This window comes from Rattus rattus, chromosome 2 (assembly GCF_011064425.1).
Source record: "Rattus rattus isolate New Zealand chromosome 2, Rrattus_CSIRO_v1, whole genome shotgun sequence".
NCBI lineage: Eukaryota > Metazoa > Chordata > Mammalia > Rodentia > Muridae > Rattus > Rattus rattus.
Window position 1 is genome coordinate 35,635,010 of NC_046155.1, and position 70,272 is coordinate 35,705,281.

Genomic DNA, 70,272 nt, shown 5'->3' on the forward strand with positions numbered 1-70,272 from the left:
CTTTGAACTGCTGGGTTCAGTTTGACAGATCGCAAACTCCAAACGCAGAGGGGAACATAGTGAGTCGTGTTGTGCCGTAAGCAAAAAGTATTAACTGGTCAACACACCTTTTGGCCACCACCATTAAGGTTATGGAATTCTTTCCCTCTCCGTTTTCTCTTCCTGAGCCCATTTTCCTCACTGTTTTGGAATAAGTAAATCCTAATATGGCTTATAAATAAAAATGCATGGTGAACACTTGGCAATTATGTTTTTCGGTGTGGTTTCAGGGAAGTGTGGCAACAGAAGTGGACGATCAACCACTCGGCCACTGGCGCTGCGAAAAGATTTCCTGCCCTGACCAGGTTGCGTTGCTAGAGAATATTTAACAGGGAGCGTTTTAGTTTTTCTAAAGATGATGAAACGAAAGAATAAATATTGACACAAACAGCACCACAACTCCTCAAAGAGTAAAATATGCCCCTTTTCTAAAGGGGAAAAAAAAAAAACGCAGCCAAAATATGCCAAAATGCTTCGCACAACAGCTCCTCAGTAGGAGCAGAGGCCACTTGGGAAAGCCAGGGCCTGGACACTAATGTGCCAGGCTACATCATAGGTCCCTTCTCGCTCAGTGAGGCCACCATCATCACACCATGGCCACGTAGGCCTCCAGCCAGGGCAACAGGACCTGGAGGACACTCAAGACCGCAGCTGGCTGGGCTGCCGCTGGATTCCCGGCCCAGCTCTTGGCCCCGATGGCTCGTCTGGGCTGGAGAGTTTGGCTCCACCGAGACCACCCTGAGCGGAGCTCGGAGCCTAGGCATCATGGGGCTGCAAGGCTGACGGAGGGGCCCCGCGTGCGTTCAGGCGGTGAGTCAGGGAGGGTTATGCAAGCTCGGCCGCCCCCCTCCCGCCCGCCCCCGGCACCTCCCCGCGGTCTTTCACCCCGCGTGGTTACGAAAGCGCGACCCCCTCCCCCCGGAGCTATAAAGGTCGGGAAGCCGCTCGCCTCCGTCGCTTCACGCGCGCGCGAACGCGGCGGCCAGGCTTGCACGCGGCTTCTGCTGGTGAGCGGTCGCGCGCTCCCCCCGGGACCTGCGGGGCGGGGTGGGGCGGGAGGGGGCGACGGGTGGCTCGGTCCTCCCGATCCGCGCTCACCCGGCGCCTGTCCCGCAGGGCAGACTCCGGTGTGAAATGGAGTGGGTGTGGGCGCTCGTGCTGCTGGCGGCTCTGGGAGGCGGCAGCGCCGAGCGCGACTGCAGGGTGAGCAGCTTCAGAGTCAAGGAGAACTTCGACAAGGCTCGTGTAGGTATCAGTCCCGGTACCCCGATTCCTGCGGGCCGGCGGTGGACCCCAGACTCTAGTCGCCAACTCTCTTATCTCTTTCTCAGTTCTCTGGGCTCTGGTATGCCATCGCCAAAAAGGATCCCGAGGGTCTCTTTTTGCAAGACAACATCATCGCTGAGTTTTCTGTGGACGAGAAGGGTCATATGAGCGCTACAGCCAAGGGACGAGTCCGTCTTCTGAGGTCAGTGGCCTCTAGTGGGCTATGTGCCGCGTTCCAAGGTGCCTCCCCGCTTTGGCTGGCTGGGAGCCCAACCCTCACTGGGAAGGGAAAGGAGCACCTTGGATGGGGTAGGAGCCCTTTCCTGGCTTGGCTCAGGGTTCTCTTGGCTTTTGCAGCAACTGGGAAGTGTGTGCAGACATGGTGGGCACTTTCACAGACACAGAAGATCCTGCCAAGTTCAAGATGAAGTACTGGGGTGTAGCCTCCTTTCTCCAGCGAGGAAGTGAGTAGTGGGGGCATAAATGGCCAAATCACTGTGATTCTATTCAGTGGCACCATTGGGAAGGGCTTCAAGAGGCAGTCTCTCTGGCCCTGTCTGAATTTAGGGGCCGTGGGATTAGAAGCGACTGGATTCTCAGCCTAAAATACCTGATCCAAGTTCAGAAGGGCCTTTGGGCTTGTCGGGTACCATTTTCCTGATCACCACACTGTGACCACACTGTCTCCCCACATCACCACTCCACTCTGTCCCGTTGGGTGGAATCCCTGAGACAGTTCGACAATCTGGAACATCGGCAGAAGTAGAGACCAATATCCAAGATGAAGGGACCAAGTGTCTGAGCTGAGTGAAAACCCCAGGGCCTTGCCGGTGGACTACCACCAGCCAGGCAGTTTTCTGGCTGCAACAGTCTCCTTTCCTTAAGACCTCATATGCAAGGCAGGATTTTGAGAACTCCCAACGAAGTTCCCCAAAGCTTAGGGTACTTTTCAGGACACACAATCTACCCGTTCTTTAACCCCCAGCCCATTTCACTTAAATTATAAATCTGAAAGCTACTTGATTAACTAAGGGATAATTCAGGGTGGGAAGAAGTATCGTGAGATCTCAGAGAGGAGGGGTTCTAGATCTCACCATGGTTCTAGATTTGTGGGTTGCTATCCCCTTGGGGGGCGAATTATTCTTTCACAGAGGTCACCTAAACCTATCTGAAAACTCAGATGTTTCACTATGATTCACAACAGTAGCAAAATTACAGTTAGGAGGTAGCAACAAAAATAATTTCGTGGTTGGTGGCACTACAACATGAGGAACCGTATCAAAGAGTCATACACACAGGATTAGCAAAGGTGAGAGCCACTTCCCTAGGACGAAGGGGGTATCCAGGATAAATTTCACCTGTACATCATGCTCAGCACACGCGCATACACACACACACACACACACACACACACACACACACACACACAACCTGAGTTCAAATCCTAACTAATCTATTACCTGTGGGACCCTGAGTTATTACTTAACTTTTCTGTGCCTCAGTTTCCTCCGGTGCAAAGTAAACAGAATCACAGCACCCAGGCCACGGGACTGTGAAGATATAATACACTAGTGGGCAGAAAGCACTAAGAAGAGTGCCTGAGGCATACATTCTGTTTGATATTTCAGCTTCTTAGTTTCCTCCGAGGTAAAGAAATCATAGCTTTACATACTGGGTCTGGAGCAGGAGAGCCCACAGACACCATTAGGTTCAAGTTTATTATTTAAGTTCAGAAGTGAATGTCCCAGGGGAACAGCCACACAGCCAACTGTTGGGACACAAATGATGTAAAAGACCATTAGCCTACACCACCTTTACCACGGTTTCTGAATCTGTGACTCACTTGAGGTGTCTGCCTTCCACTGTCTCATATGCTCATCTGGGGGACCTTCTTCACAAACTCCATGTTCATTCCTTGTGCTAATTTCCTTCCCTGACCTTACATTAAGCATGAATTTGGACAGGAAGTTGAAGGCCACGCAGAGAGGTCAAAATTCTGTCTCTCTCCTTGTCACATTCTACACCTCACCAGATGGATATATTTGTAATAGGGCAGGCTGATTGGAAATAATTCAAGGCAAATAAAATAAACTTCTATAGTTGATGCTGGAGTTCCGAGAAAATTCCAGCCATTCTGAATCCCTATTGTAGCAGATTAGAGAGCTAAAGGCATAGTGGCTTATCTATGCTAAAGGCATAGTGAGCTTGTCAGCTGGGTGAAATGAGGAGGTGACTTCTTGGTACTTTTTTTTACTTTTTCTTCCCCCCATAAACGGCCTGGGAATCGAACCCAGAACCATGTTAGGCAAGAGCTCTAATACTGTGCTCCATCCTTCCGTGCAAGCAGACTGCTCTGACCTGCTGCCCCTCCGTGGCCATGTTCTGTACTGATCTCTTTCTCTTCTCACTCTACCAACATGGAGTAAGATCTCAAAAGTGAAGGACGTTGGCATCAGCCTCTCTTGGTGGAATGTAGCCTTAATTAAAGACTAGATTCTCTGAAACTTGATTTCTTTGCTATCAAATTGAGTTAGGGAATAGTTCCTATTTAAAAGATTGTTGAAAGAATTACTCCTGGTAATGCATGGACGCGTTTAGCTTGGTGCACAATAACAGCTTATTAAATATTAGCTATGTCATTATTTTATTGTGCCTTCCCAGAAAATCATGAACTAAGACGTCTTCCTTGTCCCAAGTAAATTTTGCCACTCTCTTGGCAAAGGGATCCTTGTTAATGGAGGAACAATTATTGAAGTTTGAGAATCAGTAGGCTAGATAATTCAAACCATGGGGGTCTCAGACTTTACTCCTTTACTAAGGTTATTAGTTGGAAATTGGGTGGAATCTGTACCCTGATTCATTTAGTTGGATCCTTAGGCCTGAGAGTCATAGCGAGCTTCTCTCCTGGAGGACACGGGTCTAGGGAGCCAAGGGAACATTATCTAGGGCCACAGCAAGGGAGAGCAGTGAATGGCAGATCTTTTAAGAAAGCCAACCACCAAAACAGTTCCCTCTGTTGAACATTTGAAACCAGGCAACTCTAAGCGCTCAGCCTACCTGCTCAGTTCATTGTAGACACAGCCACAGTGTAAGGTCGTATTCTGGGGTTTCGGAGGGGAGTCAGGGACTGCCAGCCACATAGTCTCTGCCTCAGGCACTCTCTCCACAGCTACTGTGTGTAGTTAGGTGATATCTGGGAAGACTTTCCGGAGGAACCCCACCCAGCGGCAGGAGAGAGGGCTGGAGGGCTAAGTTCGTTCTTTCAAGCTGTGCCCTGGCAGAGCTTCTCTGGCAAATACTGTTAGGAGGGAGTAACTGGCAAAGTTCGTTAGGATTCTTCGTGACTGAACTATGCTGCCAAAAAGAATCTGGAGATAAACCAAACCAACTCAGGCCTTCTTTTAAGTCAGAAGCAGCAGGCCAGGGCACTAAAATTGGGCATTAAAAGTTAGCTCTGAGGGCATATTTTATATTCTGGCAACAATTTAGGGATAAAATTGCTAAGCTGCAGGTGTGAGAGACTGGAAACTGTGAAGACAATGGTTGAGATACTAGTTGAAACATGAGTGCCTTTTTGTCTGAGGCAGGCTCCCGGGATGCACTTTGTGACACAGTGGTCCCATGATATCATCCAGAGATGGGAAGGCTCTGCCCATGCTCAGGAGCCTGGGGAGGAGGGTGGAGCCTATGGTGAGGACAGCCCAGCAGCAGCCATGTGGCTTCTATTCCTGGTCCATCTTTTGAGAACCTTCATGGTCACCACCTAGCAGATGAGCTGTGGGCAGTGACATTTTCAAGCCAGTCCTCTGAAAGCCTAGAGATAAAGGAGTGGCTCATCTTCTTGTCTGTTGTGGGCAGGAGCTGAGGAGAAGGGCCACACATCCTCTCCTGAGTGAGCAGTGCTCCTGTGGGTCTGGGTTTGTGCTGAGCCAGATCCTAGGCGGGTATCCCAAGTGTTTGTAGAGAGCCACACACACAGTTGACTTACAGTGGGGACATGAATGGCCTCCCGTGCCATCCATGTGTACATGCGATCATTGTATACATGTGAGTGTGAAGGCGTATGAACCAGCCCAGAGCAGAGCATTGGCTGTCAGAACACTTGCTGACAGCCTTATTCCTTTGAAACAGTCTTTCACTGCACCAGGAATCTCGCTGTTTCTACTAGGCTGACTTGACGGTGACCTCTCAGGATCTGCCTGTCCCTGCCTCCCAGAGCTAGGTTTTCAGGCCCACGTAGCCAGTCTGGCATTTTACGTAGGTGCTGGGGATTTGAGTTCGGGTCCTTATGCTTGCAGAGCAAACACAATTACCCACTGGGCCATCTCCTTAGCACCCCCAAATACAAATTCGAGTGAGTATTTGAAGCTCGGTAGTGAGCATCTTTTGTCCCCTGGCATCCCAGTTGTCAACCTGAGGAAGAGAATAGGATTCCCAAGCGTAAAGAAGGGTAGAGCTGAAAGACTATCACCGTCAGAGTGTCAGTCTCTAGCTCACCCAATAGAACAGTGGAGCTAAGTGAGATGGTGGGAGGTAGATCCCGTAGAGCATTGATAAGTCATGACCTGGAGTTGGGAGAGACATAGACAGTAGACAGAGACATGTGCTATCGGTGGGCAGAAAGTGAAGACAGTAGTGTATCCACAGAGGTCCTTCAGAAAAACATGATGCTATCAGTTACCAAGGAGCTGTTGCCGTGAATAAGGTACCCTCTAGACCAGGAGGTGCCTTCTGTGCCAGGACACCTTTCTGTAAAGAGAGCAAGATCCTCTCTCACTTGCCCACTTATACAGAAGCCATCAGGAGTCTCTGCAGCCTCCTCTCGCTAAGGAAAGGCTGCCTGCCCGTTCCAGGGAGTCAGTGGTTAGCAAGTTAGTTGGTCAGGCCCCCGGGGCCACTGTGTCTCTCCGACTTACAGACGATGACCACTGGATCATCGATACGGACTACGACACCTTCGCTCTGCAGTACTCCTGCCGCCTGCAGAATCTGGATGGCACCTGTGCAGACAGCTACTCCTTCGTGTTTTCTCGTGACCCCAATGGCCTGACCCCGGAGACACGGAGGCTGGTGAGGCAGCGGCAGGAGGAGCTGTGCCTAGAGAGGCAGTACAGATGGATCGAGCACAATGGTGAGCAACTCTTCCTGAGGAACTTAGCAGGGCTGGGAGGATAAGAGGTGCAGCATCTGTGCGAGTGGGTTGCCCGAGGAGCCTCCTTTGGGCCAAGTCTTGATTAAATTTTTCCTAGGGCTTTGCCATCAGCCACACAGACAAGGGACCAAAGGTTTCTCTTCCCCTAAACGCTGGCACTTTCTATAACCAAAGCTGTGGAACCACTCTCTTCTTATATTTTTGCTCCCCGCATTTTGCTTCTGATGCTACAAGCCTGAGAAACCATCCTGCAGGGATTAGCGTTTGGTGGAGAGGAAGTGTCCCTAGTGAGAACTGGGTGCAACGTGTAGCCATTTTGTGTAAAACCATAAACAAAGTTGTCAGTGTGTAGCAAGGTCTATAAAGGCCGGTGCCTGAAATGCTCTTTACCCTTCACAAAACCAAACAGCATCCAATTAGCTCAAGGGACCTCCACTCGGGTTTCCTGGGGAGAGTCCCCGGGATAACTGTGGGAAACTTTAATAGCTATTGCCCTTAATGGATCCTAATTTAAAACTCAGAAACATGGTGGAGAAGTGGGCTGTCTATTTTGAATTCACCTGCACTCACTTGTATGAACAATTGGGCCTCAAAATCCAAAAAGGGTCAGGCTGAAGTGTAGAAAAAAAAAAAAAAAAAAAAAAAGAACATTTTTCTTAGGCATCTCAGTGATCCAATATACCACCAATGTGAGCTCAGACATATGTAGATAATGAAGGGTGGGGTGGGGGAGGAGGCTGAAAGTGGGGCTAGTGAAGGATTCTGTTACCCACCCACCCCCAGGCATCACAGAGCCTTTCACCCAAGTCACCCCAGTTAACCCAGTTAGCCCTTGGAGACACTTTATACATACTCTACCAGTGAGGAAAATAAAATCGAGGCTAAGGAAGGAAGGTTAAATACTTTATCTAAGATCTCCGATAGATAGCTAAGTTTAATGCAAACTCAGATATTTGTCACTATGGAGTTCCTTGTGTTGCCTCCTGGTGACACAGGTAGGACAGGGACACCACATAGGCTATAAAGCTATAACAGTGAGGCTGAACTCAGGTTGGTGTGGCCCTCATGTCTTGAGGCAGGAGGATGGGCTTTGAGTCACTTGGAGATGCAGTGGGGTGGAATCAGTCGAAGGGTAAGTGGAAAGTGATTCATGCTGCAGGCCATGTTCCCTCAGCCCTGCTGCTCCCTGGAGAATTCAAAGAGCTCCAGTGCCAACTGTCAGGGAACTTGTGAAATGCAGTCGCACAGAAGCCTATGAATGGTGGCTTACTCTATGGCGGCCCGGGTGTTCATTCATCTACATAAGCCCTGATCCACCTCTCTGTCATTATGGTTTTATTTTCTGTATTTCAGGTTACTGTCAAAGCAGACCCTCAAGAAACAGTTTGTAGCAACGTCAAGGATGTATAAAGTTGGAAAACTTCTGATTAGCTCTCATCCAGTCTTCATCTCTATTTATCTTAGAAGTTTAGTTTCCCCACCTCCCCTACCTTCTCTAGGTGGACATTAAAACCATCGTCCAAATACATGGGAATGCCTGAATCCGTTCACACAAATGTCTATCTTACTGAGAAGTTCCCCGAGAGACGTTTGAGGCTTGGGATTCCAAACTTGATTTATTAAACGTATAGTCACCATCTTCCTGTGAGTTGCAGACTTCTTTGTGGTTCAGCTGCAGGTGGGTCGCACTTGGAGATGCCAAGACCTGATCTCCACATTAAAGACTGGCTTCTAACTTCCTAGGAAAGGGTTTTAAGACCTAACTAAGAAGGTCTTAAAAATGGTCTATGACGGTCAAAAGAGGAAGTGAGTGGCCACACTGTCAAACCTATGGCTGTCAGCCCAGGGCCCGTGAGGTAAGCAGGACAGAAGGGTCGCCTCTGGAAAGAGTTGGCAGGCTGAGAAACATGGGTCTGAGAGAACTCTAGGAAGCCACCCTCCTCTTTGTTACTTGTAGTGTGATTCACCTTGTATTTCAGATGGCGGCAGAACGTTGAAGAGCAGGCTGCCTTGGTGTTCCCTTGGGGAAGTTTAGGGATGGGGCAAGAGTGTGTGGGAAATATCAAGGCAGGAGAGGAAGCAGGCAGGACCATACCATCAGTAGGGCCTGTCTCGGTTCCCCAGGGAGCCTGTTTCTCAGCAAGGCTGCGGTAGCAGAGGATCTTGGTTTTAAAATCTAATCTAGTTTGGAGCTGTGAGATTTGGGCCTGATTTTGTGGCTTCTCTCATTAAACTTGGGAAGCAATTGCACTCTGCCTGACAGGATAGAGTCAATATAATGTCTGCAAGCACATGAAGGAGCTGTGAAAACGGTTCAGACAGGAGGACATCTGTGATATATATTGGAGTTGCTTTGCTGACATTTTTTTAAGGACCATGGGGACCTCGCACCAAATGCCTGTGTGCTTTGTAGTCTAGCAAAGGCAGGCGAAACAGCTGTGCATGAGAAAACTCTGCCTTCCACTCTCAGGACAAGTGGACAGTCTAGCTCCTCAGCTCCAGTTTGACACCACGGCCATAGATACTCACATACCCCTTCAAGACAGCATCCGTGCATCAAACCCATTAACCACATAGGAACAAAGTACTTACAGTCATGGTCACCATAAATCTTACTTCAGACCTATGATTTGGCATCTCCTGGGGCTCAGTGTTTGACTGTGGTTTCTTTCCTTTCTTCATCTTCTCCCAGACTATTTCGTAAAACCATTGGTTGTAGTCAACCATCTCATTCCCCAGCAACATTGTATCCTTAGACCCAGTTCCCTATTTCTTCATCCAGCTGCCTCATGGGATTTCAAGCATAGGCTGTAAATGAAATCCTGTTGGCTTCCCAGGTTTCCTTAGCTTTGTCCTGCTCCTCTATCTAACCAGTGCCAGGCTTAAAGTCTAGGAGACGCCCTATGCGTGTAAAGTGTCTCACGTTCCCAAGCACAGCCCAAGACGGCTGCACACAATCCTTCACTGGTGCCATGCATCTTCAAGGTCTTCCCAGCTTTTTTTCTTCAATCGGCCACATACCTAGTCTCCATGTTTATTCTTGCTCCTTCAAGCCTGCGCCTGAGCATTCATCCTTTAGACCTCCCACAGTCAACCTCAGGGCTGCCCACTGAGCTCTGCCTGTTGCCACTGACCCGGGACCACGTGGCTCGTCAGCCTCCCGGACCACGTGGCTGGTCAGTCTAGCTTATCCTGCAAAGGTCCTTCCTCTGGATCCACATCTTTGTTTCTTACCTTTTGCTTTTCAACTCGACTACTGCTCTTCAGTGTTCCCAGTCCCACTCCTACCCATTTAAGTAACCGTCGCCCCACAGCACCCCGTCCTACTTTCTCCAGTGTGTCTGCTCACTCTCGGGTGCAGCATGACTTCTGTTAGCATATGTGGTCCTCCACCTCCATGAGAAGGTGTGCTCCCTGAGAACAGAGCCAGGGCGATCAGCTCTACCACTGGGTTCCAAACCACTGCACAGCCAGGGCAGGTGTTTCAAAGGGGTGATAGGTGGGGTGGCATAGGTGGGGTGACAAAGCATCGATTCTTAATCTCCCTCTCCACCTTTATAGCCTGTCCTTCCCTTTTTGATACTATGGTTCTCCGTCTACTAAAATGGTCAAGTGGTCTGTAGTATTTTTCTTTTTTTCTTTTCTTTTCTTTTCTTTTCTTTTCCTTCCCTTCCCTTCCCTTCCCTTCCCTTCCCCTTCCTTCCTTCCTTCCTTCCTTCCTTCCTTCCTTCCTTCCTTCCTTCTTTCCTTTCATGTACTAGGGATTGAACCTAGGGCCACACTATCATTGGGCCATGTCCCCAGCCCACTTTTTATACATGGAAAAAAAAAGAGTCATTTTTAATTGTTCTCTGGAAATTCCTTTAGCAGTCTTGACAGGAATGAATAAATGATCCACAAGGTGGGGACTCAGGGTGGCCATGACCCTTTACAGAAAGATCTGAGTCCTGAATCAGCCCTAAGGTTTGTTTCAGCAACCACAAGGTACAGCTTTATATGTAGGAACAGCGATAAATAAAAATTTATTAACTTGATCATAATACAAACACACTAAATAAGAGTTCACAAAAGGAACCCATAGAAAGTTCTTTTAAGGAAAAAATATTTTTATACTGAGCGATCGTTCCTTAATTTGCTGGTCCTGTAGATGAAGTTGAACATTTTTTAAGCAGGGTACCCTGGTGGGCTTTTCCTGGTGTTTAACTCCCTTTACATGCACATCATGGTTTACCTGGCACCAGCAGTTAGGTGGAAATAACAGACAAGTCATTTCGCCTGACAGACGTGTCAGTAAAAATGGCTCCCTTCTCTGGGAAAAAGAAGCAGCAAAAAATCTTCCTCCACTCGTTCCTGAACAGCGACATGTTGTACAGAATGGGGTTTAGGGCGGAGTTGGCAAACGTGAAGGCCACCACCCAGAAGAAAAGGGACGGCCAGATAACCAGGTCCTGCCGGAAGTTCTGGATCAAGATGAGGAGGATGGTGATGATGATGGGACTCCACATGATGAAGAAGGAAACCATGAGCAGGAAGAGCGTTCGGAAGAGCCGGTAGTCCTGCTGGGACACTCGGATCTGGTGGCTCTCGGAGTATGCCAAGCTCAGCGTAAGCCTCTTCCGCGAGGCTTTCGTGATCTGCAGGAAACACAAAGAACTGGAGCTACTGTGGGGCGTGGTGGGGCGTGGTGGGGCGTGGCTTTGATCGGAGCACTTAGGAGACAGAAACAGGCTAACCTCTGTGAGCTCAAGGACAGGCTGGGCTACATAAAGAGTTCCAGGACAGTCAGGACCCCACTGTCTTGAAAAAAAAAAAAAAATGGAGCTACAGGTCACCGTCGATGTCAGGGGTTTGCTGTCGATTGGGTTTGCTTCGTGGGACTGAGAATTGAAACCTGGTGGATAGGGGTGAGACCAGAGATGGTGGGTTGCAGTCTGGCTCGACCCTGCTAACCTCTAATGTGAAGGACATTATGTCTATGGGCCCGCGGTGCCAGTCGGTGACCTTTGTCCTGAGGGAAGAGAGCCAGTGGGATGTCTCCTGACCTTGTCATTAGCCCTTACTAACTTCCATTGCTGGAGCTGGCCCAGGCTCTCTGTCTCTTAATCACGTTGCCAGTTCTGGATGGGGGGTGGGGGTGGGGAGTGGGGCCTTTTCTCCCAAGATCCTTGCATCTGGAGGGAGGAAGTAATTTTAAAGTCATTAGCATCATTCACAATTTGGGCAAATTTAACTCATCAAAAACGGCTTAAAATGTTCTCCGTACAATTCTTTTAATTCCCTAATTAAAAAAATAGGTGCTTGACTATTGCATGATTACATGATCGCCTCTCACTGTGTGGGGCATTTAGAGCCACCTGTTTGTGATCAGACAAGGACAGCAGGTGCCCCGTGAACAGACTGGATTCCTCTCAAAGCGCTTGACAACCCGAACACCAGGATGTGAGCAGTCAGTACTGCTGTGATTTCCCCTGGCTGCCTGCCACTCGCCAGACATTTATCAGTTGTCTCCTTTAATCTTCACGCATCCTCTGTGTGTTCACACCACCGCTGTTCTTGCAAATTGACTCTCTGGGGAAGTAGGTTACTGACTGAAAGTCCTTTTTTTCTGATACTAATAGTTACAGCCCCCACCGGTGACAATCAGGCTCCGTAGGGGTTCCCATACTGTAGGGCCCAGGGCTCTTGCGGGTGCCTGACAATGGCTGTGATAAACAAAGGGATTGACTCAGAGCCAAGCCCACAAGAGAATTCTTTCGCCCTTATTCCACGGTCCCCACAATTTGTAGAATCAGGAAGAAAATCAAGCATTGCAATAAGACATGGGTCCTTCCTTGCTCCCTACCCGACATTAGACTCACTGACTACTGGCTGGTCAGCATCTAGCCAGGATTTCCAATGTCTCTGGCTTTGGTGGAATGCCTTGTGTGCTCTTATGAAGTACCGCATAACTCTCACCCTCAAAACAAGTCTCTAGGGGGATGTCCTTGGGTTCACCTTCTTCAGGAGCCCAGACGTCAGTGCCTATGCATTCTTCACCTGGCATATTGCCAATGGCTGGGGTGGGGTGGATGACAGCTGGAGGGCAGTGGCTTGGGGGAGCGGTGCTCGTTTTGAGAATGTGTTCCGTGACCACTGGGAACTTGGTAAAACACAAAATTTCTATGAACGAAAGTTCCTATAAAGAGCTACACCTGACACTAACCCTTCTACAAGGCTGACTAACCAGCTAGAAGGTAAGTTATTGTTGAGAGATTAGGGCAGCTGCTCCAGAGCCCAACTGCAGTTTATCTTTGGCCACTTTTAGCCCCCTTAATAGTTATTCCACACCTACTCTGGCTCTGGCCTACCATTCTTGGGACTGACAGGTGCTAATAATAATAATAATAATAATAATAATAATAATAATAATAATAATCTAATAATAATGATGATGACGATGATGATAATGATAATAATCTAAGAATGTCATCAGATGGGGCTAGAGAGGTGGTTCAGGGGTTAAGAAAATGACTGGTCTTCCAGAGGACCTGAATTCAATTCCTAGCAACCACATGGTGGCTCACAACCATCTGTAATGGATCTGATGCCCTCTTCTGGTGTCTGAAGACAGCGACAGTGTACTCACATACATGAAATAAATAAATCTTAAAAAAAAAAAAAAAAGAATGTCATCAGACATCTCAGGTCTATAGCGAGGTTTGTGACACACCTTTTTCCTGATGTTCCCAACGATGTATTTGAAAATTGCCCTTTACTATATTAAAAAACAAAAGCTTCATAAAACAGTTATCATTTTGGAACATGGAATTTGAGGTAGCCTGAATCTCCATTCCTGGGCTATGGCTACTCAGAATAAATGATCTCTTATCCTCTTGTGCTGAAAGCAGTGTTTTTTACCAGTCTAATAGGGGCCATTTTAAGACACGTGGATCCGGTGAGGGGATCCAGGGAGGGGATCCAGGGATCTGCACTTCCCCTGAACATCCAGATGACTTTTGCTCTTAAGAGCTTAAGGACTGCTAATCCCAGACAGCTGCTTGGTTTGGACTTTTTCTCCCTAGACCTTTAAAAAAGTCCAATTTTAAAGCAGACCATTCATGACTCATTGTAGCCACGTAAGCTTCTGACAGGCCAGGAGGAAATCCTATTCCCACCCAACACCCCTTTGCGGAGCCAGGCCACACCGGCTGGATGCTGGCAGTGCAGGAGATCCCCACTGACAGAAGTTGGAGCCCTAGGGGGTTGAGCCTCATTTGTGGAGCTAATTGGCTAACCAGTAGTGTCCCGATTAGAATCATCGGACAAGATATCCCACCTTCTCAGAGGTCTCCCCTCAGAGAGACCCAACCGTAGGAGGAGAGTTAGGACTGGGAAGAGTAGCATCAAGATAAACATGTGAAAAACAAAACAAAACAAAACAAAAAACGCTGTTTGGGTTTGGACCCCGGAGCAAAGTACTGAGATGCATATTTTACAGACCAAGGCAGACCTGGCCTCCAGGTTCTCCCAGCATCCCTCAGTCCCCAGATGCTTCCCAACTCGCATGCAACAGCAAAGCACGTTGAAGAAAAGTCAGCCTGAGCATAGGCAACCTCGGGAGAGGCAAGTGCCACGTGAATTACCCAGAAAGAGCTAGAAGACCAGAGGCCCACTGTTGGGTTTCTTTTACATAGAAACCTCCTCCTCACAGCTCATTAGCCCTCCCCCCCCATTCTCTGAGATGTCTTTCTCTTAGTAATCTGTCCCTGTTTCTATTCTTAATCATGTGTCCCTGGTGCATTTTTTTTTGTTTTGTCCCATATGCTATATGCTCTATCTCCTGAAGAGGCTGGACACAGGGCAAGAAGCAAAGAGGTCCTGCCCATTCTGCAGCCCCATGCCCCATGTATGTGGCCAGTGGGAGGGAGAACAAGAAATACGGTTACGACAGCAGATGCATCAGAGCCCATCATCATTATGGTTGCTGGGTGAACTTGGAAGCCTTGTCTGAAGCTGCCAGCCCTGAGAAGCTACTCCCTTGGGGGAACTGTTGATCGGAAAAATGTTACTGAAAATGTATGCCATGTCTGAATCTCAAGGAAAGAGGAAGCAGAGAGGGGCAAAAAAAAAAAAAAAAAAAAAAAAAAAAAAAAACCAAAAAAAAAAACAAAAACAAAACAAAACCGGTCACTTCCCAGCCCCTCAAGCTATTCCTGAAAGGTGATCGATCAACAAGGGGAGAGGCAGTTGGATGTCCACTCTGAACTGTCCAGGTCAGAACCAGCAAAGGCTGGAAGCAGGGCTTCCCTCTGGGACCTCTATGCCATACCAGCTGAGAGAGATGCTCTGCGTGCGGAAATGGGTTCTATGATCAGATTTAACTGTGCTGGGGATGCCCCAAAGCCCACGCTGAGAGGCCCTGCCCTGTGAGGCATTCTCTGTGCTCCAGAACTTGGGCCTCATTCATATGCAAATAAAGGCCAGCTCCTGTGCAGACTCAATGAACTCTCACCTCACCTCTCACACCTCACCCCCTCACAGAGCTTGAATGACAGATGAGAGGATGCCCTGTTTTGAGGAGAAACCTCTGAGAGTGAGGGATTGCTCTGAATTGTCCAGGAGTGGTCTACACAGCCATCCAGACAAGAGAGGTCCTGAAGAGGAAATGGCAGATGTCATGGCCCCTAGGCGGCTGTGTGTGAGCGTGTGTGAGGGACGGTCTCCTGCTCACCTGGATACAAAACTGGAGACTGTGGGGGGCAGGCAAAAGGCAAACTGTACGGTGGGAGTTTAGATAGGAGCTTGGCATCTGGTTCATGTATAAGGAAGCAACGGGTGTAAATTTCCTCTGTGACCTAACACTCAGGTAGCTGAGTGCTTTCACAGCTGCAAAACACACAGACCTTCCGTTGTTCGTGGAAGTTGTGCAGGAGTTGGCGATGTGGAGATGTGCAACGCTGACCGTGAATTTAGACTCAAGTGTGGGGAGAGCATGGCGAACCGTTCAGAGGAGGGAGAGGAGGTCTCTCTCCCCTTCATGATTCTGAGGCATTTTTCTGATTTTTCTCTGCAGGGAAGATTGAGATGTCAGCCTTGAGATTGGGGGGGACATAGTCCCCACAGGAGGGTGTGCCACACGTGGAAAGGAGGCACACAAGAGCCCTCTTGACTTCTTCGGATCGCAGGGGTGTTCGCCAACAAGGGGAGTTCAGGTGCGGCTGCCCCTCCCAGCCAGTGGAAGATCACACTGGAAAGAAAGTAAGGCTGCCTTTTTGAAGATGATGGAACTTGGGCCCAGAGAGTCCAAGTAGTAGGCCCAAGCCACACGGCAAAGTAAATCGGCAGTCAACACTCAAAGATAGGTAATTTATAAAGAGTCTCCCAAGCCTCGTGTTTGTTCCTGTGGTTCTTTGCTCTCTGCGTGCCCCTTGTTGGTCCTTCACCTTTGTGCACCAGCTACCGGCTTGCTTTAGTTTCACGCTGACCCAGCATCGCTCTCTCCCGTGCTGCTGAAATCTTTGCTTTAAATCTCAGCGTCATTGTCCTGCTGCCTCTTTGCCAAAGGTCCCTCTAGGCAGATTATAATTCGCACACTCCTGAACCACACTCAATCCCTGCCAACACTCTGCACATAGCACTCTTAAAAAACAAACAAACAAACAAACAAACAAACAAACAAACAAACAAATACCTCTGAGGAGTTGAAGCTCTGAGGCTCTGAGTCCAGTCTGCTTGGGTTTCGATACTGAAGCTGACACCTATAAGCTCATGACCCTGGGTACACAGCATGGCATCTCTGCATGGTCTCCCCTGAGAATCTTATTAGGATCAAATGTCTTAGTGCTTGCTGCCTGATAAACACTTCACGCATACCTGTTAAATAAAACCGTGTTAATGCATCCTAACACAGTAGTGTGTGCCCTTGATCCTAGTACTTGAGAGGCAGAGATAGAAGGAGTGATTCAAGTTCCAGGCCAGTCTAGTACGCATAGGGAGTTAGAGACTTGCCAGAAATATATATATATATATATATATATGTGTATGTATAAGAATATATGTATATGTAGCTCTCTGTATATATATGTATAAGTATATATGTATGTGTAGCTCTCTCTGTATATATATGTATATATGTATAAGTATATATGTATATGTAGCTCTTTGTACATATATGTATATACATATATTCAGCAAAACAAAAACAATACAAAAAGTTTTAAGTTATTCTATTTTTCTGTCCTTTTCATTCTCCTCTTTCATTTTGATTTTATGATACTAATTAATATTTTTATAGCATTAAAATATGCCACGCCATTCACTGCAGGCATCTTCAGGGTTCTACATTCTGGAATTCGCCTCACAAGAGATCCACAAGCTTGGATCTCTTTAGTGATGGGGAGTCACTTGATGAGACAACTTTGGGGAGTGAGTTAAACACTCTCACAGAACCAGGGTCAGGAGCCTTAGGTGAGGTTGGCCTGGGATGGGTTGTGAGTTTTATAAGAGGACTGCAGATCCACAGCCATAAAGGGTTGTAAAAGTAGCCAGAAGGTGAGCAGAGCCTTTTCAATACACCCGTTTATCTCGAGCCACGCATGAGATGCTATAAAACCAGGAATCAGTCACTGCGTACAGTCAAGAGGGCTCCAAGGCTTTGACGTAAACTTTACAAGTTTACTTTGTAATATGCATGGCTGTGTTTGCTAGAGGTATTTTCCATACAAGGAGGATGCCTTTAGAGGCAGGAAGCAGAGACCAGCCCATCTTTTATATGTCTGTGAATATACATTTACTTTTCTAGAAGGTATCATTTACTTCCTGTGTCACACACACCTGAAACGGACATCCCTGAGGATAAGGTTACTAACCCATGGGGACAGGAAGGACTTGTGGCCAAGTTCTATTCCCCATCCAGGAGTCACTTTATGATTGAGTTCAGTTGTGAGCAGGATACATAATCTGGGTGTGATATTATATTAGTATATGACAGTGCCATAAAAAAAATCTTAAGAAGTAGACACTGTTGATCACTGCTGTGTTTGTGGGAAAACAGCGACACAACTTTGAAGTCCATAAAATAATTATATCATGCCTATTTGACGAAAGCTGTATAGCCCTTAACCAAGAACACGATAAGATACAGCAACTGATATAGAAAGATGTCCTGATACAGTAATGGGTGGAAAAAAACCTACCAAACAGCACCAAACACACACAAGTGTTCATAATGTGCAACTCTGCAGAGACATAGTTGGGTCACTAAGGTTGGGAAGAGAATAGACTTTCAACTTCTGCATTACACAATTCTTTGCCTGTTCTTAACCCAATGTTTTTATAACCTGGTATTATTTTAATGATGAATTTTAAAAAAGATTCATAAAAACATAGCTGACTTAGAAAACAAAAGCCAAAATAAATATACAAACTCTCACCCCTCACTGTTCCCGGGGGGGGGGGTAGCAAAGGATCCACCCAGTGAGTCACAATTGTATTGTTAGGAGCCCCCAAGATATCCTCTGACCCGGAAGTTCTAAGATACTTCTGGAAATGCCCAGATGGAGTGAAGTTCAGAGCAGCACCGAAACAAACATACCTGTAAAATCTTGGAGTAGCTGATCACAATGACCAGTCCTGGTACCAGGAAGTTCAAAGTCACAAAAAACACATCCCATGAGATTTCTCCTATGCGGTTGGGCCAATCCAATGTGCAAATCGGAATTTCCTGTTTCAAAAGGGAAAACAACATCACTTAAATGCTGGCTTCTTCCTTAGCCCTTAGCCCAGCCCTATGTGGGCTACAGGATGCTATTACATTGTGCGTTACAAGCTGTTGTGACAGGAAGACCTAGAATCTACTCCTCCTCTGCCCATGATGTTGCCTCTTACACCCAGGTACCTAGGGTTACCATAGTTACAATTCTCACTGCCCAGGAAGGAACCTGAACCTTAGCATCATAGGCAGGGTAAGAGCTGGAGACGTTTCCCACTGACTGGTCTTTCCACTCCCCTAGGCTGGCAAACAAAGTGTTTGAATCTTCTCAAAGGCTTCAAAGGAAGGAAGTTGACCTCAGAAAGGTCACGGAGACTGGAAACCACATAACAAATCAGGTATTTGGAGACAGGATTGTGCGGCCAGCACAGTGACACTTTGCTGAAGCACCAGGGGCTGGGAGAGGAATCACTTACTTGGGAGTGTTCAATTGCCTTCCTATGTCAAAGTCAGATACACACATGTAGTCTAGCTACTCTGCAGACCGAGGCAGATTGCAAGAACCAAGGAGTTTGAGACAAGCCCAGGCAACATGAGACCCTGTCTCAGGAAATGAAGAGACAGACAGACAGACAAATGCACATAAAGGTGAGGCTGAAGAGCTGGCTCAGTGGTTAAGAGCACTTGCTGCTCTTGCAGAGGACCAGAGTTCAGTTTCCAGCACCCACACAGTAACTCACAATGGTCATTAACTCTATTTCCAGGGGATTCAATTACATCTTCTGGTCTCCACATACACCAGGCATGCAGGTGGTACATAGTCATGTATGCAAAACACTCATATGCACATAAAATAAAAATAAATAAATCTTAAAAAAGAAGAAACTCAAAACTCCAAAACAGTAACAAACCACACACACACACACACACACACACACACACACACACACACACACACACAAGCATCCTGTGTCAGTCTGCCTCAAAAAAATAGGTCATCCCTCTTCAAGAAAGTATATGGTACCTAGACTTAGGAGCTGTGACCTTGTGTGACTCCTCCCTGGGAATAGGACAGCCCCAAAGCAAATAGCTGGAGTGGTAGAAAGGAGGCATGGAGACATCTGGTTGTGCTGCTACCACTGTGCTCTGTTGAACTCAAAAGTTTGATGCTTACTACAAAACAGAGATACGAGGGACCCACTGAACAGGAAGAATTCCATCACAGCAACAATTCCTTCCATTGAGTAAATATATCAGTGGAAATAGAGTATGAATACAAAGGTATCTTCCCACACCCGAACTGCTTCTGCCTATTTGACAATAAGAACAAAACTGTTTAGAGCACAATTTAGCCCCAAACCCTCCCATACAACAGTACATGAATTCAAGAGCATGTGCAAAATAAAAGGTCATATCACTGATTTTTGATCTGAGCCTTGTCATTCATTCATAAATTTGATCAATAATTATTGAATACTATATACCATACAGTAGAGAAAAACAAATAATTTTTAATGTTTGCCAACATGAATCATAACTGAGTGAGCTCAGAATGTTGTCAACAATTCACTAAGTTTCATACCCGGTTTTCGTAGAAGGCACAAGCATCTCATATTTATTAAACATTTTCTGCGCACTGAGAACTCTTTCCTACCTTGCAACATCTACACCTACAACAACCTACAGATTCCCATTGTTTTTCCATTTCATAGAAGAGGAAACTAAAGCTAGAAACATTAAAAAAAAAGTTTAAAATACTAAAGGTTAATTGTATTCACTGGCGACATTTTGCCCCAAAAAGTATGTAGTTAGTTGGGGGAGGGTTAAGAATGTTTTAAACTTGGCGGGTGTGGTACCACATGCCCCTCATCTCAGCCTTGCAAGGCTGAAGCAAGACAACTGCCATCTTTGACTACATAATAAGCCCCTGTCTCGCTACCATGCACCCCAATCCCACTCATCTCCTCCTCCCTTCGTATCCACCCTCCACCCTTGCAACCTTAGACGTTGTAATGTAGCATGGTGTGTCCACATTTCTTTGCTTGCAACAACAAAACAAAATGACTTAATCATATTTGTACATTGGAAAGGGAGGCACGGATGCTACTTCTCTTTCCGGCTTTATTGGTGAGGACGTTCTAACTTTATTAAATGGGTAATAACTGGGCTGGACATTCTAAACAGGCTCCTCTGTTCCCACCGTGCCCAGCTAATGAGAGAAGGTTTGCTCTGCACCTCACCTGGGCAGCATGGTAAAATTGGTCCTGGATGTGGAGGCTTCTGGTAAGCTGGCCCAAGGGCACGAACACGGAAAGCCAGCCCTGCCTCCTGTCTGCTGTGCAGTGGCATAGACAAGGGCGAGAAGTCATCCTCTTCTCCCTAGTCCCTGTCTGGTTGACCAGCTCAGGTAACTCTCAGGCTTTGAATTGGCCCACCCCAACATCTACCCCATCAGTGAACGGCTGGAGTGCATGAAGCAACTGATCTACAGATCCAAAACTATAGGACTTCCATAACACAGGGCAAAAACAGGATATCTGAGAGCAGTCCCCGTGAGGTTCCAGTACTGACAGAGTAGCAGAAGCCAGAGGTCTCGTACACTTACAAGCAAAAAAATGTGGACAAAAGGATATAGTGTGGGACACACTATGACACACTACAGCTTCAACAACAAGATTTTTTTTCCTCTTCTGGGTGGAAGGGAGGTTGCAAGGATGAAGGGAGGGTACAAGGGGAAAGGAGATGAGTGAGATTGGGGTGCATAATGTGAAAATGTTTTTTTTAAATGCCCCTCATTTTGGTGAATGGAAAGAGACTTGTGTCTCTTGATAATGTTGAGTACTGGTAGCCATATTACTGTTGTTCCTGGAGCAATCCATGCAGCCTCCAGCTTGTACTCAGATCTCTGCCCACCACAGGACCCTCACACAGGTAAGGACAGGTATGCTTGAAACCCCAGTCAGGGAAAAGGGGTCCTAGCCCTAAATGGAATCTGGTCTTAAGCCCTATATTTGTGAAAGAAAAAGGTATCAAAGCATAGAAAAACATGACCTCAGAACTATTTTTTAAAGCTCCTATGATCCTTCTCCAAACACCTCCTCCTGTGCATGTGTCAATCTCTTGTGACTTTATGAGATTTTGGAAGAAAATGAATGTGATAAAGCAAGGTATTCTCCCTACACAAAGGGCCAAAAAGCTACACACCTATGTGGAGCTTACCAGATCCACATGGAACTGCGTGTGCCAGTTCTAACATACATGAACAAATGAGTAAATAAATCAGACCAGGAGATTCTGAAGAAAGGAATCTTGATCATAAGGATCTACCAGAAACAGGACTCGGATGGGGAGTCTCGGGTCTGGCTGAGGAGGGCTAAGAAGATTAGAAAGAATAGCATCTCTGGGTGTGCCTGGGAGAGGGTGTCCAGAGAGGATTAACTAGGGGAGGAAGACATCTTCCTATAGGCTGGGAGTCAGGATAGAACAGGAGGGAAAGCGTGCTCTCAGTAGAGGTGCTTGGGAATACATTCATTCTCTCTTCTTCCTGGCTGCTGTCATGTGAGCCGCTCTGCTCTCCCCCACCCCACCACACACACACACACACACACACACACACACACACACACCTTCCCACCCCCACACCACCACCCACCTCAACCTCCCCACCATGGTTGACTGAAACCTTTGAAACTTTGAGCCAAATGTAACCCTTCCTTCCCAAGTTGTGACTTTTAGTCACAGTGATACAAAGGAGCTAACACAACGCTACACAAAAGCCAGCACAAAACCTTAAACACTCACAAGAACTTTACACAATCAGCCCAGCAGCTAATAGGATCCCTGTTATGCACCCTTGTAGGCAAGACTTACTATTTCAAAATAATGTACGTGCCTCTCATTTTGCCTTTTATAGTCCTCCCCCTACTCAATTACCTAAGTGATTGTCATGGTCCTGTTGGTTTACCTGCTCTCCCTCCCTCTTCCCCTTCCTTCCCCCCCTTCTTCCCTCTCTCCTCTCTCCCTTTCTTCCCTCAAAGCCCCATAAATTCAGTGTCTCCTGTAGCCCATCCTGGCCCCAAATTTGCTGTGCAGGAAGAGTGATCTTGAACTTCCGATCGCCCTGCTGTGTAGGAAGAGTGATCTTGAACTTCCGATCGCCCTGTCACCTCCCAGGTGCTAGAAATTTAAATATGTGACACATACCTGGCTCCCTCGGGGCCAGGAATTGAACCCAGGGCATCATGCATACCAGGCAAGTGCTCTTACAATCAAGCTGTCTCTCCAGCCCCAGAATTTTCTCATTTTTTTATCATTATTTTTTGTTAGCATTCAAAGGAATGGATTTCACTCTGACATTTTCATCCATATTATTACTAGATTTTGTTCTTATCCATCCCCCACTGCCCTACCCATCCCCCACTTGCCCTCACCATGCCCCCGCCCTCACCATCCCCCCCTTGCCCTCCCCCTCCCCTACTGCCCTCTCCATAACCCCTGCCCTCACTATCCCCCCCACTGCCATCTCCATCTCCCCTGCCCTCACCATCCCCTCTTCCCCTCCCCCCCTACTGCCCTCCTCATCCCCCTGCTCTCTTTGCTGATCCTTTTCCTCCCCAGCAAATATGACACACATTCCCTCCCCTTCTGCCTCTATGACACATGTATTCCATCGTTTTCTGCTGTTGCTTTCCTTTCTTCTTCCTTTTCTTTTCCATGTGGAGAGGTTTAATGAGAGAGGAAGAGGAGAGGAGAGAGAGGAGGCCGGCCATGGGGGAAAGGGAGGGAATGGGGAAGGGGGCAAGAAGAGAAGAACAAAGAGCAAGAGGGGGGTAAGAGCGATACCTAGATTTTCTAAATGTTGCTATAGATCTTTACTTTTTAATGAGAGAAAAAGAACTTATTTTTAGGGACAAGAAAATTGTCAAATATGGGCTCCCCATCAGAGCCCAGTAAGCTCAACCAGCAGAGACAGTACACTTCTCCCAGGGTGCCTCTGACTCTCCTGCCTCCCTTTCACGAGTGCAGCCCCTACTCTGCCCGCTGTGACCCAGAAAAGCCCTTTTCACACCCCCCCCAACCACCCTTTCACACCTCCTGAACTGAGCGGTAATCACCCTCCAGGGCTCACCAAAACGCGCTGCAAAAGGCAAGAACCAAGCCTGTCTTACGTGAGGCACAAGATGCCTGGCACACATCAGGTAGAAAGATCTCCTGAGACTCTCTGTGGATGGGCGCATCTGTCTGCAGGCTCTGTGCACACGATGGCCCTTCTCCACTTGGAGGATTTATTTAAATGCTCTCCGAGTGTAGCTCTTTGCATCTTAAGTTTCTCTAATGATTATCCCTTCATCAATTCCGGGAACTCCTAGGCAAACTGTCTTCCCTGTCCCAGGGCCTCAACCAAAATGGAAGCTCTCGACTGTTTATATTGTTCCGGCTGGCCTCTAACTTACTATATAGCCAAGGGAGACCTTGAACTTACACGAACTTCTTACATCCACCTCCCTCACGCAGAATTCCAGATGTGGATCAAAGTGCCTGGTTTAGGTGGTGCCTGGGATGAACCCAGGGCCTTGTGCATGCTAAACAGGCACTCCACCAACAGAGCTACACTCTCCAACCCTCAACTCTTTTCTGAATCAGAATCTCACTACATTTCCCAGACTGGCTGTGACTTCGTGATCCCCTGTCTCAGCTCCAGAGTGCTGGGACTGCAAGGATGCACCAACACGGACTTTGAAAAGGTGGCCTCTAACATTTGTTCACAAAGGCAAGTTGACTGTTCATCTCCGCAGCCGATCCACACTCAGCAGAGAGGCAGCACAACTTACTGACCTTGTGTTATAACAGGAAAGGGTCAAGTGACCAGTCCATGAGCCTCTAAGAGTCATGAATTCAGAGGCTCTGACACCCAGAGGGATCAGAGCCAGACTGCATTCTGGAAGAATTCTCTGCCTGACTTTGGTTATTTCTTCTTGCAGAAAATAACAACAGGAACCCCTAATGAGGGGTTCCTGGACCACAGACCTCACTGGACTACATACCAGGGCAGTACCTGGGCCCAATGTGTGTTTATGTGGCTTGTGGTGGGGCAGGAGGAGAAGGGTGCTCAGCAAATGTTTGTGGAATGAACAGACAGCACATACTAGCCAAAGTGGACAGTCTTCCCACCCATGAGTGTGGGTCACTGCCCGGCCAGGGCCACAGCACACACAGGCAGGCATCCCATTGACCTGGGTTGAGGAGTTAGCGTTGCTGGGAAGTGTCCACTCTCTTGAAATGGCAGCCACTTGTGTTACAGCAATCAGAATCGTGCTGTTTTGAAGGATGTTTAAATATTGATGCCCCCAAGATAAAGAAACTAATAATAGCCGGTGATTCTTGAGCACTTAACTATATGGGCACCAGGTGTTGGTCCAGTTACCAAACACAAGTCTCCATGGCGATCTCACATAGTTGACATGTGAGGCCCATACTTAAACAAGAAGAGAGCTGTAGACAAGCAAGGTAGGAAGGCTTGCTCTCTGTGGAGCAGGAACTGCTCCAGAGTGTGAAGTTCTAAAGCTCACACTCAAATGCCAAATAGGTTACAATTACTAGCATGGCTATCAGCTCCCCTGGATTGCAGCGTACCTATGGCCTACACGGATGGAGCTTTTGAAAGGTCTTAGGACAGCAGAAGGTTCTAAGGGGACGGAGGGGAGAGGGGATAGGAGGAGGGAGGGGAGGGGAGGGGAGGAGGGAGGGGAGGAGGGAGGGGACGGGGAAGTTCTCTGTCCTCTCAGTTAGTGGGAAGGAAATAATTCTTCATCCAAAGCCACCATTTGTAGCATCCTACTGGAAAAATAAACAGGGGCCTCAGGCAGGAAGCTGCCAGTCCGAGGGCTGGAAAAACAGACATTGGTTGTTTGTATTTATTTGCTTACTTATTCATGTATTTATTTAGAGATAGGGCACCACCCTGTAGCCCAGGCAACCTCAAACTTATGGCAATCCTCCTGCCTCAGCCTCCTGAGTGCTGTGATCACAGAGGTGAGTCGCCATGCCTGCCTCTGGTCGTTTTAACTGCAAAACTCACCACGGTCTAGACCACATCCTTCTCAGCCATTTTCTTTCTAAAGCAGCTACAGCCTGCCACCTCCAGTTCTTCTTATTTCTTCAACTGGTCAGTTTATGAAACGGGATGTTTCCCAGGGTCAGTTCTTTGAGTAACTTGGGAGTTTCTCATGTTAGGATCCTTTGTCATGAATACAGAAAACATGGAATACACACATCCTCTTATTCTTATGGGGGGCTGTGTGTTCTAGAATCCCCTAGAAGAAGTGGAAACTGGAGACACACTTGCCCCTAAATGCACTGTTCGTTTTTCTATGCCTACATCCTTAGGCTAAATTTTAAGTTATAAATTAGGCACAGTAAGAGGCTAGCCAGAAATTAATAAGAAATTATAACCATAGACTGAAATTAAAGTTATTTAAAACAGGGGTTCCCTCCCACTTAGAATATCCAGCTAATACTTTCTGACCTCACTTGTCCATGGGTAACTGAAGTCACAGAAGCTAAAACAGTGGAAAGTAAAGCCTGAAGAAGAGGGGACTCGAATTCTATAGAAGAGAGGATGGATGGCTAGTCAGGTGTGATGCCCTATGCCTTTAAAAATAAAAAAAATCCCAGAACTTGGGAGGCAGAGGCAGAGGCAGAGAGGCAGAGAGGCAGAGGCAGAGAGGCAGAGAGGCAGAGAGGCAGAGGGCAGAGAGGCAGAGAGGCAGAGGCAGAGAGAGAGGCAGAGAGAGAGAGGCAGAGAGGCAGAGGCAGAGAGAGAGGCAGAGGCAGAGAGGCAGAGGCAGAGGGAGAGAGAGAGAGAGAGAGAGAGAGAGAGGCAGAGGGAGAGACAGAGAGACAGAGAGAGAGGGAGAGGGAGAGAGAGAGAGAGGGAGAGACAGAGAGGGAGAGGGAGAGAGAGAGAGAGAGAGAGAGGCAGAGAGAGAGAGAGAGAGAGAGAGAGAGAGAGAGAGAGAGAGAGAGAGAGAGAGAGAGAGACAGAGAGGCAGAGAGAGAGAGAGGGAGAGAGGGAGAGAGAGAGAGGGAGAGAGAGAGAGAGGGAGAGAGAGAGAGAGAGAGAGAGAGAGAGAGAGAGAGAGAGAGAGAGAGAGAGAGAGAGAGAGAGAGAGAGAGACAGAGAGAGAGAGAGAGAGAGACAGAGAGAGAGAGACAGAGAGGCAGAGGCAGAGAGGCAGAGACAGAGAGGCAGAGGCAGAGAGGCAGAGAGGCAGAGAGGGCAGAGAGGCAGAGAGAGCAGAGAGGGCAGAGAGGCAGAGAGGCACAGGCAGAGGCAGAGGCAGAGAGGCAGAGGCACAGGCAGGCAAATCTCAGTGAGTTCAAGGACAGCTGGAGCTACACAGAGAGACTCTGTCTCAAAACAAACAGAGAGAGAGAGAATAGTTTAGAGGGAGGAGAGAGAGAGAGAGAGAGAGAGAGAGAGAGAGAGAGAGAGAGAACGAGAGAGCAGGAGAGTGATAGATGGGAAGGGGAATTGACAAGAAAGACAGGAAGACAGACACTGTCCTGCCCCCCCCCATCCCCACTACAAGTTTCTGAATCCCAACCCTAAAAATTTCAGTAACTAAGGCTTTTGTCACTTGGCCACTAAAGCAGTGTGGTCAGCCCATCCTGCCCCAGTGGCTTTGCCCAAATGCCCCTCCAAAGACCTTGAAAACAAACACGTGTCTTTTCATGAAAACAAACACGTGTCTTTTCATGAAAACAAGAGCTATCAAACCAGGACCTCCCCAGAAGCACCTGCAGTAAAATTCTGGAAATGAAGTAGAGGGCTGCAGGTACAGTCATTCCCTGGGGTGGGGGCGGGGATGTGTACGGAGTGCACAGCACAGCATAGCAAGCACCTCCTCACTCAGGCTGCAGGGAGCACATTATACACAGTTTCAGTCTAGGGGTTGTCTGGGAGGATACAAGACAGTCCTTTTTCCTTCTTAGTGTTATTTGTCAGCCAGATAGGATTGTTCCTGAATGAATTTTAGAATGACACTGCGTCTGGAAATTTAAGACATACTATTTGGTCTTAATTCTTGGAATTGAAACATTTCCGTGTTCAGAACAAGAAAGTCTTTAAGTCCTATGAAAAATACAACAATATTGTTGAAATTCATTGAGGGGAAAAATAGCTTAAGCCAACAACCGATGGCAGAGCTGCCCCCTGGGGTGTGCAACATCCGTGTTGGGGCATGTTCTTAGCTATCCACATAGAATTCACATGTGGCCGGTTGGACATGCACGTGACCCAGCTTATCCCTTTGGTGAGGAGCTTTCACTTATTCCAGAAACATCTATGTGGCCTGCCCTGATGCTCAGGTGATCTAGGCCAAGGATAAGCCTAGAGTGAGATAGAGACCCCTTGGTCTCTTCTGTGCCAGCAGTACCCATCAGCTCAGTTAACCCTGGCTCACCTGTACCCACCAGGGTAGGAATGGTCTGTGCTTTAGTGAGGTGTCACAGGCCTGATCTGTTCCTGCTCATTAGCCATTCAAAGTCACTATCAAACAAACACTCCCCTCCGTGACTTCAGGTTTGATTTTTTTTTCTTAAGATGATGTTTGCTCAGGATGTAACCTTCATCCACCCTTGCCCTCAATTAAAAATAAAAAGTGATTGCTCTGTGGATTCTGCCACCCCTGGACGCTCCCCTCTGTGTTCCGGGTTGGCGGGTGGCAGGGTGAGGGGAATGGGGAGCGGTCACATAACCAGTATTTCTGGTCAGAGTATATTTGGGAACAGGAATCCTTCCCCCCAGAGACATCCCACCACTGTAGGGCTTCTCCTTGAGACTGCACTTCTAAGCAGGAGCCCAGCCGTAAGGAAAATGCTGGGTGCCTCGGCTTCTGTGTCTGTTAAATACTTTCGAAAATAACAGTAGTGTGACACTTGAAGAGAAAGCAGAAACTCTATGAGAAGCCACCTCGCACCCTGTGTCCCATCTGGCTGTAAGCTTCCATTGCTTAATTAGCCTCATAATAATCCCTGCATTTTGAAAAAAGAAAATCCGAGAGAGTTCCCTTAACAGCATTTGGGAGGATTTACTTACCCACTTGGCACTGTGGGTAAACTGACGAAATTAAACTCCAGAGTATTGGGCACTGGGTCTGCCAAAAAAGGATTTAATTCCACCAACGACCTAGTATTGTTACTAATCACCACCCTCAGCCGACCGCTTTGGTCAGATCCTGACTTCCAACCTGCCTGGACACTTGTTGGGTTGCACGCAGCCAGCGCTCACCTGGTCCCCGCCGGGAAGGCGCTGCGGGACCACGCGGAACAAGATGCAGAGGGGCAGCGCGGCGAGCGCCGAGTAACCCCATATGAAAGCCAGCAGCGCCGCCTGCGTCCGCCGCCCCGGGCCGCTCAAGCCGCGCCGCAGGCGCACGATGCACACCATGCGCTCCAGGCTGACCGCGGCCAGCGTGAGGATCGTGACGCTGCCGCTCATGGTCATCACGTAGAAGAGCAGGTGGCAGACGACGGGCCCCAGCAGCCAGGCTTCAGTCCAGCGCACCACGAGCACTAGAGGGATGGCGCTGGTGAAGAGCAAATCCGCGCAGAAGAGGTTGAGCACCAAGCTGACTGTCGCCCCACGGCGCCGACGGCGCACCACCAGCACCAGGGCACACACGTTGCCCAGCAGTGAGACCACAAAGATGAGTCCCAGAACGGTGGTCTCCAGGACGCTCAGCACCAGCCGGTGGTCGCCCTTGACATCCGAGAAGAAAGGGAAGTGGGTGCGATTGACTTGGTCCGGGGTGCGCGAGGGGCCAGGGCCCGTCGTCTGCGCACACTCAGGGAACATGCCGGGCGCCCGGCCGCGCCGCTGTCTGTGAGAGCGTTCATCTGCGAGGTAACTGACTGCCAAGGCGGGGAAAGAGGGAGGGAGGAGGTTGCGACACCTCCTTTCTGTCCCCCACCCGCCCCAGTTGCCCAGGCTCTGGGCGTAGGAGCTGCGTCCAGGGCGCACCGAAACGAGGAAGTGCCTGGCAACACTGGTCTGAACACCGTGGGTGGGGATGTGGCCACCAAGGCAGAGGTGTTTTTAAGACAGAAAACTAAAGACTCCCCTCCTCCCTGCGCCCCCACCCGGCCCCGCCTTCTTCAACTTTCATAGACACTGATTATTGAAAGCCTATTTAGCTAACCCTGATTGAAGAGTGTCTGAGTTGAACTTTAGAAATGGTGTAGACCAGTGTAATTCAGAGTGCTCTAAAGAAACCCCCTATGTAGGAGGTTGATCCTAAAAGAACTTGTAATGGGCTAGTGCTTATTCGACTTTGGGGTGAATTAATCTCCTTGTATACCAGTTTGTTTGTTTGTTTGTTGGAGTTTGCAAAAGAGGAAGGATTGTTTTGCCTGAGGATTTGGTTCTTTGGGTAGAGCATACACCTAGTGGGTGGAGGCCCTGGGTTTGATACTCAGCAGTGAAAGACGGGGAGGGAGGAGAGGGTCAGTTGCACAGCTGTGAATGAATGCGCCTCCGGCTCCCTGTATGAGGAGTACTCGACTGTCTGATTCTGTTAGAGAAGAAACCTGAGCGTCAGCCTCAGGGTGAATAATCTAAGGTGGCCTTCGGTGACTAATAAAAAGTTCCTGGCCCCTTGCCATCACACCGCCCACCATTGCTTTCTGGTTTCCTTTCTTAGAAAATGAGATAATTAGAGAGTTAAAGGTGTATTTGGGGCTTGAGATCTGGAGACCACTCCTCCAAGGACTCCAACCACCCTTTGCCACAACCCCAGGCCTCTCCTGCCTATTCTGCCTGGCGCTTGTCTTGGGGTGTTTATGAAGAACAGCATGTGCCGGTTTGACACAGTGCCTGGAAATGCATGCATGTGTGCCTCTGCTTGTCACCCACATGTGAGTCCAAGGACACAATGTGACTTCTAAGGTGAGGTGCAGATCCTATGTCAGCGGGAGAGGCTCCGCTTGAGCTTTGATCAGCTTCAAGATGGAAAGTAGAACCAGTGGGGGCTGCGCACTGCTGGAAAAGACAAAAAAAGACAAAAAAAAAAAAGAGTGAAATGAAGGGGCCTCAGGGATGGGATTTTAGAAACTGATTGGGGTCAAGAGATACTAGTTCTGTGCGGAAAGGTGGGAAGAGAGAAGGAAGAATTGAGAAGACGGGAGGGAGGGAGAGAGGGAAGAAAGGAAAGAGATCAGAATGGACAACTGAAAGGGGCACGTATTCTTTACTATAAAAAAAAAACCACAGATGCAGAGTTAATGGTTTGTTTCTTCTGAGTGAACTACCTCACAGCAACCCAGATGCCCCTGCAGGAGCTCAAGGTTGATACCTGCAGAACCTAGACTCAGCGTTTCATGACTTGCCTGAGCCCAAACAGCTCCAGAATGAGAGAGGAGAGCAAGAGATGACAAACACACAGACATCACAATCCTCCCAACTGTGGCTGAGCACGCAAACCAGGAGGGCAAAACTGGGCTTTGCTCCCCTGCTTCTCCACATGATCTGCTGGTCAACACATCTGTGGGATGTTCACCCACTGTCTTCTCAGATTACCAGCCCTCACGTCAACCCACCGCTTCAAAAGATCCTATTCCTATCCCTTCTCTTTGGAATCTGCACGTCTAATTATCCAACTAGGGTGGTGTGTCTGGACTAGAAGGACTTCACTATCAATGCCCTCTGGGGTTCTGCCTATGGTGAAATGATTTGGGCAGAGACTCCTACATCTTCTCCATTCCTATCACCTTTGCGTGCTCCTAGACCAAAGAACCACTTGACCCAAGATTGACCATCGCACTACAATGGCAAGCTGCTGGACCGGGTGCACCTTTGGAACCCTGACCCACAAAATCAGGGATCAGGTTGGGCACTGCCTCCCTTATTCTCTACTCTATAATGCTTTTGTGTTCTCTCTCCTCTTTATCACAGTAACCCGTGAGCATCCTGCTTCCTGAAGATGTACCATTGTGAGTAAACAGTTGGTAACCTACACCTTCCCTGGAGTTAGCGCTGTGTGCAGAACATAACAGGCTAACAGCCCCACTTCCCTGAGATACCTGAACACCAATGGTCGTTAGGTAAGAAGGCCTAGACCACAATCCTGACCCCACAATTCGCTGTGTGATTTTGGGCTTCTTCGTTCTTCACTGCCCCTACATATGAGAACGGGGTGGTGATCAGGTGAGATCATATAAGGCTTGGGAAGATCAAATGTAGTTTTATGTGTGATATATTTAGCACGAAAGTCAAACAGGGGTCTTAGGTTTAGCTCTTTGCTCAACACAGCATATGGACTTATGAGCTGAAGAAACCACGCCGACTTCGCTAACAACCTCAGCTTCTGAAATTATTATTCGAACCCCACCCCCTTCACTCCTAGGTGCTTGGGTTTGGAGTATAAATTGCCTGGTTTGTAGCTAACTGTGTTGGTTTGAATGAGAATAGCTTCTATAGGCTCCCGTAGTTGAACGTTTGAGTCTCAGGTGGTGGAACTATTTGGGAAGGATCAGGAGGTGTGGTCTCTTGTTGGAGAAGGTGTGTCACTGAGGGTGGGCACTAAGACTTCAAATTTTCCAGCATCTTTTTCTGCCTCATGATTGTGTCTCAACATGAAACCTGCAGCTACTGCTCTAGCGCCATGCACGGGTACCACTGCCATTCTTTCTGGTAGGATGGTTATGGACTAATCCTCTAAAACTGCAAGCAAGTTTCCCAATAAACTCTTTCTTTTATAAGTCGCCTTTGTCACAGTGTCTCTTTACAGCAATAGAAGAGTGACTAAGACACTAACGAACATAAAAGTCACCTTACCTTCTTCATGCTTATGAACACATTTGAGTCTCCTACAAGACGAGTCACTGTGCTTGGAATCATGGCGTTCTAACTCCCAGAGTCCTTGCTCTTGTACTCTCTACATGTATTAGTCCATGTTCAATTGCTGTAATGAAATACTGAGACAGGCTATTTTAGCAAGATGGAAAGACCAAGCTTAGGCAGTCCCGCCTGCCCAGCCTCTGGTGGACGGCGTCATGACGATAGTGTCAATTTCAGAAGATATCACATGGCAAGGCCAGAAGCCAGAGATGTTCTGCAGTTGGGCTTGAAACTTTACAATTCATTCTCACAGAAACAAACTGGGGGGAGGGGGTCCCACAACAACTTCCCAGGGCAGATTTCCCAATGACCTAGTCATTTTCTATTCTTAAAGTTTCCATAACCTTAGTTCTACCACACTAAGGGCCAAAGTCCCAACACATAACACTGTGTGGGGGAGAACACACTGAAGCTATATTAAAACCATAGCACCAGGCTATCTGGAGGGTAGAGCAGGGGCAGGGGGTTATATACTGGATTCCAGGGAGGTGGAAGCCAGTGATGTCACTATCTACAAGGCACACAAAAGGCCCTGAAACAAAGAACTGACCTCACCCGTGTGTAGTGCCATCTACCTGTAATCCCAGCTCTTGGGAGACTGAAGCATCTTAATGATTGAGTTCAAGGCCAACGTGGGCTGCACAGTAAGCCACCACCTGCCTCTCTGCACTTGTCGAGCCCCAGTAGCACTGAGGTAAAAAAATCCTCCTGAAATTTTCAAGATCACTTCCTACTGTCTGCTCTGTGGTGAAATCTCATTTAATGGTGAAAGTCTACTGGGTTATTTTTGTCATAAAGGTTTCACTACCAGCTCTGGAAACCCTTAACCTACCCTTTCCCCTCAGGCTCAGTTTGCACTGCAGCACTAGCCACACATGCTGTGAAATCCCCTTCGTCCACACAGCTCTGGAGACTGGTCAGGGCATCTACACCTTCTGTAGACACCCAACCCAGGACACCGTGGGCTGAAAGTCAGCTGACTGTTCACCACTATTAATTACCCTTAGCATGTTCTTTTGCTTCTCCCACTCTTAGGTGGAACCATGGAAACAAGACGGGGACCCACCAAGTGTAAATATGGACAGTAGGTTTCTGAGCCAAAGGGAAGTCTAGTGTTGTGGATGACTTTTGTTCCTCTTTATCTCACATTTTCAACCAAGCAGGAACAGGGGACAGAAGGGACTTTCTCTGCGCATGGTTTTATTTCTCTTCTTGCAAAAATTCTATCAAGTTTATGTGGAAATGCTTAGTTCTCTCTCTCTCTCTCTCTCTCTCTCTCTCTCTCTCTCTCTCTCTCCTCCCTCCTCCCTCCCTCTCTTATCTGCCTGTGTGCTCTTCCACCCCTCTCCCTATGCTATTCTCTGAGTGTGAAATTCCACTCAGAGCCTCCTTCACCAAAGATTGCTTAGGTCCCTTGAAGAAGGCACAGTGGCCACTGGAGAGTGTGGTACCTGGGGATGTAGTCCAGGTGGTAGAGTGCTAGCCTGGTATGCTGGAGGCTCTGGGTACATAAACATATATAGATGTGTAGCTCACATCTATGTTTTCTGCATTTTGAGAGGGGGAGGCATGAGGGTCAGAAGATAAGGGTCATCCAGGACATCTTAGTGAGTTCAAGGCCGGCCTGGGCTGTTTATGAGGCCCAACCTCAAAACACAGACGTAAACTCCCCAATGGAGGAGGCAAGAGGAATCTACCTTGGAGTGCAAGATGGCGCTCTCTCTCTCTCTCTCTCTCTCTCTCTCTCTCCTCCTCTCCCTCCCTCCCCTCCTCCCCCCCGACTGCAATCCTATCCTGAGGAAATGGGGTTTTGGAGTCACAGAGGAGACCACTCTGCCTTCTGCTCTGCAATAGATCCTGACTTTGCAAGGGGAAAGACAGACAACCGCAGAGACGGAAGCACCCAGGTGATGAAAAGCACATGAAGTGATGCCCCTGTGTGCCCCAGGCCTGTGCATTGATACCTAACACTAAAGCAGTGGTTGTCTACCTGTGGGGTGCAACCCCTTTGGGGTCACATTTCAGATATCCCAGGTATCGAATATTTACATTGTGATTCATAACAGTAGCAACATTGCCGTTAAGAAGTAGCAAGGAAATAATTTTTTGACTGAGGGTCGCCACAATATGAGCCAACTGTCCTAAAGGGTTGCAGCATCAGGAAGGAAAGAAATCCAGGTAGAAACTGAAACATGAAAAGGCTCAGCTACCTCTTTCTGAATTATTCGCAGGTGAGAGGCCAGGGCAGGGATGGGAAACACAGGGCTGCTCTAAGCAAGCTCCAGGGGCAGCTACCATACCAGCCCTTTAGTTAGATACAGAACCTGCTCTGAGAAGACCTGTTGGGAGAACGCATCGCTCCTTCAGGGGCGACACAGCCAAGGCTCCCGGTTGGCAAACGGGGCTTATGCCTGTACAGGCAGTCCTAGGTGCTATTTTCTGCAAGGTACAGTTCGTACACTGGATAGAGGTGGCCCGGCCTTCTGGCTGATGGATTTTGCCCCAGTTCTCGAATCTCATTCCATTCAGTCACACCTGTGGGTGTCCCACCAAGCTGACCTCACCCACCTCGGTTGTGGGCATCTCACTGAGGAGAAGAAGAAACGAGAGCAATGGCCAACCGCCAACCGTTTAACAACTGTGAGGACCGGACAGACCTGTCCGACCCTTGTCAGGGAGTCCTGTTGTGACTTAGCATTCCCCGCCCGAGATATAAAGGGTTAGGATCAATCCAAAGAGTCTGCTGCTACTCTCGGGAGGCCCCAAAAGTCAATAAAGGGTGTCGGGGGGCGGGGGGACAGCCTTCACTGCTGAGCTGACTTTCAGGAGAGGGAACAGCGAAAAGCAGACCAGGAAGACAAATAAAGCAGTAACCATAGTAACGAGAATAGGGTAAACGGCGATCACTCAGGTCTAATGACCAGGTGCCTGGCAGTCTTAAGCACGTCCCTACATTAATTCATTCAGTGTCACTGAAGTCCTGAAAGCGTGGTGCTTATAAACCACAGCTGCTCGCTCAGACGGGGAGGCAAAAGTCCGCCCTTACCTAAAAAGCTATTTGCAAACAAGACCTGCTGGAAATCTCTACTCCGACTCTGAGTGTCACTGGCTATATCAACCGTACTAGAGGGCAGGCCCACTGTCTAGGAGTAGCTGACAAAGATGGAGGGTTTTTTTGAGGGGTGGGTGGTTGTTTGTTTTTTGTTTGTTTGCTTTTTAGTGCTTTTTGTTTGGTTTTAGTTTAGTGTTGTTTTTGTCGCATTGGGTGTTCGTTTATGTGTTGATTGTTGGGTGTTTGTTTCGTTTTGTTTTTGAGAAAGAGCATTAAATGGGATGGGTGGGATCTGGGAGGGAATTGGAAGGGGAAGAATATAATATGATCAAACCATATTGTATAAAAATTTTTTCAATCATTTTTTAAGAATTAAAAGAGAAATAAGCAGAGCGGCTGAAAGGCTGTACCTTTCATGAAGTATGTTTATCCTTATAGAGATAGGATTACTAATCATACAGGTTAGGGAACTGGGCCTTGGTATACTCGTGGGTGCATTGTATGTGTGCATGGTCTATGAGATATGCATGTGTGTGCAGGTGAGTACACAGGGCATGTGCTCACCGAGGCTAAAGGAGAAGATGCAGCTTTCTCTGTCACTCTCCACCTCATTCCTTTCAGAGTCTCTCTGAACCAGGAGATAAGCTGGCCTCAGCCTCTGTAATCTTCTTGTCTGTGCACCCATAGAGCTGAGGTTACAGGTACAGGCAGCTGCGCCTGACTTTTAACATGAGTACTAGGGATTTGAACTCAGATCTTCACATTTACATAGCGGTTATTCTTAACTACTAAGTCATCTCTTCGGGCTGTTTGGTAAGATTTCACTGTTCCTCCCTAGTTGGCCCTGAAATTTGTTATCCTCCTGTCTCAGCTTCTATCCCCCACATACAGTGCCGACATTGCAAGCATTAGCTATGAGTAACCTAGGTTACCCATAATCATAAAAATACTGAAATTAAAAATATGTCTTTGGGGGTTGGGGATTTGGCTCAGTGGTAGAGCGCTTGCCTAGCATCCGCAAGGCCCTGGGTTCAGTCCCCAGCTCCGAAAAAAAGAAAAAAAAATATGTCTTTGGGGGAAACAAAGTCTCTCACTAATCCTCAAGCTCACTTCCAAGGGCAGGAACCACTCGGGACTACTGTGAAAATAGTTCATTTGAATAAAACTGAATTCACCTGTCAGCAACACCACACCAATGCCAAACTTGCTGGCCATGAGGACTGAGTTGGCTGCCATTGGGCAGCCATACTGACTTCTGTCAGTGAAGTCCTGGTGTGACTGATGTCTACCTCATCTGGGTGTAGAAGGGGTTAGGACCAATCCGAGGAGGCCACAGCTACTCCCAGGAGGCCCTTTTTGGGAACAGGTCCTCCAGCCTCCATGGAGCCTTCAGAAGATCAAAATCTGACTGAATAAAACCTCGTGAGAAGTCTCGGTTTCCAGCGAGGCCCAGGCAATGGCCCTCAGAAATGGAGGTAACACATACTTATTACTGGCTTAAGATCTCAAATTTGGGGAGCAACTCATTTCACAGAAAGAATTGGCTAGTGCAAGTTGCTGGTTTTCGTTCTCTGCCCTTTGCAGATGTGGAACTGAGGTTATGGGGTTAGCCTAGGGTCCTGGGAAGTATGACTTGAACCTGAGTAGCCTGGTTCCAAGGTCACATCAAGACTCAGAACTGTAAGACAGCGGGTTCTTTTGGGGAAGAAGGGCTTGGCTCTTCCTGTAGTTGGGTGACTGTTGGGTTCCTCTCGTCTGACCTGGGCTCGTCCTATCCCAACTGGGAACTCCCAGGAGTCTCTCCAGTGTACCTCTGTCCAGTTGGAACTGGCCAGAAATAATCAGCTGCAATTGCTCATCACCAAGAAAACCTAACTGCCTTCCATTGTTCCTTTCGGTGAGGGTCTGCCTGCCCCAGTGCGGGAGCCTCAGTTATCTTGATCCTTCTGGAAAGATCCTTGAGGAAAGATGCAAATCCTTAATACAAAGTTTTTTAATTCAGAAAGGGCAGTCCTTTCCACTTCAACGCCAACTTTTCCCTGTGAATGTCTCTTGGATAAGAGCCATGTGGTTCACCTAGTAGGAAAGAGGTTCATTTGGACACACAGGGCTTAAGCACGTACTGCATGACCCCAGTGCCAAGACCACAAGGATGACAGGTGAGTGACGCTAGAGCAAGCCCAAAAGAGCCACTGGAACTGTGCATGTCCCAAGGGGACTGTGGGCCAAGGTCTTGTGCTCGATTAAATGATTCCTCTTGCATTACTTCCCCTGTCCCCAACTTTAGCTTCCTTACTTATTCTGTTTTCAATTACAAAATATAAGATATTAATTAAGAAAAAAATGAATCTATCTAGCATTCCCCTATGTAGACTCGCCCATGATTTTGCTGTAACAGGTGTTTGTTCTGTTCTGTGGGGCCGTCTGTCTGCATAGATGGAGGTCTTATACACAATGGAGGTCATGGTATACACATCTTTATAAAATGCTACTGTGGCTTGATGTGACCCTGAAATTTCTTGTGTTAGATGAACATTTGGTCCATTTTTCCTATCTCTATGGGGTGTTTAGAAAGTGAATGGGACTGGGCGAAGTCTAAAGGTGGACTCCCATGGTGGCTGCTCCAACGAGAAGATCCTAAGACACTTATTCTGTCTCACCAGTTGTCAAGAAAGTCTTCCCCAAATGCTAGCACCAGAAGTGTGAACTAATAAACTTCTAGTCTTTAATAATTACCTATACCCAAGTACTTCGATATAGTAACAAAAAATAGATGAAGACCCTTGAGCTTGAAAGTTTGTTTCTCCAGCATATTCCTTTGTCTTTCTTTTCTTTTCTTTCCTTCCTTCCTTTCTTCCTTCCTTCCTTCCTTTCTTTCTTTCTTTCTTTCTTTCTTTCCTTTCTTTCTTTCTTTCTTTCTTTCTTTTTCTTTCTTCCTCCCCCCTTCCTCCTTCCCCCTCCCTCCTCCCCCCTTCCTTTCTTTGAGGCAGGGTCTCTCTGTGTAGCCCTGGCTGTCCTGGAACTTGTTCTATAGACCAGGCTTGCCTGAAATTCATAGACATCAGCCTTCTGAGTGCGGGGAAAGGAGTGAGCCACCACACATGCCTCTTTTCTATTCTATCCTTCAGTTCCCTCAATGCATATAACTGACATGTTTAGCTTCTCTCCCAGGGCGTAGCAGCAAGGCAAAAGGACACATACATCCTCCAGTGGTGACTCTCAGACACCAGTCAGTGCTTACCTCAGTTTCCTGTGTCTAAAGTGAAAAAGAAATAGTAAAGACCAGACAGTCTCCCCTAAGACTACAAAAACCATGCCTACTTTTTGAGTAGACCGATTATTTCTTATATGCTTTTTAAAAAATGACAATCTTGTCTGAGTTCCAATATTTTGTTTTATTTTTCAAACAGAATCTTACTATGCAGCTCAGGTTGGTCTTGAACTTGTGGCAATCTTACTGGTTTTGCTCCCAAGTGCTGGGATGACTAGTATGAGCTGCAGCATCCCGAGGAATGACAGAGATTTATATTAGAAAAATACTGCTCCCCTGTGCAGTCCAATCACAGCTTTTAGAATCGCTTGCAGGAGCTGGAGAGATGTTCAATGTTTAAAATCATTCACTGCTTTTTCAGAAGACCTGAGTTCCTTTTCCAGCACCCAGTCAGATGGCTCCCAACCACCTGTAATTCCAGGTCCAGGGGATCTGACACCCTCTCTGGATCCTGTGGACACCTGCACACATGTGACATTCACTCAAAAACACACATACATCAATAAGAAGGAGACTAGAAGGAATCTTTTTAAAAATTGCTTCTGTATGGCTTAACATTCAATTTATCTTTGAGGATGCGTTGATTCGGAAGCCAGGGCTTTAGTGGCCTCTAATAGGGCCTCAGGGAAGTCAGACGGTAGAATCTTAAGAGAGAAGAGGTAGTAAGTCAGATCCAAAATGCTGTGCCTCAGAGGGGTGGGGAATATCTTTCCCATAGGCCTGGTATACCTTTGAAGGTTTTTCACTATTTCATTTAAAAGGTAGAGAGAGAGAGGAATGTGGGTCCCATCTAAGACACAGCGATGACCTGACATGTGAGCCGTAAGGAGAAGGATGACTGGGCAGTGCTTGGAGTAATGGTTCCAAATTAGAAAAACTGACGAATAGGGGAACAGGGCTTTCTGCCGTTGGTGGTGGCTTGCAAGATGGTTCTTGAATTTCTAAAAGCCAAGGGGACCTGGACAGAGGTTATATACCTACTTCTGTGTGTACGTATGCACACACATAATATAGACACTTGTCTGTGGGCCGTATATACTACAAACACCTTCTCAAGGTGTAAGGTTGACACTGGCTTCCCCAGCCCCTTGCAACATGGCCTCTTCCCTGAACTTAGCCCCTCAGACACATTGCAAGGGATGGGCATTTCAGGAGAATGAGGAATGTGCACAGAAGCAAAGGATAGGCGCACACACAGTCGTGGGCTGCTGGCATCTGGAAGCACAGCGTCGGCATCAGGGGATGCCCTTCAGAACAGCCCCCGCCTGTACACACCCTTCCAGGCTGGAGTACCTCCAGGGCCAGTCCTCTAGTCCTCCCCCCGAGAGTCTACCAACTACAGGATGCCCTTTTCTGTTAACCCAGCCGGAGTGTACTCACATCTCCTCTGCATGCATGTTGGAGCTCACGTCCATCTTAGTCTTGCTGTGCTAACACTGGCAGGTCGTCAGAGCCTTTGAGGGGGTTGGCTTCGTCATAACTCTCAACTCCCTGCTCCAACAACCCATCTCCCCTGAGCAGGTCCCCAAGGCCAGTTTGTGTCCTCTCTTCCCACAGCCAGTGAAAGGCTGAGGCTCCAAGCAGCCAGGCTAACTTTCCCCTACATTATTTTCCTCCTCTCCACACTGTATTGCAAAACCAGTCGGTTTCTGTGCTGCTGGCCACCGCAACTCCCTCCCATCCTCCTCGCCCAGTCTCCCTGCTGTTTCTAATGACTGCTGGCATAGTGGCCCCATTTTCTCCTGGAACCAGCACCATCTGGTTGGGATTCTGAGAAAGTGAGCCTGAGTGTGTGTGTGTGTGTGTGTGTGTGTGTGTGTGTGTGTGTGTGTGTGAGAGAGAGAGAGAGAGAGAGAGAGAGACCAGATTGATGACTTGAAAGCCATAAATTCCAGACTCTTAGCTTCCCAGGGAACTCATTACCCTCTCTTTTTTTTAATTCAGCTTTTATTAAGGCCTTGGACGTGCTGGGTAGCACTTACTAACCCCTGGGTAAGCACTGTAAGCCTTGTACTTATGATCATGTTGATTCGTGCAAGTGTCACAGCCTGTACAAAAGCTGAATGCTATTCTCGCCCTCAGGCTAGAGAGGAGAAAACTGAGGTTGCAGAATATATTTCTTAGGAAATATTTTGTTGATAACTAACAGGAATTCAACAACAACAACAACAACAACAACAACAACAACAACAACATCAAACCAGAAACAAAGAGGAAAGAAGAATAGCAGAAAAAGAAGGAAGGAAAAAGAAATAAAGTTGTCCCATGAGCACGAGTCAAGAGGCAGATCTTACTCTAGCCAGGCACATCTGGACTGAGCTATCCCCTGAATGGGCTTTGTGTCAACACCCTGTCCTACATGGAAGCAAGGCCATGGTGGCTCTTGCCTGCCTTCTGTCCACAGACTCTTTCCCTACGGAGCTGGCAGGATTCCGAGGAAGGCTCTGCTCTTAGGGGTGAGGCTGCAGTCACCTGCACCTGGAATCTGGACAGAAACCGAGGGTGACAGGTGTCCAGTGCTGACAGCACCAAAGGATGGAGGGATGAACTCTGGATAGCCAATAGCAGGGAGGCAGCTGGCCCATCAGGAGATGAAGAGGCATAGAAAATGGATTCTCCAAATCCAAAAGCAAGCATGAGTTTGAAATCTCGGTGATAGCATCTGAGGTCCGTGAACAGCCCTGGGGAGCTGGCTGTTCCCAGCTGCCAGTATTTAGGTTAGCCTTACAGACTGATGGAAGGGACACCGTGGGCCAAATTCTTGAGTTGTCAAAATCAAATTAGACCTTGAATTAAAAAGCATTTGGAAGAGTCAGATATAAGGCACTATTCTGTCCCTAGACATACGCTCCATCTTGCTTGGTGAAATCGGCTTAAATCTGGTGTTTTTCCATAAATGAATAAAAACTTATATCAAAAGTAACACCCGCCCTCTGAGAAGGCTGCTGGGTAAAAGCCCCTCCTGCATAGGCCTGATGACCTGAATTGGGTTCTAAGATCCCACTGTGGAAGAAGACAACTGACGCCTGAAAGGTGTTTGTCCTCTGAACGCCACATGTATGCCTGACAAGCATGAACCTGTGCACTTGCACCTGCACATGTGTGCATGAACATACAACACACAGAGACAAATAAAATAATGATGGTAACATGTGCTGTGTGCCATTTGACACTACAGAGAAGACAAAGGGAAAGGTAAAAGGAACGGAGCGGCCCTCAGACTCCCCCATTCCGAGGTGAGTCTTAGGAACAGCTTTTTTTTTTAAATAAATTTTTATTATTGAATTTAAAATGTTACCTGCACATCCTTTACATTTTGTCATTCTCTTCAGGCAACAAAATAGTAAATGACAGCATCACAGTATTCAAGAAACTAAAGAATTTTTCATATGTGTAGAGTAAGAAATTAAGTCAAGGAGGACTAATAATTGCTCAAGAAAAATACATAAATGTCATGAATTCTTAAATTTTACAAACTACAAGAAAATGTAAGTCCTTTTATGTTGTGTTGAATATGTTAGGTTATCACTACAGACTCAAGACTGTAGAGTGTGTGTGTGTGTGTGTGTGTGTGTGTGTGTGTGTGTGCGCGCGCGTGCGCGCGTGTTCATGCAGAAGCTAGGGGACAACCTCAATTATTGCTCCTCAGGTGCTGTTTAGCTGTTTGGTGTGCTTTGGATTCAGGATCACTCCTTGTCCTGGAACTCACCAAACAGAATATTTTGGCTATTAGAAGCACTTGTGTTGTCTCTTCCGTCCCACGTAAAGGATAACAAGGGCATGCCACAACACCATATTTTTTTTTCTTTATTAACTTGAGTATTTCTTATTTACATTTGAATGTTATTCCTTTCCCGGTTTCTGGGGCCAACATCCCCCTAACCCCTCCCCCTCCTCTTCTATATAGGTGTTCCCCTCCCCATCCTCCCCCCATTACCGCCCTCCCTCCAACAATCACGCTCACTGGGGGTTCAGTCTTGGCCGGACCAAGGGCTTCCCCTTCCACTGGTGCCCCTATTAGGCTGTTCATTGCTACCTATGAGGTTGGAGCCCAAGGTCAGTCCATGTATAGTCTTTGGGTAGTGGCTTAGTCCCTGGAAGCTCTGGTTGTTGGCATTGTTGTTCATATGGGGTCTCGAGCCCCTTCAAGCTCTTCCAGTCCTTTCTCTGATTCCTTCAACAGGGGTCCCGTTCTCAGTTCAATGGTTTGCTGCTGGCATTCGCCTCTGTATTTGCTGTATTCTGGCTGTGTCTCTCAGGAGAGATCTACATCTGGCTCCTGTCGGTCTGCACTTCTTTGCTTCATCCATCTTGTCTAATTGGGTGGCTGTATATGTATGGGCTACATGTGGGACAGGCTCTGAATGGGTGTTCCTTCTGCCTCTGTTTTAATCTTTGCCTCCCTATTCCCTGCCAAGGGTATTCTTGTTCCCCTTTTAAAGAAGGAGTGAAGCATTTACATTTTGATATCCATCTTGAGTTTCATGTGTTCTGTGCATCTAGGGTAATTCAAGCATTTGGGCTAATAGCCACTTATCAATGACTACATACCATGTGTGTTTTTCTGTGATTGGGTTACCTCACTCAGGATGATATTTTCCAGTTCCCTCCATTTGCCTATGAATTTCATAAAGTCATTGTTTTTGATAGCTGAGTAATATTCCATTGTGTAGATGTACCACATTTTCTGTATCCATTCCTCTGTTGAAGGGCATCTGGGAACGTTTCAGCTTCTGGCTATTATAAATAAGGCTGCTATGAACATAGTGGAGCATGTGTCTTTGTTATATGTTGGAGCATCTTTTGGGTATATGCCCAAGAGAGGTATAACTGGGTCCTCAGGTAGTTCAATGTCCAAATTTCTGAGGAACCTCCAGGCTGATTTCCAGAATGGTTGTACCAGTCTGCAATCCCACCAACAATGGAGGAGTGTTCCTCTTTCTCCACATCCTCACCAGCATTTGCTGTCACCTGAGTTTTTGATCTTAGCCATTCTCACTTGTGTGAAGTGGAATCCCAGGGTTGTTTTGATTGGCATTTCCCTTATGACTAAAGATGTTGAACATTTCTTTAGGTGTTTCTCAGCCATTCGGCATTCCTCAGCTGTGAATTCTTTGTTTAGCTCTGAACCCCATTTTTAATAGGGTTATTGGTCTCCCTGCGGTCTAACTTCTTGAGTTCTTTGTATATTTTGGATATAAGCCCTCTATCTGTTGTAGGATTGGTAAAGATCTTTTCCCAATCTGTTGGTTGCCGTTTTGTCCTAACCACAGTGTCCTTTGCCTTACAGAAGCTTTGCAGAGGAACAGCTTTTTAATTCAACGTTTGTTGTTGTGTTGTGCTTTAAGTTCTAAGCGCAGGCTCCACAGTTCTTCCCCCTTGATTACGCTGAGCTGTCGGAGCCTCTGCTTCCTCCCTGTTTCATCAAAGTTTCCAAGAGTTTTGAACCTTGGCCATTTAGAGAAGTCTGTGAAGTGCACTAGTGTAGGATCCTGAAAACCAAAATCCCAGTCCTTTGCCCTCACAAAGAAATGGTGTGTTGTGACTTTTATGAAGAAAATCTCTCTAAGCTCTCTGTCTCTGTGTCTCTGTCTCTCTGTGTGTGTTTGTGTGTGTGTGTGTGTGTGTGTGTGTGTGTATGTGTGTGTGTACGTGTGCATTAGAGATCCGCGTGGCTTGCCCACCTCACAGGCTATGAAAGACCATACTTGAGGACTGGGGAAGTATCTGGGGGGCTGCACAGTTTGCTCACTTAGATTTATCCACAGAGCTGTCAGTCTCTAAGATAGTACCCAACAGAGGGTGGGTCCTAGAGTCACCTTCCTGTCTAGTCTCCTCCCCTGGACTCTAGCTTTGTCTTGTGGCCATTTCCAGATAACGGGATCCAGTAGATGAAGTACTGAGTAGCATTCGAAGCTAGACTGCAAGATGGTCCAGCTTCAAGTAAACGAGAGTCTAAAGGGGACCAAGCAGCTGAGTCTGTCAGTCTGGGACGGCATGGATGGGAAGAGAAACACAGTTAGTACAAGTCAGTAGAGTTAGGCCGAGAGCCCCACCAAGTTTGTTTCCAGGACCCTGAATCTGAATCCAACGAAAGCGTGATGGTTAAAACCTGTTGCTTTTGGACATGGAGAGACAGCCTGGTTTTCGTTTCCCTCACCATCAGCCCAGCAGCTAAAGGACCCCTCTCATAGCCTTCAGTAAACAGGCATGGAACTGGGACCTGACTCACGGCAGAGTTGGGAGGTTAGATGTGGCGCCCTGCAGAATTAATCCTCCATATATTTTGGCCACAGTGGTGGTGACGATCATTACTGGTAGTGTCCCTCACTTGTTCCTTACTAGTGTACCTCACCGGAGTTCCTTAATTAGATTTTGTGAAAAGTGTAGATCAAGCTACTCTGTGTGGATTACCTCTTTTTAAAATTATTTTATTTTTTGAGATTATATTTACATCATTCTCCTCCTTCCCCTTCCTCCCTCCAAACACTCTCATCTACCCCTCCTACTCTTTCAAATTCATGGCCTCTTATTTCATTAACTGTTATCATATGCACATATGAATACACATACACATCTCTTAACCCAACCTGCCCAATCTGTCTGATACTAATTGTATGTATGTTTTTAGGACTGGCCGTTTGATGTTTGATAACCAGTTGATGTGTCCCTCGATGGCGTAAGTCTATTTCTCCAGACCTCAGCATTTCTTGGTTGACTGTAGTTCTTTGTGTAGGCTTGAGGCCTTGTGGGCTTGCCCTGTCCACTTTGGTTAGCCTATTGCTGTCCTTGTTCACCTAAGGTTTGACCAGACATGTTGGCGAGACTTTATGGGTGTAGCTTCTGGCATTCCTAGAAGATATGATCTCACGACAAACTCCCTGATCCTTTGGTTTTACACCCACCATTTCTACCCTCCTCTTTCCACGCCTTCTTCCACAATGTTCTCTCAGCCTTTGGCGCAGGAGTGTTCTGTAGACCTATCCACTGGAACTGGGCGCCGTAGCTCTGAATTTTGATTGGTTGTGATTTTCTTCAACAGTCTCCCTCTATTGCAAAGAGACGCTTCCTTGATGAGGGGTGAAGACTACACTATCTGGGATATAAGGACGAATGTTTCTGTTGTAGTTAAGGATTGTGCTGTTTTAGATCATTGATGTTTGTAGATTCTCCTCCAAGATCCATGACTAGCCCTGGGGAGGCTCAGTTTCCAGTACCAGGCATTGTTTCTGTCCTGTATCAGCCACCATTGCTGTGATGCCTCTCGGGGGCACATGAGAACTTTCAATACCAGGCTTGGGGAAGGACTTTCGGTTCCAGTCCCAAAGCCAGGCATTTTAAGGCAAAGGTCGGTCTCCTTAAAGAGATGCTTTGCCCAGGTTATGTCATTGATCAAACATTGACTTTATTTATGGCCACATACTTGAGGTCTGCTTTACAGTCTTTTACAGCCCTGTTTGTTTAGTGGCTGATTCATACCCCTCGAGCTGCCACGATTTTACTGGAAACTCTAAAGACAAGAAGCCAGGTGTGTCTTAGACACGAATGGCTGAAATCATTGTAAAGGTTGCTCGTGCCTACTGGGTTCCTTAAAACATCTTATAGTCCACACTATTTGCCAGGCGTGAGAGATAGGAGGAAACACAACCTCTGTCCTTGTGGGACGTATACCCTTTTGGGGTGGTGGGAGGGTGGTATGACGGGCGAAAGATGGATGTGGTACTGAGAGGAAAGAACTATGAACAGAGGCACAGCCAGGTGGTGGCGGCACAAGCCTTTAATCCCAGCACTCAGGGGTAGAGGCAGGTGGATCTCAGGTTAGAAGCCAGCCTGGTCTACAGAGATGACAGCCACAGTGTGTGTGTGTGTGTGTGTGTGTGTGTGTGCACTGAAAGCCACAAAGGCTATACTAAGAAACCATATATCTTGGGGGGAAAACTGTGTATGTGTGTGTGCGTGTGCATGCATGCGTGTGTGCATGCATACATACATAGAGAGGGAAGAGGAGAGGACAGAGATTACGGAAGCCCAAAGAAGACTCTTTTCTTCACCAAGCTTCCGGTCTGGAGGAGGATCCACTTACAGGTCTCTTCTCCCCTGGCATCTCTGAGAACCTTGCATGGCAGGGTGTGACATCACACCATCTCCTTTCCTGGGACTTTGCTCTTTCCAGCCCCTTTTTGCAGTAAGTGGAGCCTTGGGACCAAGTTCTGCCTAATCAGAACATGAGTTGGCTGTGTCCCGTCTGCTCTGACAGTTAGAACTAATGTGCCTCTTTCAGAAAGATCCCTCTTTCCCTGCTTGGAGGTCACGTGTTCCGGGGTTCAGAGCCATAAGATGTAGGAGGACCTCAGCACCCGAAGACTGTGACTGGAGAAAGGAGTCAACGCCATTCCGCCAAGATGCTGAGCTTTCAGGGCAGGGACACGCACGGGGGGTTTCTGTATAGACAGACAGACAGTCCCATTTGGACTAAACGGATCGTCCAGAGAGTGAGTTAAGGGGTGCTCATCCATTATTCCATATGGCTGTCTTCATGGGTTTAGATAAACGTTTAATTAAACTGTGGACGTCGGAGCTGCTACAGCCCCAGTGTGAGCATGAAGAAGGGAACGTAGAGAGCTAACGCTGTGAAACTGCTGATCTGATCTGGGATTGTCTGGGACCATGCTCCAGTGTACCATCCCTAAAGTTGTAATTAATTTCTTAATTATTTTAATTGCTAGGTGCCCCAGTGCATGTCTGGAAATCAGAGGCCAACTCTCAGGAGTCAATTCTCACTTTGCCTGGTGGAGGAAGGGTGTCTCTTTCTGTTCCTACTGTTCTGTGTATTCAGGCTAGCTGGTCCATGCGCTTCCAGGCTACTGTGTGTCCCTCGTCCATTGTCACTGTAAGAGCCTTGGACGCATGCCACCCCACATCTGCCTTTTGACATGGGTTCCAGGGATGAAACTCAGGTTGTCAGCTTGTAAGACTAGTGTCTTCACCTGCTGAGCCACCTCCCTGGCTAGTTTTTTTTTTTTTAACTTTGTCTGTGTGTGCGTGCATGCAGTGAGAGAGAGAGAGAGAGAGAGAGAGAGAGAGAGAGAGAGAGAGAGAGAGAAAGTCCAGAATCTGGCCTCTCCTTTCACCTCACATGGGTTCTGAAAATTGAATTCAGGTCACTGGATTTGAGCAGCAAGCTCTCTCTGTCTCTCTTTCTCTCTTTCTCTCTGTCTCTCTGTCTCTGTCTGTCTCTGTCTCTCTCTCTGTCTCTGTCTCTGTCTCTGTCTCTGTCTCTCTCTCTCTCTCTCTCTCTCTCTCTCTCTCTCTCTCTCTCAACAAATGTCCCGATTGTGTAGTTCTTAGTTGTTCATATTAAATGCCTCTGCATTGATGAGGGTGAGGAAATTGGGTATCTTAGTGTCAGGTGGTATCACTCTGTATTCTCTCCACTCCCAGTTACATTGTAACCATTGCTAGAAAATAGAAGCGAGTCTCCATCTGCAATGCACTCTCGCCTGTTTTCTGGCCCTGCTTTGGGGACTGGAGGTGGCGACTGAGTCTCTAGAGGCAGATGCTCAGGCTCACATTCTAGCTGCCACCGCCTTCATTGTCATCTTGAATGAGTCACTTACATTCTCCAAACAGCTTTCTCATCTGGGTGATGAGCACAGAATCTTCACACAGCATGACTATGAAAGTAAATCTACGTGGCCCATATGAAGTGTTACTGGGACACGCACAGGAATCTGATGTAAGGCAGTTGATTGTACAACATCCTGACATGCTAGCTGGGCACCGCCATTCCTATCTTGGAGCTGATGAAACTTAAGTACAGGGAGAATGAAGTGGCTTGCTCAAGGTCGATCAGCACTAGAATCGCAACCTGGGTCAGTAAGTTTTCTTGTCAAGGTTTTTCCCAGGGTATTGCAGTTGCCTGATGCTAACAAACGAAAGAAATGTCCAGAGCAGAAGTGCTTCTCTCTTGGTCTGCAATGAACAGGCTCATTTGTATGAAGTTCATTCCTTCAAGGGAAGAAGTCATCGCTGCAGCGTGCAGGCACCACATGGTTAACGTCATGCAATACATCTAGAACCTAATCACCAGCTCCTGAAGCTTATACCGATGATGACGGCCTTGTTCTTGGTCCTGCTGTCTGCTGCCTGGCATTCACTTCTATCTTATGAACATGAAATGAAAAGTCCATCTTCATCATCTATGCCTTCATGTAAGACAGAGCTATGGGATCCAGGGGAGGGGCGTGCCCTCCTTGTCCCAATGAAGCTGCTTGCTTTTGTCACTGATGCGGTCCCCACCCGTGGAAGTGGCTTACCTTCGTCATCCACACAGATCACCCCTCCTTTGTCTTCCATTTGGGGTGGTTCATGGCCATTGTCATAATTCGTTTTCGAAACAGCCAGGAGACATTGTATCTGTTTTTTTTTTCCCTCCACAAATCCTCCAGTTAATTTATTTCCCCATATAACAGGTCAACATTCAAGTTTGCCTTCCGTATATTTGAGACTACGTGGCTCCCAACATTAAGTCACCAGTCTATGGGAAACACCCTTTACTGGATCAGAATCTGGGTCAAAGCTATTGCCTTCCCCGAAGACCTTGACATCAGAAAGTTACCAATATAACACAGGTCATGTTTTCTTTAAGCTCTGTTTAACGATTCTCTCGTAACAACATGCTTCGCTTCTTACTCCAACAGTGTGTGTCCTTAACTCGTAAATTGGCCAGCGCCTTGTTTGGAAAGTCTACTGTCTCTCAACCTTGGGGAGGCGTCAGATGGGGCCCTCTGGCTTCCTCCACATCCATATGGCCGCTCATCTGATATAGGTGGTTACCAATTTGCTTGTCAGGTGATGAGGTCTGGGCTTGGTACTCTCGGAGACATGTAAGATTTCAGGATATACAAGTCAACTTTCGATCGGGGGAAAATAGTTAAGTTCAACTTCTAAAGACAATTTTTTTGGGTTTTTTTGTTTGTTTGTTTTTGTTTTGTGTTTTTCTGAGAGTTTCGATTGTGATTGCCCAGTCCTGTTGCTTTGGGGCCTGTGGTAAGACAGAAACATCATACTTGGGAGCACATGGCACGGCAAAGCCACTCTCCTTATAGCCAAGATGTGAAAAAAAGAAAACAAAAATGTCAAGACCAGAGTCCCACAGTCCTCTTCAGGGAGATGCTCCGGGATTTGAAGCTCTCATGAGAGTCAGCCTTGTAAAGGATCTACACCTCCCAATAGCGACACCCCGAGGATCCATTATGGAGTACGCCTTTCTGACATGTTTCTGATCCTAACTGTGGCAGGGAACGTACCTGTAACATCTTGTAAGTGAGTGAGTCTGGAAGGCGAGAGTGAGGGCAACTATCAGACGCCCACCTGGTCCTTCTGTCTCACGTCAGTCCATCTCTGGCTGTTGGGTGACACTACGTGAGTTTGGTTCTTTGGGATCTCCCACGTTTCCAGGACTATAAGACCATCCGAGGGCTTTGTCCTCTCAGCCCACTCATACCCTTGCCCTTGGTCCTTGACCCCTCAACCTTGTTTGAGCGTTACAGAAGAGTTCAGTTGAATGCCATCTTGGCCTTGCCCACTCAGTCATCTGATCACTACAGCACAAAGGAAAAATGTGAGCGAGGCCCACACACACTATAAGTAGACTTGACCTAGGACAACAAAATACTCAAGGTCTCCCAAAGAGTGATTTTACTGGAATCAACACACAAGGATAGCCATCAGGACAGTTGCTACCTTGAAGAGCCTTGGTTCTTCCCTTGCCTACAAAGTGGCCATGTGACCTTGTGCAAGTGACTCCATCTCTGGGATCTGCTGGGTCACTAAATTGGATTCGTTTTCAGTCTTCAGTCTTCAGTCTTCAGTCATGCCCAAGGTGCCCCAGAAAGCACTCTTTCAAATATTCAGATAGAGGTCTAGACATCAGCATTTTCCAAAGGCTCTGAGTGAGTTTCCCAGACCCAAAGCCAGTCTTGAAGCCAGTTCCTCCCACACTGACCTTCAGTGTGGGTCTGGGGTTACAGAGGATAATCAGGAAATGCTGGCTGCTAGCCAGCTCTGTCCAGAAATGTAGCCATTAAAAGCTGCCAGATGGCAGGTGGCACGGAAGAGTGAGGGAGGCTGTATTTGCTGTGTGGCTCAAACAGCATCTGTGGGACTAAAGTGGACAGAGACAGCTCCGTGCTCACAGGACAGGCAGGGACCCCGGACTTTCCTTGGCTTCCTTCCAATCTCAGGCCAGTTACTCCTCCTATGTCCCATGCAGCTGTGCCACAGAAAAGTCACAAATTGCTAGATGGTTGTGGCCCACGTTCTTACGTTTTCGTTAGTTTTGAACCTAAATTTTATATTTCAGATTTCTAGCAGGAAAATCTTAATATTAAGCTACTAGGGTGGTTTAAGGGATTTGCTGGTGGCACTGTTTGGGGAGTTTCGGGGAGACGCAGGCTTGCTGGAGAAAGTGTGTCAATGGAGGCAGACTTTGAGAGATTATGGGATTGCTACACTTCCAGTTAGCTCTCTCTGCTTCGTGCTTGTGGTCAAATGTGAACTGTCAGCTTCCTGTCACATCTGTGGCTTGCAGCCATGCCTCCCTGCCATGACGGACTCTCATCCCTCTGAAACTATAAGCCAAAATAAACTCTTCCTTCTAGAAGTTGCCTTGGTCATGGCATTTTACTATGCCAACAGAAAAGTTGAGAATACAGCCATATTGTATTAATTCTTCTTGGACAAAGAGTTCCCCCGTGAGAAATGTATGTCTAGTCTCCACTGCTGCTGCCGCCCTGTATCATTATCTACCAGACTGCCAAGAAGCAGGTACTAAAGCCCCTCCCATTCTAAAACGTGCCTGGGATAACGCAGAAGAATAGACTGCTGGACATAGCCTGAGGCCCAGGAAATGGCCTCTGGACCTTCGCCTTTCACTTATATAGAGACATAAAGAAATCAGTAGTGTAACTATTGCAGAGTGCATATAGCACTGTGTGTATGGTTTTTCCTGAAGCTCATTCATAAAGAATTCCTTCGGTCACTGAAAAAGACTGTTGGGTAGTTGTCAGTAAAGATAAATATCACCTATAGTAGCCCATTGTAAGTATTTCCCTAGTGGAAATGAAAAGATAGCCCCGCAAAAAATAGTTGCATAAGAGGCTTGGGGTGTGGGTCAGCCGTAAAGCACATACATAGCATGCATAAGGCTCTGGATTTGATTCTCACACCACCAACACTAACAAATACCCCGCAACACTCCGGCAACATACAACTCAAATTCCTGCCAAGAGAAGTACAGAAAACTAAATTATATTTATAAAATGGAATGTTACTCAGCGATTAAAAAGTTATGTGCACATGGTAGACATGCATGCATTTGTATGCAAGCGTGTGAATGTGCATGAGAGTGAGCGGGTACGACACACATGCAAATCATCATGAAAGAGGAGGAAAATATTTTAAGACAGGGAAGAAAGTGAGTGACACAATATATGTGTGTAAAAGCAGAGGTCATCAGGAGTATCTGGGGAAGAAAATAAATGATTAAAGAAAAGTAGCATGGTTCATATATATATGAGGATACCATGATGGCATTACTTGTATGCCTAACGTATAATTTTTAAAGAAGTAACGAAAATTAAAAAAAAAAATAAAAACACCGACAGCGCCTATGAGTCAAAAAGAAGCAAGATCCAGATATGTAGCTCCACATACGTGACTTTCAAGGCCTGACAAAACCAATGCAGGGTAACAGACATGAGACTGCCTCTCGTGAGGCTGGGATTCTGGGCTGGAGCCAGAGAAAAGACACTTCCAGGGATGGTGCTGCAGTCTGAAGCTTACAAGGATGCATGTGTCAAACCTCTAAATTAAGTTTGGTTGACAGAGAAAGGCTCTGTGGTTAAGAGCACTGGCTGCTCTTCCAGGAGACCCAGGTTCAATTTCCCAACCACGTGGCACCTTGCAAGCCCCTAAATTCCAGTTCAGAGGATCTGATGCCCTCTTCTGGCCTCTGTGAACATTGTACACGTGTGCACAAATATCCATGCCAGCAATGTTCATACACATAAAAATAAAATCTCAAATTAAAAAAGCAAACTTCATTTTGTATATCGTATTATGTGTAAAATATTGGTTTTTCTGTAAGCTTTTGGTAATTTGATATTTGAAACAATCTTGCTATGTAGCCCAAGCTGGTCTGGAACTTAGGGGTCTCCGAGAGCAGCCTCCTGATCACTAGGATTACAGATGTGTGCTCACATGCATGCCATAAAGGACAAAGGGAATGACACCCCCCAGTGTGTTTGTTGGAAATAACAATATAATGAAAAAGAGAGGGATGATGGATCCTTCTGTAGAGACACCACACTTTCCTATACACTAGTGATGACACTGGGTGAATTGCTTAACCTCTGAATGGTGCTGAGATCAGTAAATACTTCACAGAGCTGCAACTAGGAATAACTATTCAACACCTAGTAAGTGCTGGTATTGTCCTTCAGAGCCAACTGTGGCCTAAGCACAAGTGGCCACATACCATAAAAATGGTAGATAGTAAAGAAAAAGAACTGTGTTCTACCTTCAAAGGTGTTCAGGTCTTAAACTCTTGGGAGATCCTTGCTTGTGTAACATGATCCTGGAAAACCAAAAAAAGACTCTTCCTATTCTAATTATCAGCAAATGAAAATATGCAAAAATATAGGAAATATGCTGAATACAGGGAATGCTTCAGAGAACTGCTCCTTTTCTTGACATCCTCCCAAGGTACATTTTTATATTGGTGCCCCGTGGATAAAGTGTGCAGGGAAAATGCCCAACTCCAAAACTCCAATGAACTACATAAATGTACTCCAGGAGTTGGACTCAGGACCTGCTGGGTCTACCTAGCTGCTAACCCTACCTTCTGGCCATATGTCCAGGGGAACCCCTTGACCTAAACAGGTAAAGACCCAAGGCCTGGTCTCTACTTCCGAATGGGCAAGATATTTTCTGTATCTATAAAGTCGAGGCAATGTCTGGCTTACTTACAATTTAGAAGGGAGCAATTTTCTTAGGACACATGTTTAGAATTAAAAGTGTGGTCTTTGAGATAGCACTGTGGGTCAGAATAAGAACTACAACCTGAAAAGTATTTCTGTATCTTTTGTCCAATTGAGGTTGAGGATATTAGGAGACTGGGATTATTAACTCCAAAGGCAAACTTTTATTTATTTATTTATTTTTTCTCGAAGCTGGGGACCGAACCCAGGGCCTTGCACATGCTGGGCAAGCGCTCTACCACTGAGCTAAATCCCCAACCCCTGCAAACTTTTATTTACAATAAGAGAACTGTATATTTTTTTTATGCTCCCAAAATACAAAAGCCAAAATCACATGAACCTTCCTCACAGGCTTGTTGCTTTGCCTTTGTAACAAACAGCTCAGAAAAATATTGATCAAGAGTTGCAGCAGAGGTACCAGAAAGCCTCCTTTACCCCCCTCACAGAATGGTTCTCGGATCTCCTCAGTTCCTATCACCTTATAATGTGTGTCAATCCAGACCCCCACCACCTCTCTGTGACTAGAGATCTTGAAACTATATATGTATACACACACATACTAGACACGGCAAAACTTATTAAATATTTTATTATTTCCTCCTTCATATTGATAATAGTAGCCCAGGTGTAAGGATCTTAGAAAATCTGAAAGAATAAAACACATTTTGGTTCACATAGAGCATATATAAAAATATCTATTTAGAAAACAAACATCTGATAATTACACTGCTCAACCATCTTTGCTAAAAACAAAACAACAAAAAAGACAGAATAAAATCCCTGCATATCAAATGAGGAGGCAAGATAGTTTTGCTCAAGTTTTGTTCATTTTGGCATTTTTGGAAACTGACCTATACTAATGAAATTTAAGTCAAAGTTATGGTCAGATAATATGAGTAAAAAGTACAGCTACTTAAAGGACTCTTCAAAGAAAACCTGCTTTGTGCTTAGAACAGTTAACAGCACTAAAGATTACAAAACTTCCCAACTTTTCTAGTAACCGTTCTACAATAGCAAGAGGTATCAAATGAAGTGTCAGCATACAAAGCACTTACATAAAAATATCAGCACAGTAAGATCCATGGTTAATCAACTTCTGATTCTCTTAAAACCCCCAAAGCATAAAATGTTTGCTGACTGGTCAGTAGCTTTAAGTCATAACCAATAACCCAAATAGCTCTCGTTTATTGAGTATTAGAACCGTGTGAAGTGCTAGTTACTGAACAGTGTTAAGTGCTAGAAGTTTGGATAGCCACTGCTCACCACATTCTGTCACTGCAGCCTGAAGACCACCAACTCAGAGAGTTGCTACCAAGGAAAATGCAAAGTGGCCAGAAAAATACAAGGACACCCTTATATGCCAGAGTGCCAAGGGTAGACGGAGTTTCTTGTGTGATTGATTAAGAGATGTACTGTGTGATTTAAAGTGCCTATAAACGAACATAGAATACAGTGTGGACTTTTAGTACAAAGGTGAGAACGGTTCTGCTACTTCATGCAGTATTCCACATGAACAAGCAGGTCTCGATGTTCGGTGGCTGGGTACTGTACGCTGCACTTGGGACATTCCACTAGGCTTTCGTTGAGAACAGCAGTGGGACTTTTAGGTGAGGTAGCTTTCACTCTGTTTTCAGGCTCTCCCTGGAGTGGGAACGGCTGCTCTGTGAAGGTAAATCCATGTAGCTGCTTCTGCAAAACAAATGTCAACTGAACACCATTTGAACATAAGACTGAGGGATCGGCAGTGTGAACTGCTTCCTACACCCTCTGCGAGCTTCAGCCCTACAGATAGTTTATTTTGGATTTCTGCTCATCAACATTTTTGTTTTGTTTTTTAAGACAAAAGTTTCTTTTGGGCTGGAGAGATGGCTCAGCAGTTAAGAGCACTGATTGCTCTTCCAGTGATTCTGAGTTCTATTCCCAGCAACCACATGGTGGCTCACAACCATCTGTAATGGGATCCGATGCCTTCTTCTGGTGTGTCTGAAAAGAGTGACAGTGTACATATGTATGTCTCTCTCTCTCTCTTTCTCTGTGTGTGTGTGTGTGTGTGTGTGTGTGTGTGTATGTATAATATAAATACATCTTTAAAAAAAAAAATAAAGACAAGAGTTTCTCTGTGGAGCCCTGGCTATCCTGAACACACTTTGTAGACCAGGCTGGCCTCGAACTCAGAACTCTGTCTATCTCTGTCTATCTCTGCATCCCAAGTGCTGGGAGTAAAAGCATATGCCACCACCGCTCAGCTGTTCATCAATATTTTAGCGGTAACATATAAGGTAGTCATAAACAACTTGGATAATGTAATGACTCAGGGAAGTAATGAGTTAGTGCTCATATACATAGGCTTGGCTAAGAGGCAGAGTCAACTGTAAAGGGAAGACACCATTTCTCTCCCTTTCCTTCAATTCACTGTACAAAACAATGGGATTTATCATGATATTTTCAAGAACGTGAATCCATCTGCCAGTTTTGTAAAACATCAGTAACTTAAGTACTAAAGAAGTATAAAGACGCTAGTACCTGGGAGGTTGAAGTGGGAAGGTGGAGGGACCAGACCCACCCTGGGCAGTGAAAACATAATACAAAAGAGCAGCGACCAAACCCTGTGTGAAACTGAGAGCAGCGAAGACTTTCAGTAGCTCAGACAGGTTACACACACAGATGAGCAGGGCGCTATAGAGCTTTGAGACTTCGCTTTCTTAAAAAAGAATTTAGAATAGTCAGAAAACCTTAAAAGTTTATATTTTACAGTACATCATGAAGATATTTATTTTATTAATATAATAGTTTAGGTTACTTAGCAATTAATTTCTTTCCTCTCCCTTAGAAACTAGGAGTTATATTTATATTTCCCCATTTCCAAATATTCTATAGTTCTAAGACAATATACGAATGTGCACTAACAGGACATCTGGGTACACAGATGCACACAGATTCATTAGAGACACAAAAACAGAATGCCATACTGCCCTCTGTTCTCCCCTCTGTGCTAACTACTGTGGAGCCCTGGAGAACGGCAGCACCCAACCTGGGTAGGGGACGATCCCAGACACCAGTCAAGTAGCTATGAATAAGAGGATTGTGATGCCTCTCCTGAGCTCTGAATCGGTGTGTAAGCTTAGGTGCCACAGAGAAGGCAACTCTTGATTTGAGGTAAAGTTCATTTTAAGCTATGTTACTGGTTTGGGAACTGAGCTAGCCCATAAATGGGGAGAGCAAAAGCAGAATGAAGGGTAAGTTTTATAGTAGCCTTTCACAACTTACCAAGGATTCCAACTGTGTTATTTGACTTTTTGCTTTCCGGAGCTCCTTAAGAATCACATACAGCTGATGCTGCATATTCTGGCGGTCGAGTTTTTCATTTTCAAAGTCTAGAGTACATGCCTGCATCTGGAATATGCCAGGACAAGACAGTCAGAGTTGGTAGATCCTGCCCGGTTCTCGTCACTGAATGTTTAGTCTGCATCAGCACAAGAATACTTGCCGGGCCTTCTTACCAAGAGCACATCTGAGCACAGTGAGATTATTAGTAAGTGACGTTTATGGATCAAGCACTGGTTTATAAACTAGCAAGGCCAAGGCCTAAGGTATGGATGAGCAGAGCTTAAAAAGTTGCTGCTTGGAGTTATTCCTCCACATTCTTGGAATTTATGGTGGGTATGGAAGAGAGGGAGAAAGGTGGCTATTCCCTGGTTTGAAATATATTAAGAGTTTCTATACTCATTCAGAGGACAAATGGTGTCTGCTCTGCTTGAACTTACAGGCCAGCCTGGAAAAAGATCCTGTTAGGCTAGAAGTATTCCTACAGCCACTGGAGAGCAACCTGTCAGGACAACTGCCACCACACCTCTAAGTCGTGGCTGGGCCTAAGGACAGTTAGATACGTGAATGGTGCAGAGTTGTTTTCGATTTTCAAGTAGTTCTCTGTGGAACAGCGTAACCACCAGGGGAAGTTCAATGTTACCAGCCGGATGAACTTCTGAGCATCCAGTCAGTACCTGCTGTTCCAGCAGAGCTACCCTGGTCTGCTCCTCTTGGTGCTTTAACAGAGAATCGTAGAGAATTCGGACCTGGAAGATGCAAGGAGAGCCTGCATTATGTCACCTGCCCTCCCCAGACAGAGAACCCACATCACTCTTCCCACCTCTAACCAGGACAACAGCTGCTGAGGGCCACGGCTCATCCCAGCTCATCAGAGGCTTTCTACCTAAGCAGGACAAGCAGCAGCATTCCGGCCGAGAGTTCCCTGAGCAGCCAGAGTGACGGGCACAGCTGTGTGGCCATGGCCCTGTACTCGGAGGCTTTGGTGTCAGCCATCATTTCAGAGTAGGATAACAGAGGATGAGCCTCATCTCTTACGCTAGTGACAGAGAAACTTAGTTATTTCTATTTAACCTTTCCTAAATGTCAGTACTTATACCAAAGTAAGCAGAGTAAAGACAGAAGAAAATGTTAGGATTAATGACTCTTCCTCAGCTCTCAACTTCTGCAGTATATTAAAAATTCTTTTATAGTAGCAATAACCGCCACTGGCATCTACTTAGTTTTCAAAGTGCTTTTATATTCCTCCTCAGTTACTCCCTCCAATGGTCTTATGAGGCAAGTAGAGGTCATTATTCATTTGACTAGTGAATGCTGTGAATCAGAAAAGGTAGATAATTTGCTGCAAGCCATGCATGTACTCTGTCTGGAATCTAGGTGTGGATTCTATTGTTCTTTCTATTCCTCCATGCTGCCAAGCAGAACTGACATTAATGACTTTTTGTCACAGTAGTAATCAGTTCTAACACTCCCAAGCCATGCTGTCTCAAATCTAAAAGAGAACATGAGGGTGCTATGGATATTCATTTGGGCATAACATCAGCATACTCGAGTACAGCCTAGGAATGACTGGATCCCTCACTGCCTTTGGCTTCCTACATGCTCTACTCTCCAATCAAGTCTCAGGAGTGTGATCTCCTCCACTGACAGGAAATTCCCAGCATCACTTTGCACATTCCCACCATCAGTCCTCTGTCCCATACCATCACTTCTCTGAGGCCTCCATGAGCTCGTTTCTTTTCACATCATCCTGGTTTATCTTCCTGAGCCTATCCACCTATTTAGGTACTAATTCACAGTCTGCCTCCGTGCTAAAACATGAATACCTAAAGGAGGCAGGGACTGCTTCTGCTCCTTCAAGGTTCCTCTATGCTCTGGGCTTCCTGACCCTTGGTTGAATTCTGAAGAAAGGAGATCGATCCCAAGCTGGTTCACCTGAGATAAAAGCTCTTCAGACTTCTTCCTCTCCTCTTCCAGTTTTCCCTTGAAGACACTGCTCTCTTCCCTGAGCTTTTGGATTTTCTCTGTCTTATGCTTGTCCTCTTCCAGGTGCTGTATGTCTGCCTTTCGCTGAGAACTCAACAGCTGGTTTAAATCTTCAACTTCTTTTTGAGTTTCTTCATATTTCCTTCGAAATTCATCCAGTTCTAAACGTAACTGAGTTACGGTTTGTCGCTCAACTTCAAGATCTTTTTTGGCATTTTCCAAGAGATGATCATATTTTTGCTTCTCCTCTTGAAGATAACCTGTAACAAACAAATTGGAAGATAGCTTAGGCTACATGGTAAGTACCAGGCTAGCCAGGACTATGTAGCAAGACTTTATATCAATCCATCATCTACCCCCCAAAAAGGGTACTGGTACCCAGGTCAGCTCTGGAGGGAATGAGACTTTGAGGATGGGAAAAGGTATTCATGTAGTGAAAATCACCCTAATTCCTGTGATGGAGGCTCTCTCACCTATGGCTTGTGTCCTCTTTTAATCTCAAAATAAGGGGAAAGGAAACAGACTTGCCAAATGCTATTTCTTACTTCAAGCTTAAAAGACATGATGTTATTTTCTTTCTAACACATATCTATAAAAAAAAAAAAAAAAAAACCTCTAAATTTGATGAACCACTCCTGTTGGAAATGTCAAGCTTATCCCCAAAGAACACTTTTATAGCTCAGTACCTTCTAATTCAGTCTTTTTCATCTGCTGTGGGAGGGAAGCAGCGGCAGTCTCTGTTCTCTTTTCGAGCTCAAAGATCTTTGCTAAAAGCCCTTTAACGTAGGCCTCTCGCTGCTGGTCGTACACAAGCCACTGCTGATTTTTCTCCAGAGCCTTATAGTGAATGAGAAGTTAACAGCATAGTAAGAAGCCTAGAACTGAGAATACGTAAGGGGGAGGGGGTTTCCGTAACATTGCCTTTTCTAACACATAAAATCTTAGAGCTTACAAATAAATCACTCACAGGCAGTCACTGCATGCCACATCCCTTTAGAATACATGACAGTCAGTTTCTAGGGAATTAATTTTGCCTGTTAGCTAGAATGCCCCTGGGGCAGGCACAGAAATAAGCTGTTCAAATCTCACTTCTAGAAAGAGCTTTGGTACTAACACTCACCATTCTTTACTAGTGGACTCTTAGAAACTTAACCAAATCAAAATAAAAGGAGTCTGTCAGGCAGACCAGCCATTCCTAGAAGACACATGCCATTCCTCCTTGCCACCTTTCCCTCAATTTTGCTAGGGAGCGTGGGCAGCTTTGCTGCTGAAAATGGTACGTTCAAGTGAAAAGCTACAGAAGGGTCAGGTTGGAACCTGTAACCCCAGCTCTACATCAGCTAAGAGAAGACCATGAGCTAAAGACCCATGTGGACTATGTGGTGGGACTTTGTCTCTAAATAACTACATAGCTAGGTGTGGTGATACCTACCTGTAATCTTAGAACTTGGGAGACAGAGGCAGAAGGATCTCTGTGAGTTTGAAACCAGCCAGGGCTATGTAATGAGATACTGTTTCAAAAATAAAAACAAATAAATCAACAAGATGGCTAGAAAGGACCACTAACCTGCTGTTAATAGGGAGGGGAAGAAGGTCTGGAAATTGGAAGACACTGTGAATATGCAATGAGTTTACAAATTCTGTCCAACCTACTTGTTCAGGCTGATAGGATGGGATTGTCCCCTTGTTCTATGATCCGGAGAGGCCAGGAAATAAGTTTTAACAACTATTTGTGCAAAATGGTCATACACATCCAAACCGGATATCATGTGCATGTTAAATGTTTTGGGTGAAGGGTCCCAAAAGACACATACATGATGATGTATGTCTTAGCGTAATATTCCATCACACTGGCCAAGCTCCTCTGCATTGAGTCCTCATGAGGGATCTCTAGCTAATATTCAAATTTAGTTCTAAAAACCACCCAGTCACTGGACCTAGTGATGCAAACCTTTAATCCCAGCACTTGGGAAGCAGAGGCAGGAGGATCTTTATGAGTTTGAGGCCAGCCAGAGCAATTTCCAAGACAGCCAGGGCTGTTATACAGAAAAGTTTATTGATAAAACTGGATTGGGGTTGGTAGGTTAACTAAAAGTATTGTGTACATGTTAAATTAAATTTACTCAGTTCCTGCTTAAGGTATAGGAAATACATATGTAGGTAGGGTTAAATAATTAGAGATATATATGCAGTTCCCTTTTGAAAGGTTTAGGAAGGGCTGGAGAGATGGCTTAGCGGTTAAGAGCACTGATTGCTCTTCCAGAGGTCCTGAGTTCAATGCCCAGCAACCACATGGTAGCTCACAACCATCTGGAATGGGATCTGATGCCCTCTTCTGATGTGTCTGAAGACAGCTACAGTGTACTTTAAATAAATAAATAAATAAATCTTTAAAAAAAAAAAAAAAGAAAGGCTTAGGAAAAAATATTTTATATATTTGCGTAGGTGAAAGGTATTAAGAGAAAAATACAAAAACAGGTTTAAAAATGCCATGAAGGGTTAAATTTAGGTAAAGAATATAAAAGAGATACATGTATCATTCTCAATCTTAGAACTTTTCTATTTATATCTTCCAAATTTAAAAAAAAATTTACCTATCTCCTCTAAGTTGTTTGAAAATCTAATTTGTAGCAGTAAGTCCATTTCTCGGTCTTACTGCCTTCAGCTGGTTATCTGGTCGGTATAGCTTGCACAAAAATGATAGCAGTACTGACATTTGAAAACATTTATGGCATTATCAGTTTCCTTCAAAAGACTACACTTCCCAGCTTCCTTTGCAGCCAAACAAGACAACCTCAGAAGGGAAGCACTATGGGAAGGAACCTAACATATGCAAGATAGTCACATCCTCCCCCTAAAAAAGTCTGGGTCACCCTTTTCCATGGGACTCTCATCTGCCTTCATTGGGTGAGATATATGGCACAACCATCCATGTGGGTGTGTCCGCCCCCTCTAAAACACCATGCAGCACAGCAAAATGCAGTCCTTAACTCGGAGACGCCCAATTAGGTCTTGGGTCACAGGACCCCTGTTATCTTGGTGATCCCCATATCAGTAAAAGATTCCAAGATCTTCCCACTGGCTACAACTGGCTGAGAACTGGAAGCCAAAAGCTATAGGAACCTTTCACTGGCCCTGTGGCCTCGAGTGACAGGAGTAGAAGAAGATGCACCCATCTACATGGGTAAGATTATCGCACACCCACAAACACACACACACAACCCTGTCCACCAATGCACTTCTCTTTCTGCCTCTTAAAGATCCCTAAGAAATCTAACAATTATTACCAGGCAATTATTTCAAAATGCCTGACAGACCTAAATGGTGACTGAATACTTTAAAAAAAACATATTCATGCAAGCCTAGAGCTTATTTTACCCGAACAAAAACTAATTCTTATGTACAAGCCTCCTGAGCATCAGCCTGGGAACTGAGACGGAACCAGTTTCCAAGCTCTTACAAGGTAAACCTGCCAGTGTACACTGAGGAGTGAACGTCCCCTTCCTGCTCTCCAGGTCTCCCAAGGATAATTCTCCTCTTTCTCAAAGATCTGAGGACATCTTCAAGAAACCAGAAGAGCTTCAGACCAGCCTGAAGTGCTTCAGAAGTTAGAAGTAACTAGCGTGCCCTTGGACCAGCAGCAACAGAATTCAGGAAATGCAGACTCCAAGTCCCAGGCCAGACCTATTAAATCCAAAATCTACATTTCAAGAAAATCCTGTGGATTCACCTCTAGGCTCAGTTTAGATTTAGCTCGAAGGTGAATTGGTTTAGATTTACCGCACTAGTGTCTTTCTCATGTAAATGAAGGGGCCCGGCCAGGAGAAACAAGAAGAGAAAAGGTTTTTCCTTTTAAGGAATGGTTGGAAATCCAGCAAGACAGAAGTAAACTATAAGGAAATGGAAAGGGTGTAGGGTAAATTAACTAAATACAGGCATCTAATTGGTAGGTGTACACAGATAGGCAAATTCCCTGTAAAAGATGCTACTGAAAGGCTCTATTTTGTAAATTTTTAAAAACTATGCTTATTTCAATTACCTTCAGGTAAATACTTTATAAAGGTACCAAACCATCATGTATAGATACTCAAGATATTTAAATTCTTCTTTTGAAAATCAAATAGATAGGAATCTTAAGAGCCACTTATCAGGTATCAGGGTAAACACACCATGTTTCTGTAATAAGAATAGCTACCTGGTGATCTAATAATTATATTCAATTTCCATCAAAACTTAGTTATCTACTTATAAGTTAGAAATAATAAAGCTTTCTGGTACATCTAAAGTGACCTCAAGTCTGTTTCTAGAGAACTACTGAGTATAGAGACCACGTTTCCTTTCCAAATATTCTCGGATAAAGATGGGAAGATAGTGATTGTTAGGTTTCAAACCCCAGATGAACAACAGCTGAGGTGCCTACCTAACATATCAAAGCGGACCTGTCTTCCAGGTTCTCCCAGCATCCCTCAGTCCATACAGGTTACAGAGTAAGACTGGCAAACCCCACCCCCTAATGCCCTTCCCCCAGAGACTCTTCCCAATATAATCCAGACATTTTTAGTTACCCACCTCTTTCTTCTTCTTTCTTTCTCTCTCTCTCTCTCTCCCTTTTCTTTATCTATCTATCCATCCATCCCTCCATCCATTCACTCATCCATTGCTCCATCCATCCATCCATCCATCCATCCATCCATCCATCCATCCATCCATCCATCTATCACCTTTGGCCTCCTGGATGCTACACCTGGTTCCCCTTTCTCCTCTATCCACTCTCCTCATGTGGCTCAGGGTCATGTCCACTATGGACTCTCCCAGATGTCCCTGCCTCTGGCTGTGCTCTCCCTTTTATCTACAATAAACTTTCTCTTCCACCACACCTAGGAGCACACATGTCCCTTCCTTTCCTTTTTATTTCTTTTTTTTATTTAATAAATACATTATCAAATTGATAGACAAAAAGAAAAGCGTCAGGTGAAAAAGAATACTGCCAAGGTAGTTGAAAGTTTAGCTCCATACACCATGGTCTCAAACACTCAGTTCTCCTGCCTCTTCATTAGATGCTTTTTGTTTAAATCATAACACAAATGATTTCAATTTCTATGAAATTTAAAGAACCTATGGATTAGTCCACTTTACCCATTGTTTAACCAAACCACCCAACAACTTACATCTTTCAGCTGCATTTCCTTTTCATGAATACTATTCATTGATGAGTTGAAGCAGTTTGCAGGCACGCTCTGTAAGTAAGCCAACAGTAATCGACATCATCAACTTCCTTACAATACAAACTTCATTATATTTAGTTCCATAAAAATACAAAATATGTCTCAAGACATCCCAAACACACCTCTACTAGTGGTGAACCACCAAGCCAGGGGAGAATTACCAGTGGACTACTACACAGATCCTTGTTCTTTCTGAGACATTGCTCCTCTCAAATAGGAGGGAAAGAAAAATGTATGTGCAGTTAGAAAAAAATACACTGGGATAACCATTTATCTCAAATATGAAAACTAACCAAAAACTTCAATTTAATGTTTATTTAATGCAAAACTACTGAAATAAAATCTCAGCAAAATCTTCTTGACTACTGAAGCTATGGCATAGACTGTCTTCTGACTATTCATCTGTGTGGGGAGTGCAGGGAACCGAATTAACTATTTTTATTTATGGAAGAGGGACTCAACTTAAAAAAAAAACAAAAAGAAGGTGAAGAGATCTGCAGGTGCACTAAGGTGTTGCATCACTTCACAAACTTTAAAAAACTCATTCTTCATAGGAATTATACTTTGTACCAGACAGGAAAAGATCTCAGCTTAAAGGAAGTTCAGCACCTGCGATAGGTGGAGTGTACTGGCTTTGCTTTCAAGTTCAGAAAGTCTTTTCGTCGTGGCAGACAACTGCTTTTTCAGGATATCTGTCTCTCTGGATAAGGACTCCAGCAACTGCTGCTTCTTCTCACACTCCTTGGTTTTCTCCTCCAGCTGCTCGAGCAGTGACGAAGAGCTATATCTTGACCTTAGGTGGTCTTTGAGTCTCTGTATTTCTTTGTCCTTCTCCATGAGGTAATAAACATTCTTTTCTCTCTCGGCTTCAAGAACTTGAATTTTCTAGATAGGAACTAAGAAGAATCTTAGAACTAAGCCAGGTCAAACATCCAGCTAAACAATATTGCAACAAGCCTTTAAGAAGTATTTACTACATATCAACTTTGATTTTATGAGATCAGGACCGAAAATACAAGATGAAGCTCAAGCTCGGTTCTCTGCTCAGACAGCTCACAGGCACACCGGTCCTTTCATTAATGTCATCTGTGCTCTAGTTAACATGGATACACACTGAATAGGTAGAGAGAGAGAGGGAGAGAGGAAAGACCATCTCTATCAAGGGTAGCAGAAGGAGGCTAATCCAATGTCACATGGCTGTGGGAAAACAGGAAAGAGCCAAGAAAAACATGATTAAAACAACTGTCAGTAGGAAAAGGAAAAGAGGGAGGGGGTAGTGAATGGCATAGTATCCTTCTGGCATCCCCAAAATAGTGAAAACAGAACGCTTCCAAGTTATAGAGACAATAAAAATATAATATATACAGTAAGCCAGTATGTTTTACAATCTTAAACACAGCATGCTAGGTTTGACTATGATCCCTCAAATTTGCTTAACCCTCAATGCAACAATGTTAGAGGTGATGGGGTCATGGGGGCACAGCGTTCATGAGTAGATTCATGTGTTGTCATGGGTCACTTATCAGTGGAAAGGAATTTAGCCCTCGTCCCCCATATACCTCATATGCTTGCCTGGCCTTCTTTTATGTGATAACACAACTTGAAGACCCTTACCTGATGCACTGTGCTTTTGGACTTGGCAGCTAAATATTTCTTTCTCCTTCCCTCCCTAATTATATTCCCTCAAATTATAGCACTGTGTTGTAACAACACAAAAGACTGATATTATATAACATATTTTATCAATAATACGAATATAATTAAGATAAAAGGGCTGGAGAGATGGCTCAGTGGTTAAGAGCACGGGCTGCTCTTCTAGAGGACAGATACAATTCTCAGAGTGTGCATGCGCGCACACACGCACACGTGCACGCTCGAACACACACACACACACACACACACACACACACACACACACACGGCAGCTCATAACTGTAATTGTAGTTCCAGGGAGCTCCAACACCCTCACATGGGCATATATGCAGGCAAAACACCAATGCACATGAAATAAAAAAATAAGTAAATAAATAAATAATTTTTAAAAGCTAGATTATCAAGAAGTTACGTGGTGAATGCCAAATTAGTTTATTGGTTTGTTTTCAATATTTGAAAAAAAAAACATAATAAATGTTATAGCACATAATCATGGCACTTAAAAGTAGATGCGGGGGAATCAGAAATTTAGGGTCATCCTCAGCTATATAGCTCAAGTTCCAGACCAACCTGTACTACTTGAGACCCTACCTGAAAGAGCAAAACAAAACAACAGCAAAACTGTGAGGATCCTGAAGTGGGGTCGGTTCAGCAGTTGAGAGCATTTGCTGCTTCTGCAAAGGAACCGTACTTAATTCCCTGCACCTACATGGTAGCTGAGAACCACCAAATTCAAGATCAACTTTCTAGAACTAAAAAGAACAGGTTAAGCCAGGACAATGGGAAGAATAAGAATAAAGTATCAAAAAGCCAAATACACTGCTTTCTACAATGTGTACGCCTTAAAGGAGTCAAGGGCCATTTACCTCCAGAAGTTTGCTTCTGTCTTTATTGGCCACTTTTCCTTTCCCATTGGTGATTTCATCCAGGGATGTTTTGAAGGCTGCAATTTCTCCCTTAAATTTCTCTAGCGCAGTGTCTGACTTGGAGCTGCTAGGCCTCGATCCCCATTTGCTTTTAATTAAATCTTTGGGACTTCTGGAAGACATCTTTGAGACGATCTGTGAAAAAGACAAAAATAAGTTTTAAAAATTCAAGTGCATTTGAAGTCTGAGTTTAAACTTTTATATCTCAGGTTTAGAAGAGGCCTTATAATGAACTTCGTTTTAAATAGAAGTGATTTATCCAAATCAGAGGGATCCAGAAAGAAAACTGAGGAACATTTCTAGGGTGTTATAATGAATCTAAAACTCTCAGGTGGTGGATACCAGGGAAATATCCACCTTCTAGAAATGACGATTTGTTTATTTATAGTTGCTATTGTTTGAGAACAGATCTCTCAGTAGAGCCCAGGCTAGTCTGGAACTCGCTATGAAACCAGGATGGCACTGAACTCACAATCCTCCCACTTCAGCCTCCCAGGTTTATAGTCATCTGTAAATTAACAGGAAGTTTTTGTTTACAATCAGTGGAAGGGTCCTCAGGCCTTACACTTTCAAGGTAATATCATACTCAAGAATAAAAATTTAAGTTTATAGTCCTGAAAAGGTCATTTTTCAACATGTGCCCTGTTTTAGAACTCCATCTTAATAACTTTGGAGAGTACGGTAGGAAGAAGTGAGAAAATCCAACTGGAGATATTTATAGAAAGAGAGGTATAATACTCAGAGATTTGAAGGGTAGAAGAAAGGAAGGGACAAATGAAATAAGGACAAGTTTCATAACTGCTGACAGTACTGGATGAGAGTTTAGAAGCAAATGTAGAATACAAACTCTAGGCAGGCAGATGTGTAGTAAAATATACTGTATATATAAATAATGTATAAAATAGCTGCCCATTAGGGAGATTAAAAAACTAAACATCTTTCTACCTTATACATCCTGATATAAAAACGACGGCAGTGTGATTATGGAATGTAAACAGAGATGAGACCTTTACTTCATTTAACAATTACTACAGAGCTGTGGTGGTGCATGCTAATAATTCTAGCACTCAGGAAGTAGAGGCAGGAGAGCTAGGAGTTCAAGGTCAGCCTCACTTGCATAGAGATTGAGGGCAGCCTAGGGCTGCACAAAACTGTTTAAATGAATAATAATTCGTTATTAAATGATAATTAATAATTAAACAATAATTGAATATTACTACAAAGCCTTTTGTACCAGGTAACATAATGGGGACTGGATATAAACTAGTTAAAGCAACAGGAAGAAGACGAGACAACATAGTCCCTGAGGCTAGGAAACCTTCGGTACAGTGCTGCAGGAACAGCAATGCAGCAAAAGAAAAGGAGATTCACGTATTCTCAAACTGTAATTAAAACAAAGGAATACTCATAGTCATAAAAGCTATCAATAAAAACAAGGAGATCTACTTAGGGTGGTGACTGTGAGGTTGTCCTGAAAAAAATCAGCCTAAAAACAATAGAACTGTATAAACAAGCTTGAACAAAGTCTATATTAATGCATTCAACGTGTATTTTTGCCCATTTTCTTGACAAATACTGAATAAATTAGCTGGTACAATCTGCTGAGGCAAATGCAGTTCTTATGTCTTAGGAACCGGCTATCACATGAGTTTCTCCCTGTGCTTCTGCTGATGTCACAAGGAGGACTTGACACAGTCTGAAAGAACCCCCAGGACATTTGCATCCTAACTTTTGGAGAGGACTCCTAAACACTAGCGTTCCTGACTCTGGTCTAGACTGACCCAGCACACACTCTTTCTACCTGGTCCTACCACCTTCCTTTCCCAGGATTTTCTATTCCCTTCGATCACAAAGTTCTTCTACTCAAGAACCTACCTACCCAGTCCGAGTGGCATCTCCTAGTGGCATCTTCTTCAGGAAGCGTTCTCTTAAGTTTAATAAGGAACACAGAACTTACCACACATACACAAGCTAAAGACAGTCCTTATCTGCTCCCAACATTTCTTTTCAGTCAACAACTGTTCAAAAGAGCTGTATTTTGATTTTTTTTTTTTCTTTTTGGTCATACAGGAGCATAAAGGCAGTTGCTTGGAAATCTCTGACTGGATCGAAGGGACCAAAGTCATTCTGGTCAGAATGAGATTAAAGAAGCATTTCCATTCAGTGAATCGCACAAATCTATGAGGGGTGAGGAAAGAGGCATGAAAATAAAAGCTGCAAAGAGAAGCGCTTGCTAATAGAAAGGTCGAACGCACGAGAGACCTGAGAGACCTGGTCAGGTCGCTGGCTTCTCTGTTAAGAAAGAATACCGCAAAGTTAAAAGGAATAGAAAAGACGACCGGAGGACCTCACAGGCACCCAGCGTGGTGTCTCTCAGGAAACTAGCGGAGACGGAGTCGTGCGGCGTTATCTGCTCACCAAAGCTCCTCCCGTGAGGTCCAGTGCAGCCCTGGGGCTACGGGCTCCAGCTGCTCTCCCCTCCCTCCCCGGCCAAGGTCCGGACCACTCACTACCTGAGACAAACACAGCGGTCGCGTCGCTGCGTCAGACCCTCTACAAGCTCCAGCCAGGACACCGCTTCCGGGAGTTTGAATCCCGCGGCTGCAGGCGGGACACGTCACTGCCGGCTTGGCGAAGGGCGGGTTCTGCAATCTGAGAGAAGGCAGGAGAGGGCGGGGCCTGCAATCTGAGCGAAGACAGGAGAGGGCGGGGCCTGCAATCTGAGAGAAAGCGAGACGGGACCTGGAATCTAAGGATGGAGGAGAGAGGGAGGGCCTAGGAGCCTGAGGGCGGGGCAGAGGCGGAGTCTAGAACCAGAGGAGGGGCGGAGCAAGGTCTGGAACCGGACGGCAGGCGGGGCGAAGACCCCCTAAGGAGTGAGAGGGAGGGGCTTGAAACTAGCCGGTAGGCGGAGTAGGGGCAGAGCGGGAAATGTAAGGGCGAGCAAGACGTAAAGCCGAAAAAGGGCGAGAACCCGGCCTGGCCGGGTCTGAGAAGGACCATGTGGACATAGAGGGTGTGTGTGGAATCGTGGTGTGAAATGAGGCGGGTGTGATGGTGTGGATGGGGGTGTGCCGGCGTGTGGGTGTGGTAGGGGCGGAGCCAAGGACAGATTCGGACACCCTGTTCAATCCCGTCCTGCTTGCTTTTCTCTGTGGGTTCGGACCCTACTGTTCTCCATAGGACTAGCTCTGTGACAATCGCCTGGGATTGACTGGTCTGTGTTCTTTGGGAACCAATTTCTCTCTGTGAGATGGAACCCCTCTACTCCTTGAGTACTGAATTCCACAAGGAAGCACAGCCTTCTAGTCTTCCGGGTGGACCACTCATTTACCCTGTCAAACTCAGGGGCGGAGCAATGAGGAACGCAGCAGAGCCGAGCTGAAACTCCCAGTTTGAAAACTGAGATTGTGAGCCCCGGCGGCGGCTCTAGATTGCTGCCCTACAGGCAGATGTGTCTTTATCGGCCATGTCAGGGTCTTGATTAGCGTCTTGAGAACTTTATTGTTCGCTTACGGCGCGTCTTTCTTAGACCTAGCCTAGCCTACGCATGCCAAACGTTTACAACGACAAAAACCAAACCAAACCAAAACAAACAAACAAACAAAAAAAAAACCCTCAGTAGCAAAGCATCCTAGGAAGGTTATGTATATAGTTTAAGGGTTAAACTCCCGAATGCCTCTTTTATTAGATGAGTGACCTTGAGAAAAACATTTGAACTTCCTGGAGCCTCAGTTTCCCGATCTAGACG

General features: G+C 45.9%; 3 protein-coding genes across 7 annotated transcripts; 1 reads left to right on the forward strand and 2 right to left on the reverse strand.

Annotated features, from left to right (window-relative positions):
- The first annotated feature begins 658 nt into the window (after positions 1-658).
- Rbp4 (retinol binding protein 4) lies at positions 659-8,096 on the forward strand. 3 transcript variants are annotated; one of them, XM_032895491.1, is made up of 6 exons: positions 659-853; positions 1,161-1,284; positions 1,371-1,507; positions 1,663-1,769; positions 6,224-6,436; positions 7,811-8,096. In XM_032895491.1, the coding sequence occupies exons 1-6, from the start codon at positions 735-737 to the stop codon at positions 7,846-7,848; spliced, it is 738 nt and encodes a 245-aa protein (XP_032751382.1). In that variant the 5' UTR covers positions 659-734; the 3' UTR covers positions 7,849-8,096. The 3 variants fall into 3 exon arrangements, with proteins under 3 accessions (XP_032751382.1, XP_032751381.1, XP_032751380.1); XM_032895490.1 differs by having other exon boundaries at positions 667-849; positions 1,156-1,284; XM_032895489.1 differs by lacking the exon at positions 659-853 and adding an exon at positions 955-1,046 and having other exon boundaries at positions 1,156-1,284.
- A 2,358-nt stretch (positions 8,097-10,454) lies between these two features.
- On the reverse strand, positions 10,455-29,170 carry Ffar4 (free fatty acid receptor 4). The gene is made up of 3 exons (XM_032891845.1): positions 28,438-29,170; positions 18,030-18,158; positions 10,455-11,091 (listed from the first exon to the last, which is right to left on the reverse strand). The coding sequence occupies exons 1-3, from the start codon at positions 29,002-29,004 to the stop codon at positions 10,702-10,704; spliced, it is 1,086 nt and encodes a 361-aa protein (XP_032747736.1). The 5' UTR covers positions 29,005-29,170; the 3' UTR covers positions 10,455-10,701.
- Positions 29,171-53,977: 24,807 nt separating this feature from the next.
- Cep55 (centrosomal protein 55) lies at positions 53,978-69,112 on the reverse strand. 3 transcript variants are annotated; one of them, XM_032891848.1, is made up of 9 exons: positions 68,940-69,112; positions 66,462-66,656; positions 64,552-64,827; positions 63,886-63,954; positions 59,404-59,554; positions 58,667-58,977; positions 57,409-57,480; positions 56,675-56,800; positions 53,978-55,093 (listed from the first exon to the last, which is right to left on the reverse strand). In XM_032891848.1, exons 2-9 carry the CDS (start codon positions 66,642-66,644, stop codon positions 54,896-54,898), a joined length of 1,386 nt encoding a protein of 461 aa, XP_032747739.1. In that variant the 5' UTR covers positions 66,645-66,656; positions 68,940-69,112; the 3' UTR covers positions 53,978-54,895. The 3 variants fall into 3 exon arrangements, with proteins under 3 accessions (XP_032747739.1, XP_032747737.1, XP_032747738.1); XM_032891846.1 differs by having other exon boundaries at positions 53,978-55,096; XM_032891847.1 differs by having other exon boundaries at positions 53,978-55,096; positions 69,032-69,102.
- Between the last annotated feature and the right edge of the window lie 1,160 nt (positions 69,113-70,272).

What these genes read in the sequence shown, in the direction of transcription:
- Rbp4 (XM_032895491.1), top strand. Translation starts at nt 735, where the DNA reads ATGGCTCGTCTGGGCTGGAGAGTTTGGCTCCACCGAGACCACCCTGAG. An exon ending in CGCGTGCGTTCAGGCGGTGA is followed by an intron (nt 854 to 1,160) that starts GTCAGGGAGGGT and finishes CCCGCAGGGCAG; the next exon opens with ACTCCGGTGTGAAATGGAGT. An exon ending in AGAACTTCGACAAGGCTCGT is followed by an intron (nt 1,285 to 1,370) that starts GTAGGTATCAGT and finishes TCTCTTTCTCAG; the next exon opens with TTCTCTGGGCTCTGGTATGC.
- Ffar4 (XM_032891845.1), bottom strand. Translation starts at nt 29,004, where the DNA reads ATGTTCCCTGAGTGTGCGCAGACGACGGGCCCTGGCCCCTCGCGCACC. An exon ending in GCCTTCCCGGCGGGGACCAG is followed by an intron (nt 18,159 to 28,437) that starts GTGAGCGCTGGC and finishes CTTTTGAAACAG; the next exon opens with GAAATTCCGATTTGCACATT. An exon ending in GCTACTCCAAGATTTTACAG is followed by an intron (nt 11,092 to 18,029) that starts GTATGTTTGTTT and finishes TGTTTCCTGCAG; the next exon opens with ATCACGAAAGCCTCGCGGAA.
- Cep55 (XM_032891846.1), bottom strand. Translation starts at nt 66,644, where the DNA reads ATGTCTTCCAGAAGTCCCAAAGATTTAATTAAAAGCAAATGGGGATCG. An exon ending in ACAGAAGCAAACTTCTGGAG is followed by an intron (nt 64,828 to 66,461) that starts GTAAATGGCCCT and finishes GTTCCTATCTAG; the next exon opens with AAAATTCAAGTTCTTGAAGC. An exon ending in GTACACTCCACCTATCGCAG is followed by an intron (nt 63,955 to 64,551) that starts GTGCTGAACTTC and finishes GCTTACTTACAG; the next exon opens with AGCGTGCCTGCAAACTGCTT.